Source organism: Ruditapes philippinarum, unplaced genomic scaffold, assembly GCF_026571515.1.
Source record: "Ruditapes philippinarum isolate M1 unplaced genomic scaffold, ASM2657151v2 ctg4472_1_1_1_1, whole genome shotgun sequence".
In the NCBI taxonomy this organism is placed as follows: Eukaryota; Metazoa; Mollusca; class Bivalvia; order Venerida; family Veneridae; genus Ruditapes; species Ruditapes philippinarum.
The window spans coordinates 26,739-87,686 of NW_026858907.1; the positions used below are offsets into that span (position 1 = coordinate 26,739).

Genomic DNA, 60,948 nt, shown 5'->3' on the forward strand with positions numbered 1-60,948 from the left:
TTATATATAAATCTACTTTAGGAAACTAACATTTAAAGAAAATGTTTTATTTTAATTTAAAAACAAACAATATAGCTAGGAATATTTCAGTATTCAAATTTTGTTGATATTTTTAAATGATTCAAGTAATATAAGAGCTGTCATTGATTCGGTGGATAACAAAAAATAATATAAGATGAAAAAATTTTGATGATACACCGATATATTGATAATTATGTACTACTTGTCTCTTAATTCTTTTCCATAATTGTTTAAATGTTTTCAGTAAAAACATGGTCTTTTCATAGATGTGTCCTGTTTCAAAAAAATGCCCATTGCATGATTTTTGCTAACAATTTTTTGTCATTACTGCCATGAAATATACTTCCGCATAATTATGTTTTGGTTGAATTTTCATAATTTCTAGACATTCAACTATTAAATCAAAATTATCGATTGTCTAAAATGTGTACTGATCAACAAAAATTATCAAGGATACACATCAATATCATTTCTATTGATGACAGCTCTAAGTATATTTTTTTCAGTTGTTTACTCAATTATTTATTATAAAAAAAAGATAAACTTGCTTAAAAGATTTACATTCTTATTGCATTATATAAGGACAACTGTATTATATAAATGTAACTGCAATTTCACTGTTTATAGTCCTGGAAAGAAACAGTTGCTAACATTGGTTAATCTTTTCTATTTTAATTTCTATAAAAACATGGCAGACGAAGGCATGTAATCAGTGTTTCAATAATATATTGGTCAAAACCATAATTGCTAGTATGTTAAGTCTAATGTGGTGCATCTACAACTCCCATACATTCATACATATAGAATGGGATTTATTATCAAACCTTAGAATGACTCAGTTCATTCTCTATGTCGTGCAATTGTTAAACACTTTAATTAACAGAAAATCTCAATTTTCAAAGACCCAAACCACATTCTGTCACAGAAATTAATCTGATTTTTTATATAAAATCAAAGCTATTAAACCATGATAGTGATAGCGTATAATTTTTAAAGTTTGGTGGCAGGAAATAAGACAATTTGAATTCAATATATCAAGATTTTGAAAATAAGAAGCAATGAAAACAAAATTATTTATAAAAATTAAAGTCTGTTCATGAGATAAAATATAAAAGGATCTCACTGGGATATGTTGGAAAAGAAAAGTTTAAAGTCAATATGTAAACATGTAATGAATAAACTCTTCAAAGAAAGTCATACAAGCGAACCAATGCTTGTCACACATGAGAAATCTTTATTTCTAATACATGTATCCTTCTAGGAAATATTAATCTTTTAAAATTTCAGGAAACATCTACGTAAAAGGCGTAACATATGAATATGAACATAGCAATGCTTTGAACAATGTCGTTTAGCTAGCCTATTATTTTGAGTGACTCAAGCAGATAATGCTGAGTGTGTCCAAATCTAGAATATGTCCTTAATTTGCATTCATTTTGTTGAGTGTGTCCTCAGTTGGAGACTTCTGTCACACATTTAAACTATAACTCGCAATCGAAATGTATTATTCTACTTTCTATTCGTAGATACCACTTCAGTAAGAGAATGATTCGTGCTTCAGCGCTCTTTAAGTACGTAGCAGTGATCTTAAAGATACTACATGTACACTGTCGCACATATTTTTCCCTGCAATTCAATTAATTGAGTCGTGCTCCTTACACTTAGTAAATTGAGTTTTTGAGTTAAGTTTTAAGCGTAATTTGCTATAATGTTTACATCTCGGCAGAAAAGAATCGATTGCAATTTTACAGAAGGGTTACATGTTATTTGAGTAGCATGACTTATTAAAGCGGATAACTCTTGTTAAATATAGAATTGTATACACAGTTTGCCATTTTGGACTTGATTGTTTAGGTTAAAGATTAGCTTGTAAGATTGTATAATGCTTTTATCTCGGTAGAGGTTGTATTCATTTATTTTTAAATTCGCAAAAAGGTCCTTGGTCATGTAAAAAAAAATTGTTAATATGGGCTCAAGAAAAAAATAGTTTACCTTGAAATATATATCATATAACGTCCCTTTATTTACTATCAAATATCTTGTTAAGTCAAAGATGTTCACTGAAATTTAAAATGCTTCGATACTATTGAAAGCAAACGCACTTGAAAAGGGCTGGTAATGAAATTCATATTCATTGAAAGGCTAGTTTCATGTGTCTGTCATCTGCAATCACAAACTTATATAGTACAACTATAAGCTGAGGATTTTTCGAATGGAGGTTTTATTTCACTGAAAAATATGTGTATAAAAGTTTTGTTCTTCTCCGAGATTTAAACTGTAGAAAAGAGGTTGTCCAACTTTAAAAAAATCATTAATTTGAATATGCTTTCATTTAATTTCAATGTTCGAATTATGGGCATTCTCTTAGTAACAAGAAATGATTATTATTGTTATACGAGCACGTGTAACATTTCTTTTTTTTGCATTGAAAACATAAAAAAAACATAATTTTGCATGATTACAAGTTTACTTTGGTAGAGTATCTTTTTTAAAAATACTTCTTCCTTAACAAATGTCCTTTTAAATAAATAGATTTCTTGAAATTGAATATCGTGCATTAATTTGTTATTCTTTTGACTGACTTATCTTGCACGCTTAATGTACAGTGTTCGAATTCAATTGTGTAAAGCCGGTGGAATCTTTCAAACAGGGTTTATAACGATCAGTAATAATTAACTCGTGTGGGTTCACTAATATTTGTTACCTGAAAATGCCAAACTCGAATTGTCGACCCACAGATTTCTGTCTCTATAAATGATACAGGAGCTAATTATGCGCTCTCGCTAACGACGTAAACTGCAAAGTGTAAGTTGACATTTTAGTTTTTAGCAAAAATGAGACTACGAAAAATCAGTTTAATGTCCTAATTAGCAAACATATGAGATAAGCTGGATATTTACATGCTTAAACTGCATGTTTAACACATGTAATATATATATATATATATTATAAAAATGTAACATTTAGGTAGTTTTCAGTGTATAAACGTAAACTTCATAAGAAGGCTCTATGATTTTATGTTGTTAAACAGCATTTACATATTTACAATATGTATGCATCAATAGTGTATAGTTATAACATACTATGAGATATCGGGTAAAATGTTTGATTTAAAATGTAAGATTGTCCGCAGTCAGATGTGGTACAGTGTGCCAATGTCTTTATTTGAATGTGCTTTAATATTTTTAACTCTAATTCAGGTTTTAATACAAAATCCGTCATAATATCGGTCTTGTTTTCTTCAAATATGAATATTCTATAAAATCAATTCACATAAATTATCATTATATTGGTATGTTTGGACAAATGTAAGCGTGGTGAAAGATGTCCTCAGTTGGATGTTATTTTTCGGAATAACTCCATTTGGAGGTTTTATGTGACAGTGAGAAAGGGCCTCATTTGGTGGTGTTTTCATTATTTTTAATTTGTTTCATGTCTTTTAAATAAAATGCACAAATAGACGAATACTGTCCTTTTATATGATAATCCGTTTATATTCTCAAAAGAAAACAACACATAAATAAAAGTGTACCAATTTGGCAGTATAAAATAAAGTGTCCTTATTTGATGGTGCTTACCCGTATGTGTGAGTGTGTGAATAAGTGAGTGAGTGAGTGAGGGAGTGAGTGAGTCAGTGAGTGAGTGAGAGAGTAAGTAAGTGAGTGGGCGAAGGAGTGAGTGTGTCCAAATGATTGACTTGATGGGTGAATGGGCTATAGTGCATATTCCCATTAGTGCGTTTTTAACGTTTGGTGTGGACACGAATTTTCGCTATGGAAATTGTTTTCTCAGAAAATCACATATACAGATATGTCAAAAAGTGGTTCTCTTCTCATTAAACTAGGAATACCTACTTGTAAAACAGATAAATTAGCAAGTATATTTTATCTTTATCGTTTGTTTTATTAAATAACTTACAATGTCATTAAACAATAGTTTTAGATTACATTAAATGATCAGTAATTATTTGTACAGTTTCTTGATATATTATTTATATTAGGGCATATACGTAATATATTCAACATTTAATTAACGTTTTTATTCATTTATTTTTTGTTTTATAACTTTTGGTTTATTTAGCATAAAAGTGTATAAAGCTTCGTCTGCAGTTTCCGAATGTTGAAACTAGAAATGTGTCCACAGGACACGGGTGCCCCCACACTCCACTATTTTGTCAAGCTTATGAATCTAGGTTAAATATGTATTCGGGCTACATGTGCCACAAGTTGAAAAACTAAAAACTTTCAGGCCTACAGGTCAAATGATTTTTGAGCTATTCATGAACAAGTTGAAAATTGCAAATTTATTCTTAGTCAAGGGCAATTACTCTAAAAAAACTAAAAAATGCACATACAATATACCAGATACATAGCTTCACCGTTGTGTTTACCATTGTTCCTGAAAAAGTGATTAATTTTAACTTAAGCACTTAAGGAACAAATTACACAACAAAGGGCAATAACTCTAAAAAAACACGATGAATCAAGCGAACATCAAGTTGCACAACTATTTATGCTGATCAACATTCCTATTAAGTTTCATGACACTAGGTTAAATACATTTTGCGGTCCGCACGACACAAATTGGAAATTGAAAATTTGCACTTTGTCAAGGGCAATGACTCAAAATATATCAATACACAGATGAAACCCCGATGCAAAACTTCACATGCTAATTAACATTCCTGTAAAGTTTCATGACCATATGTCAAATACTTCTTCAGCTACATGTGACAAAAGTTGAAACTTGTAATTTTGTTACTACGTCAAGGACAATAACTCGACAAATACTAACCAGCCATAAAGTTTAACAAGAATACAACTACATATGCTGATCAACACTCCGGTAAAGGTTCATGACCTTAGGTCAAATTCAACGTCGCATGCTGAGCAACATTCCTGTAAAGTTTCATGACTCTAGATCAAATACTTTTTGAGTTACTTGCGACACAAATTAAAAGTTGTAAATGTTTACTAAGTCAAGGGTTATAACCAAGGTTCACAACTTCACATGCTGAGCAACATTCCTGTAAGGGTACATGAGTCTAGGTCAAATACTTTTGAGTATCGTGCGACACAAGTAGAAAATCGTAAATTTTTATTTAGTTAAGGGCAAAAACTCTTTAAAAACTAAATAGATCAACATGAAGATACAAAAAGGCACAACTTCGCATGCTGAGCAACATTCCTGAAAGGTTTCATGACTCTAGGTCAAATACTTTATGAGTTACGTGTCACACAAGTAAAAAATTGCAAATTTTGTTAAATCAAGGGCAATAACTCTTACAAAACATAACAAATTTACAATCGAAACACAAGGTGACCAGCATCACATGCTGATCAACATTCCTGTAATTTCTTATGAATATATGTCAAATAATGTTTGAGTTACATGCAACACAAGTTGAAAATTGCAAATTCTTAATAAGTCAAGGCCAATAACTATAAAAATACAAAATATACCCACACACAAATACCAAGGTGCATAACAACACATGCCGATCAACATTCATGTAAAGTTTCTTGACTCTTGGTCATATAATTTTTGAGCTATATGCAACAAAAATTGAAAACAGATGGACTGACGAAAGGACGGACGGGCGGACGGACAAGGATAAACATAAATTCCCCATTAAGTTAGGGCACAGAAACACAATTTCCCATACACATATATGAAAGAATGCTTGCACGTTGGTAAATCTCTTTTTTCCCTTTTTAGATAAAGGCACATGGACAAAGTCGTTGCTTAACAACAAATATAAAAAGCAATATAATGATAATTTCCTGTATTTGAAAAAAAAGACGTAAACCCTTTTGCTTCATTTCCGTTACAGTATTTTTAGATAAGTTAAGTTCAAAAACAGATTTAACAGAAACTTAATTATAAATGACAGAAAGCAATTCTGCTCAATACAAATTTCTCTTCATATTCCAATATAATGAAATCATGTTAAGATGATGATGAAAAACATATTCATTTTCATTTATCGAAATCCTCTTTAAATTATATCAACTAAGAATGCAGGCGTTCAAAGGAAACCCGTATAACTTGACATGCAATATTTTTTTTTTAACTGGATTGTGAAACAATCAATCTTTCGCGGTCTTGTATGATTCTCTTTTGAGTATTTTGGGAAAAAAATAGTTTTAGAAGGAAATATGTTTAATAACTATTAAAAATAAAATAATAAAAAGTAAAACAAAGCAAAAAAAGGAAAGTAAAACAAATCTTAATCATTGCTAAATTACCTAGCTGCAAAATAATGTGTTCTGAGTTTTTTCTATTTTTAGGTGATTTCACTTGGATTAAAACATGTCCCATTTTCCAGATAATCGGTTATGTTTTTGTATGTCTTGATATATCGCTCTTTATTGTTTAAATGTTCGCAAAGTCTGCAAGTTGACAACACACGACTATATCCTGCAGTACCTTTGATTATATATTTGTCTTTGGCTCGTAAATAGCTTATAAATAGCTTTGTGTCATTACTTACTTTCAGCATATATCTAGCTAACGATTTTACAGATGGAAACCATGCAACATCAATAAATGAATTTTTATCAAAATGTTCTGAATAATTTAATCCACCACGGACAATTAAAATAGTGTCCATGGCAATGTACTTGAAAAATTTCTCTGAAACATAATCTTTACAAAAATGATTTTCAAATGATAAGTAAAATTTATAATGCCTGTCAACCTCTTGATAAAAAAAGTTCCCAGCCACCCGTGTCCTGTTCTTAGAACATCTTCCAAATATGTCAACATCAATTCCTTCTTTTATAAGGGCACGTACATATTCATCTCTTAGACTATCAGCATGACAATGACTTACAATCCAAGCAGCCATTTTAGTTTTGCTTTTATATATAGATTGATAATCGCGCTGAATGTGTTCGGTTCGAGTTCCTAACACATAACTAGGAAGAAATATGTCCGAGTCAAGGCGATATCCCCACGTCCAGTTCATCGTATTTATCCACACATTATTTCTAAACCATGTCGTTCTGACCGCCCCAATTGGCTCCATTCTGTATATTATCCATATTTGAGATTGTTTTCGTATCTGTTTCAAATATTCACCTTTAAAGGGAAGGTTGTCTTGAGCGTTGAATACTATTACCGACATTTCAGATATATTTCTGACAATATCAGTCATGAAACAGTTTTTGAAATGACAACTGTTTTTCAAATATGAATTTCCTTTATTTAAATCCATATAACGTGGTTTGTTTATAAAAAGTATCAAAAAAACATTTCTATCTAATGCTGAACTATTTGAATAATGTATTTCGGCCATATCAAGTAATACATTTTCGCCCTTAATAGCTCTGACAGATAATTTGTATTGAGGTCCTATGTACTGTTTAAAATTAACAGTCAAGAAAAGCACTATACCTATCAGCAGCGTTCCGGAAAACATAATTTTATATATGTACATCATCGCAAAAGTATCTGAAATTAAAGCAAACATTTTCATTATATGAACTTCATAAATGTTTGTCATTTGTAATACATACTGTGAGTGAACACACAATGTGATCTTAAATGGGAAAGTGTGTAAGATACTGTGATTGCGTAGAAAGGATATCACTATATTTATAAGAGCCTTTATCCTATTTAAACACATTATATCAATAAAATATTGTGATTCAAAGCATTAATTCTTATGTTGACAAAGAATACTAAAAAAATACTGTTTATTCAGCATAGGAAAACAACTTGATCAAAATGTCTAAATCATTTAAATGCTACACCCGTTTTTTTATTTACATACATACTTTTTGATAAACTAACAAAAAACTTATATAAAACTTATATAAAACACATCAACATTTCTCCTTGACATAAATATATACAGAGCTTAATTAATTAAAAATTGTTAAATATCATTATCTAAGTAAATATCTTACACAACACAACTTTGTTTAACGAATTATAGAATTCGAAAAATACAATAACTCGATATTCATCGCAAACCTATTGCGGGCAATTTAACATTTTATAACGCGTTTCCTAAATTTAGGAAAAACTCAAACATTTATAGTTTAATGAGAGGTCGTTTTTGTTGACATAATGTTCCTTCTTATTTAATTTAGATCAACTGGAATAAAAGAACATACAAACATATTGTTTATCTATGTTTCTAAATGTTTCTAATTGATAAATTACATTTAATTGCCTGTTACATATAAACACATCTCATTATACTTTTTTTAAGATCCTGTTACACAATTTTGATCTTGTCATGGTTTTATTTCATAAATATGATGCTCAAATTAAGATGTGTCAATATTGTAAGTTCAAACAAGCATTATTTATAAAGATCCGGCAAACACAACATATCCCTCTTCGTCAATCTTCTCTGATGCCATATATCCGAATTCCAATTTACAATTTTATGTAAATAAAGGGAGGTAATTAAAAAATATTTTCTATAAATTCTAAGTCAAATGTTCCAATAAGAAATGAATGCATGTAATTTATTGATTGAATATAATGTGCACAAACATTTGCAGTACACATTTTACATATCCTTTGATGTTTGAAAATTGTTTTATTTGCATATCTTATACATATACAATTTTTTGCAAGTGTGGTATAGACACAGTAACAATATTAATTACAAAACATACAGGATCTTTCAGAAAAAAAAACAGACAAAAAGAAAGATGAATGACTTTTTTCTGACTTAAACATTATATTATATTGTCCACTTTACACCATAGCTATTCGGCATCAAATACATCTTAACATATTTTAAATAAATGCTTATTGATGAAGATTGTTGCAGAGATTTTCCCGTTAACATTTTTTTTGTCAAATTTTGAGACATAAAAAACGGTACAACTTTCTGAGAATAAATGTTGTTTTGATATGCGACATCAAACAATACATTTCAGGTAATAGCGGTGTATAATAATCCAAAGTTTTGAACATGAAAAAAAACCTGATATACAATGCCTATGTTATTGTTGTTATCAGCGTATAAATGTTTGGTTTAGTAAAATTAGTCCGGAACAATATAAAATAAAAATAAGGAAAAAAATGAACAAGCATAACTAATGATAACAAAGAATAGAACTTAAATGTACTTGTTTTTGAGCGATATTGATTTACTTCATTGAGATAAATAAAATATGTTTGCCTGTCAATAACTTTTAATTTGTGACAGTAAACTGTATATCAGTGTACCATTTTTGCATTTGTGATATTGTGGGTAATATAAATAAATCATTAACAAGAAAAATGTAAAAAGTGCTCATCATTTTCCACAATTTATATCTAACATTTTAAAACGTCATTATTATGAGAAATTGATTCACTTATATATAGATACATATTGCTGTATTACGTGTCTTTCCAGGTTTTATATGTAAGTAGAGACATACACTGCTGTTTATTAATGTAAATACGTCATTTTGTCACGGAACACTATTTGTATTTTTTGTCTGAAAAAATGGTAAAAAAATGGTAATGTTTTTTTTTTCCAATACGTAAGCAAGAACAGAAATTATAGTGACAGAGTACTCTTAAAAAGATTCTGGTTTTCAATACATATATGACCCCCAAGGAACTGCAAGTTAGAAGTCCAGTATTGCTCCTTCAAATCAAAACAATTTAAAAATGTCACACATAGGTCATTTTTGCAATTAAAATGCAGTTGTCTTAAATCAAATTATGTGGCGGCATGGCCGAGCGGTTAACGCGTCTGACTAGAATTCTAATGAAGCTAGCCGCATAGGTTCAAACCCAGTAAGGAGCAAGTCGTTGTTTCCTTGAGCTTGAAACTACTCTCATTGCACAGTACTGATGAAGCGTTTGTAAGACACGGAAATTTTAGATAAAGTATTACCTCCTTCAACAAACAATCCTCCTTTATAGCTGAAAAACCTTCATATATATACAGTTGCTGTTTCCAAGGCACCACCATCAAGTTGTTATCTTGTAATAAGTAAAAATGCTACAAAGGATGGACGAAAAGACGCCAGTGATTTAACAAAAAAGAAGCAATTTTAGGGTATAAATTAATGTACTCAATATAAGTGATCATCAAATGAACAATGTCCAGGTCATTAGATATTGACATTTGACCTTGTGACCCCAAAATAGATGTGAATCTTTTAATTAATATAGGTAATCATCCTTTGAAGTTTCAAAACTGTAAGCGAAATAGAACTTGTGTTATGCACCCTGAAAGCTCAATTTTAGAGTTATTGTGGCCCTGACCTTTGACCATATGACACTTAAATCAATAGGGGTCATGTATTGGACATAACAGTTCATACTATAAAATTTTACAGCTGTATGTTGATTAATGCTTAAGTTATTGAGCAAATCACGTTTTAAGCTTTAAGGTAATAGTGACTTTGATCTTTGACCTGGTGACCTTAAAATTAATTGGGAACTTTAACTCATTATTGTCAATCATGCTAAAGAGTTTAAATACTGTGGGCCAAATTTAACTTAAGTTATGCCCCAGAAACCAACCACATTTTTTAGTGAAAAGATCAGTGTGACCCTGACATTTGACCTTATGACCCTAGAATCAATAGGTGTTATGCATTATTTATGCTTGTTCATCCCGTAGCATTTCACAGCTTTAGGTTGATTAATACTTTAGTTATTGAGCGGAAAATGTTTTCACTTTTAAGGTAGTAGTGACCTTGACCTTAAGCTTTGTGACTCCAAAATCAATAGGGGTCTTTTTTGCCCTATATCTACAATCACCCTATGCAGTTTGAATACTATGGGCCAAATTGAACTTAAGTCTGCTTCAGAAACTACAACTGTAAGTGTTAAGATCATTGTGAACCTGAACTTTGACCTTATGACCCTTAAATCAATAGGGTCATGTATTAGACTAAGCTGTTCATCCCATAAAATTTTACAGCTGTAATACTTAATTTATTGAGCGGAAACTGTTTTTCAGTTTTAAGGTAATAGTGACCTTGACCTATGACCTTGTGATCCCAAATTCAATAGGGGTCTTTCTCCAAATACGGACACTCATCTTATGAAGTTTGAATAGTTTGGGCCAAATGTAATTTAAGTTATGTTCCGGAAACTGTTTTCAGTTTTAAGGTAAAATGACCTTGACCTTTGACCTTGTAACTTCAAAATCAATGATGGTCTTCTATCCAATATGCACAATCATACTTTTAATTTTTAATATTGTGGGCCGAATGCAACTTACGTTATGCTCCAGAAACTGTTTTCAATTTCAAGGTAAAATTGACCTTGACCTTTGACTTTGTGATCCCAAAATCAAAAGGGGTCTTTTACCGAATATGGACAATCATTCTATGAAATTTGATTATTGTGGGCCAAATGGAACTTATGTTAAGCTCCGAAAATCAAATTACTAAAGGACGGACGGACGGCAGGGGATATAACATAATATGCCAGAAATTTTTTCGGGCATATAAGAATGATAGAAAATTATAAAAAAAATAGTTTAGTCGTTAAAGCTGCAATTCATTATTCTAAAAATCAGTTTGCTCATTCTTGCTGGCATAAAATATTGCAAAATGTCCTGTGCTTTAAAAAAAAATAACAAATTAAATAAAGGATAAAATAAGGAATGAATGAATAAACAAATAAATAAATAAATTTATTAATAAATAAATAAATGAATTAATGAATGAATGAACGAATGGATGAATGAATGAATGAAACATATTGTTATGATTCAAATATGATTGAGGCCAAACAAAACAACAACTTTTGAACTATATAACAATTTATGAAAGGAAATAAAATTCCTCCCTTTACAGCCATATATCACTATTAACCTTTTACCCCATGAGCATATTGCGAAAAATGGCTGTTTTCATTGAAAAGCCTCCTGTAACAAGTTTTAACTGCTATGCAACTATGAAAAATGCTTCAATACTGATGAAACATGGCACAAGTGTTGACTAGACCATAGCCTCTGTAAATAAATATCGTAAATTTCCTGTTACCATGGCAACGGGGGGGGGGAAGTCTCAAAATTGCCAAAAATCACTATTTAACATTGCTTTTTCCATCAAAACTGATTTCAAAGTGCTACAACTTCTCAATGAATTGATATAGAGTAAAAGGCTTTTCAGCGTCGGTTACTACTTACCCTAAGATTGACCTGAGGCTATTTTTAGCCCGTCACATGTCCAAAATGTTTTTGGCGATGAGGGGGTCTACCGCCCCCTTCAAACCCCCCTAAACAGAAGGGGGCACATGTAACATTTGGATGGGGGGCGACGCCGAAAAAGTGTCACTTTTTTAACAACATTTCTTAAACGAAAACCAGTGTTTTTGTCACTGTTTGAGGTCTCAAAAAGGCGGTGGGACATAAAGCCGTCAAAACTCATCTTTATTATGGAAAAGGTTAAAGGTTTATAATTTAATATGCACAATCTGAAAAAAAATACATCAAATCTTTAATAAAACTATTTTTTTTTATGAAGATTGCTCCTAATGTTTCCTCCAATAAAATTTAAGCTAACCATTTTATTAAGAATTATAATCGTTCTTACATAGCAGCTATTGTACAATTATAAAAGTATTATACAATAGTAAATTGTTCACATGACAAAGAAAATAAAATAACTAATTGTAATGAGCACACATTGAAATACAACTCATTGAAATACATGTGTACAACTCATATAATCAATTATCTTATTTATGTTTCTTCATAATTGTGAGAAAGTAATATGTAAACAAGCATATAAAATAGATTACCTTTAGTTCTACTTACATCCCCTGCAAATAACAAACACGTTTAAACTTCTGCATTTGTTGCCTCAAACTTGCGATGTCACCCACAAATTTCCTCTGGCCCTCCGAGATTGGTTGAGCGAAATTAAACGAGTTGCTAACACAAAGATAAAATACGATACAATTTTGTTAAAAAAAATCAATGTGGATCGATTTATTTTTCATTTTTAATATCTACATACACAAAAAAAAAAACAAATCTAATAAATTTAACATACCTCAATGTTAACTTTCTGTAGCCATTTGGCCTTACTTTATCGTTTTGAATGAAACGCTGAATTAATATTAAATTCAATTATTTAACGAAATGTGATTTTATGTAGTTTGTATAAAAAATTTCAATTCATTATATTACAAACATATACATATTTTAATTTAAATCTCACTTGTACTTTAAGTTAAGAATTTATTCACCTGATACCCTGATATATACGCTAACCCACCCGATCACAAATATATTTCATCTAAGTTATTTAGCCCGTCAGTTTTAAACATGTATACATCAGCTCAGTTTTATATGGTAAAATGCTTTTACTCTTATTAGGCGGACAATTACTGTTTCAGTTTTGTAATTGTTTCACGTGTCTGAGTATTTTAAACCTAAGTTTAAAATAGCACGAAGATTCAGAACAGTTGCATTGCTCCCTGTTGTGTATATTTCTCTATTCTTTGCTGTTAACGAATATATTTTGTTACGTTTCTGTAAAGAAAAAATAACTGCATATTATTTAAGACTTTTGTGTTGTTACCATTACGGCGAATGGTGTTAAAACTGGTGGAAACACTTAATATTTTTTGTCTGGACAATGTTTACTGTTACCCTACATACGCTGATATGAACAAGTTTTTGATACTATTGTTTTTTCAAGCCTTACATGTGATTGTATAATTGTCAGGAGAAATGTCTGCCTTGATGTTATTTAATCTAAGAAAAGATTTAGTAATAAATACTAGAACCAATTTCCAAGATATGGAGGCTGGGCAGCACCGCCTGACATAAAAGTGAAATATTCTCAGTTGGAAAACTAGCATGTAATTGTTTAGTTAACACTTTCTTTGTTTAGGTATTTTTATCCTTTTCTATCTCAAATCAATATATACATGTAAACAACAAACTCTGATTATTATTTACACCAAAAACAAAGAACTCTGATCATTATTTACACCCAAAACAAACACACATCATTTATCAGCCACTTATATGAAATATCTTTCCACGTATACGAAACAAAACAAGACACCTGGCGAGCCCAAGCTCTAAACAACTTATGATTAACAAAACAATAAAATCACCACAAAATAAAGAACACAAAATGAATATTTTTACAACTCTAAGATACAGTATAAACCACAAACATTCATCAACAATATTAACTTCACACAATCTAATCAGCATCAGAAAAGCAAACTAAAGCACCCAATATTTACATATATCCTCTAAACAAAGCAGCAACTAATTTTATCTTGACAATACCAAACATTCAACCAATATCAACCAATTATATCTTCACAAATAGATATAACTCAACGACCTAAACAACTAATTACAACCAATAAACCCTGATCAATTAAGATCACCACAATTATATTCAACCACTTCAACAAACCAACAAAAAAATCCCTACAAAACAACAAAATTCTCTTCCCAATAAAAAATAACCGCTACACGCTATCATCAGCCTGTCTCTCCTAACTGATGTAAAATCTCTCTCAAAACGCGCATATTTGCTAGTTTAAACGATTTGACCTTTAAACATGTATACATACAGCGACTGATTTAAACATGATATTTACACTCTATTTAAAACAATGTATCACTGTAGAGAAATATTAACTCGTTGTTTCATCTACAACAATATATCACTGTAGGGAAATATTAACTCGTTGTAAGATACATATCTACATATAAACTTCATGATTATTCTGACAATAAATGCAAAACCGAAACATATTTAAAAGGTTTAACAGACTTAAAATAAATATAGGTGTTACAATGGAGTTCAAACCTTCAATCATTAATTCATTCATTCATTCACTCATTTTCTCATCTGTTTATTTCTTTATAAAATAATGGTATCAGCACCTACCAAGATTGAATTATTGTATGACAGTAAGATTATTGATTTCGGAGTAACGACGTTTCAATAAATAAAAAAGTAATTGTACAATTTTGGGTTATTCTATTATTTAAATTTAAGGGGAGGTAAATATATTGAAAACACGACGTCAGCATGCTTTATTTATGTTCACACATCATTTGTACCACGTTACATCCCATAAGTTTCATACATTTGTGTTAATACAGATCATAATAACTAGCGCAAATATTTTATGCTCGTGCATATCGGATTCAATTGTCCTAAATATATATAACCAGTAACGCTGGAATGTGAAAATAACGCACGATTCGTGCAATATTCGTGCAAAAAGTAACGCAGAATAGTGCAATAAATGGCGACTCCTTGGCAGGATTTCCAACGCGGTGGGAAAATTGCGATTTTTTTTTATATTTAACTGAACTGAACAAAATTAATAGCCGCATACGGCTCCCTCATCAAGATTATTTTTATGAAAGTGTTTACTTTTAAAGATTATTTGTGAACATGATGGTTTAACCACCGTTTTGAGCGAGAATTTGGCTTTTTGTCGACTCTTATAAGTACAACAGTTCAAATTATTCCCTATAATTTATATTTTCAGTAGGCAAGTGACATAAACTTAACTTCTTGTGATATAGAAAATTAAAAATAAACTGATAAAATGTGATTCAAATCGTTTTCATGAGGTAACGCCGATGTACTTGAATTGTGCTTTGCGGTAACGCCGGAAAATGTGATTTTTTTTCTTATATAGTACAGAGTTATTACACAGGTTAAACGTCTTGACAAACTTTCAACATTTTGATTGCATATTGTAACTTAGTACAATTTGACAATTGTTTCCTGAAATAAAATTATTATTTGTGAACATGCTGTAGTGTCTGTATATTTTATGCCTGCAATAATGCACCAGTAAAGCTTGAAAGTCTCCATATGTCCTTTATTTAGTTGGCGTGACGTGAAACCCAACCAAAACATATATTTGGCTGTAGCAATTTGACAGGTGAACTTCTGTGAAAAGGGATTATTTTTTATTTAATTTATTTTGTCTCTTTTATAATGAAGTAATTTGTATGCAACAGATATTTTACTTAGAAACTACAATGCCCATAGCTTAATAAAGCATAACCTGGTTGTCATCTGCTAAAGTTAAATAAAATATAACCCTATCTTAGGGTGGCTTATTACAGGTTAACTTGTACGGGAAAATCATATGAATCTACGGTAAGAGTTTATGCAAAGGCATTAATATAGACGTTTAAACAACTAACAGGACGAATGACCCAAAAAAGGCCACCAGTACAGAACCAGGTCGCATTCATACAGAGTGAACATTTTCTCACTCATGTAGCTCATTTGAACAAATACATTAAATATCTTATACCAATCTCTCAGACTTCAAATGAACTGCTCCAAGTTCACAACTAAGCAAATCCATTCCATAAATAAACCAGGTAAAATGTCACATTAACTAAAGTAAGGTTGAATATATTTTGGTTTCTTAACATGTATATTGAACTTTTAAATTTAATATATAATTTTGATTTGAAACGATAAATGGATGTTATAAGTACCTTCATATGAATTGTACTATTAAAAGGTTAATATTAAATAGAGAATAACATGCTACTGTCTTTTGATATCAATTTTATCAGGCGAGGTTGATATGGGCTAGAAAGGGCGAGGCTTGCCGAGCCCTTTCTGCCCATATCAGCCGAGCCTGATAAAATTGATATCAAAAGACAGTAGCATGTTTTTCTATTTATCATGTAACACATAATAACTGTCAAAATAACAAAATAATCTACTTTTAAATAGCGAATTTCGTTAAAAAGGGGGATTTTTGTTCAAAGAAATAATTCTTGAAAACAAATTCCTCCGCCCCTGAAACTTAGAAATTGTAATTGGCGGCCATTTTTTCTTTCGACTCGGATAAAAGATACAACAGAATGTAGGCCTAATACGATAACATTCTTACCTTTAATTTAAACATCGATCCAAAAATCCGCTTAGAATCACATAAACTAAACTTTACTGCAATTTTTGTCTTGAATTGTCAAATTCAAAAGTTCTCGATTATTTCAATCAAAGAAAAGTCAAATCGGCAATCAAACAAAAGCTACACAAACATGCGTCATATTTTTCAAACGAAACAATTTGTTCACTTATTAAATAATAATCCGGCGAAATAAAGTAAACATTTACAAGTTCTCAAAGACAATTGTCTAGCCTGTTTGTTATGATTACATGTATAGTATGACGTGAACATCGATGATGTCATTTGCAATATAAATTATGACGTCACTTCAAACTATTCGCTATCTAATTTATTCGTAATTGAAATCGAAATAATAAATAAATAAATATCGCACCTTGATTCAAGACTTGTAAGGGAATGAGATTACATTGTAGAATTCACATGCTGATGAAAATGAGAATATAAGCAATTGAAAAAAGTCCGTTAACATGGGCGGGGCTTATTTTTGATATCAGGTTACTGACCTGATATCAAAAATAATTATCAGGCAAGTGTTATCGGGCAGTTATCATAGCAGTTGCATGATCAAAATTTATAACTCATGCGTAAATAAAAATAATATTTGTTATTGATATTGTGTAAGCTGCCAAATAATTGGATATAAGATACAATAAGTTTAATGCAGTAATGCTTGTATGTATTTAGATTTTTGAATTACACGTTATCAGTGTGGTTATGATGATAATGTGTCAGACTGATATTTAAGTGTACTTTTCTAAATGTACAAACAAGAAACTTCGATTGAAGTAAATTATTTGAAAACATCTAACAAACAAACAAACAACAACATAATTATGAGTTACAAAATAATACAAATGTATGCGCATCAAGTTGCATGATATTCATATGCTTTTTCAAATACACATGTTTTATAAACATTGCACATATACATGATATTGCGCTACATTCCATTCATGAAAATATAAAAGAAATAGTTTTTTCTTTAATAAAAACAATCAAGTAATAAGTTGAGCTTGTCTTCGGAACAGTTTTGTTATTAACATTACTGAAATGTTGTAAAATGCATAATAAGTCACTTAATCGAAATCCAATGTCTTCAGCTTTATGTTATAGGAGTTTACTCTCCTAAGTATGTCCCTTAATCATTTCACCATAACCAAGTTCTGATTGTAATTAGAAAACTCATTGAGATGACGTTACTAACATTCTTACAATTTGCCGCTTTGTCCTACGCCCCATGATGTCTATGAATTTCTCTTCGACATATTTGAATCGATTTCGCTGGCTGGACACGATTGAACTTATGACCGATTTTCTTACTTTTGTTAATTCAACATTCAAATGTTTAGATGAAGAAATATCTACACATTATTTGTAAAGTTAAACGACCGCGCTTATTGCAAGTTTATTCAACGGCGTCGTTCACCTACAATTACGTTACTTATGACTGCTGTTCAAAACTTATAATGTTCAAATGACGTCAAATTTCAGAATTATGTCATTTAAATATTAATTGGCGTTTTCCATTATGCTTATCCTAAATCCTAAAATATCAATTTCATTTTAGATTAGGTGAGATCATATTGTTGTATGAGCATTTTTGAGATGTTGCATTTGATTGATATAGAAGTTCACAGAGCTCGTGAAGGAAAAAAAAGATTTTCACGATACAATTAAACTCATTTTAACCTGTTCGATTAACACAATTTGTTGTAATGAAATAAGTTAAACAAGAGGGTTATGATGGTACTTATAAAGCTCACCTTATTATGAAGGTTTTATCCCATTTTATTTGGGCTGTGTGACCTAGTTTTTGACCACAGAAGGCCAATATTCGAATGTGACATAGAAATCATCTAAACAACCTTTCTTACTAATTTCAAAGACATTTGGATCAACATAATTGCCTCTAGTGTTAACAAGGTGTTTCTATATTTTGGCTTTGTAACCTTTTTTAACCAAAGGTGACTCATATTCGAATATGACCTAGAAATCATCAAAACATACTTTCTCATCAATTGCCAGGAAATTTTGACAATAACAGTAGCCCCTAGAGTGTGACCTAGTACTTGAACTGGACTTAGAAATCATCAACGCAACATTTCTTGCTTCAAGAATATTGGGAGATCAAAACAAAAGCCACTAGTGTTAACAAGGTTTCTTTTCTATCTTTTAGCTCATGCTGTTACCTAGTTTTTCATCCAAGATGACCCATGCTCGAACTTATCCTAGCAATGACTTAGACAAGCACCCAAATTTCAAGTTTGTCTGACAAAAAAAACATAAAAATAGGTCAAATGATACCATAAATATCAAAAGTAGGTCACCTGCTTTTAAAATTTAATTGGGCATCAGTTTTCTTTTTCTATATACATATAAGGAAATGACACCCTGTGGCGAGACCAAATTTGACCCAGGGGCTATCATTTGACAAAATATTTGTAAAGTTGCATTACATGATTACACACAAAATATCTTAGCTCTATGCCTTGAATTTTCAGAGGATAAGATTTTAAGTTTTTACTATTTTTACATAATACATTTCAAAGACCCAGGGTTTATAATTTGAACATGTTTTAAAAAAGTTTCATTAGATGATGTTACAACACAAAATATCTAAGCTCTAGGTCTTGCACTTTCAGAGGAGAATATTTTATTTCTTTGCTTTGCTATATGTTAATAATGAACAACAAAGACACCGGGATGTGCCAATTTTAACCCCGCGGCTATAATTTGAACACTTTTTGAAAAGTTTTATTAGATGATATTACACACACAATATCTAAGCTCCACGCCTTGCACTTTCAGAGAGGAAAGATTGTTTAGTTTGTACTATATGTGTTTAATGAATATCAAGACCCCGGGTCTAATTTTGATCTCAAATCTATAATTTAAACAACCTTGGTGGAGATCTACTACACAATGTGTCTAACCTCTAGCCTTTGTCAAAACAGAGAACATGAGTTTTTTAAGTTTTTACTTTAAACGTATAACGAATATCAATGACAGCATAGGGCCAGGGCTATAATTTGGCAATATTTGTAGAGTTTCATTATATGATGCAATACACAAAATGTCTAAGCGATAGGCCTTGCGCCTTTAGAGGACAATATTTTTAAATATTTACTTTATGTAAATCAAATACCCCTGGGACGGGCCAGTTTTGACTCAATGGCTTAAATTTGAAAATTGTTGTAGAGTTGCATTAAATAGTGTTATACACACATCATCTCAGCTCTTGGCCTTGCACTTTCCGAGGAAAAGTTTTTTAGTTTTTACTTTATGTATTTAATGAATATCAATGACAAGGATAATATTATTTTATTCTATATATTTATGGATATGCAAAGACCCCCAGGGAGGGGCCAATCTTTGACCCAAGACAATCTTAGTAAAGGTGTACAATACAGGGTTTAATAACTAATATCGCACCCCTTAACTTTGTCTTAACAGAGAATATGATTTTTTAAGTGTTTTTTGTTTCTATATACAGATAAGAAATATAAATTAAACCCTGGAGCGAGGCCAATTTTGACCCAAGGGCTATCATTTGAAACATATCTGTAGAGTTTTATAACATGATGCCACACACAAAATATCTGAGCTCGAGGCCTTGCCATTTCGGAGGCGAATATATCAAGTTTTTACTACATCGAGGGGTGAAAGCAAAAAGGTTCTAGGTGAATTTCACAAAACTTTGCAGGAGAAGCAAAATTCTATCTTAAATATATGTAAGGGTTTTAACTTGCACAACACTTTGATTTTACACGTTAAAATGGCTGAGAAGCATGCCAATGAAGATGGAAATTCTAGGAAATACTTAACAAAAAAGATTTTTTATTTAAATGTATCTTAAAACTTTTTCTCACTAAAAATGCCCTTGTTTGAATTTGATTTTCAAAGCGGAATGGTTCCATTGACATTTTGATAGAACAAGAACACTTTTATCTAATTTTGTAAGATTTTCATTTCAATGTAACTTAGAACATTTCTGCACTATAATGTTTCTATATTTGTAAATATGTTACAAGTGAAATGGTTCGAAATAGAACAGCACCACTTGTTTCTTATCTAATTTGAAATTGTGCAACATCTTGTCATTTTTAATTATTACGTAAGAGTTGGAGTATAAATTGCTTGATATGACTGTTTTATATTTACTTTTTTCTACTTTGATTTCATATTTTTAGTGTGAGGCAAGTCTTAGACTCCATTTGTCAATTCCATAAAATTTGAAGTTTGGTTGTATTTAATTAGAAACATAAATAAAGGTCACTATTGATATTTTACATATCTTTTGAAGCCACAATGTTAAATGCCTAATATCTAACCTCTATCATTTGTCAAAACAGAGACGATGATTTTGTAAAGTTTTTACTTTATACAAATGAAGAAACCTATTGACATTTGGGCGAGTCCAATTTTGACGGAAGGGCTATAATATGAACAATGTCTGAGGAGTTTCATTACATACCGCCACACACAAAACATCTAACTTCCAAGCCTTGCACTTTCGGAGGTGAAGTTTTGAAATATTTACTACATGTCAGAATAAATATCAAAGACCCATGGGTCAGGCCAATTTTGACCCCGGGCTATAATTTGAACATTTTTATAAGTTTCATTAGATGATGTTACACATGAAATATCTAAGCTCAATATTTATACATATAGGGCAAGTCAATGACCCCAGGGACGAGGCTAATTTTGCACAATGGCTAGAATTTTGATAATTTTTCTAGATTTTCATAACATGATGCCACACAAACTATCTAAGCTCTAGGCATTTCACTTTCAGAGGAGAGATTTTTTAAGGTTTGTTTTTCTATATGTATCCAATGAAAATCAAAGACCGCTGGGGCTGGGTTAATTTTGACCCCGTGGCTACAATTTAAACATTTTTTGTAGAGTTTAATTCGACGATGTTACACACAAATTATCTAAGCTCCTTGTACTTTCAGAGGAGAAGATTTTTAGCGTTTACTATAAGTATTTTATACATATCAAAGATCCATAGGCGGACCAATTTTGAACTCAGGGCTTAGATTTGAAAACGCTTTGTACAGTTTTATAAGCTGATGCCACACTCTAAACATCTTAGCTCTATGCCTTGCATTTTTAAAGGAAGTTTTTTGTTTATTTTTTACTATATATACATAAAGACACACTAGAAGAAGATTTCTATATTTTCCATTTCAATTTCTTAGCTTTCCTGACCCAGATGTTCAATTAACAATTTTAGTAGAGCTTCATGCTAGGAACGTCCCAGGAAAGTTCAATAAATTTGGCCAAGTAGTTTCTGAAAAGGATAGCTAATGTAAGCTAAATATGAGTGCAAGAGTCCACGAAGTTTTTTAACATACCTCACCTCGTAAATGAAATTCTTCTCGTAAATAATATTGACATTAATTACACTTCTCATTAACAATGCATATTGTACAAATTGCAACTTTAAATGGATATTGAATATTAATTTTTTATCGGAATAGTATTGTTAAATAGCTTACGGTACAATTCAAATCATTTAATGTATTTATAACAGTAGAGTGTATATTAATATAGCAGTATGTTGGCATTTGATAGGCACAACAAATATTTTAGTAGCAGACATATCTATACAACAAACACGATCAACTGTTCAATTATTTGTGTTCTCATAGTTACTGCCTTGGTATCGTCATACGTTTGAAAACAAACATTTTTTGATAGATTTTATACTTACTCGTTTAGATTGATTAATAAAGTATCAATAAAATGAATGCCCACTTACAATATGCAGTGAGTGTTATGTGAAGACAAACTATTTTTGTCCGATCTCCCCGTTAAAAAAAACAACAAAAAACTATTAACATACTGTATATACAAATATGAGCATTGTCAACGGAATTGGGGAAAAGGTGAACATAGCACATTTAAACCGAGGTATGTAAGTGTGTCAGAAACGTTACAAATAGTAATGCGGTAATTAACATAGGAACAACAGTTACATGATTTATTTGTTACTTGTTTAAAAGCTAGATTTCGAAATTTTGTAACATTGTTAACACATGTGGGATTATGTACATAAAATTTATGATACTTAATTATTTTAATAACACACATTTAAGCTTCCAAGCAATTTATAGTTTTAAAAATGTTATAACAGGTTCATGCGTGACATACTAATATTCAATTATGTTCAGTGTGCGTGCGCTTCATATTGCATAGCGGAGGAACTCATACGAAATATAGGATACTCCTACATTGATAAAGAAAAAATATTGCTGGTGAATGATACAATTAACGTGTATGACACTGTCATTCAAAAGGCAATAGCAACAATGGATACTGCATCATTGATTCTCCTTTTTAAATGTATATCATCATTGATCTTATAAGAATATCGGATAAAGTTTGCTTAAACAAATGTTGTATCACGTTATAACGCTTTTTGATGTGAATAATTACGCTTTATGGTTTGAATTATTATATATTTTGTTTCGCATTAGTATGCATTTTGTTTCGCGTTTAAGTGCCTTTTATTTCACGGTATAACGTATTTTAACTCACGATATTCCACTGTTTGGTTTACGTTACGTCACATTTTGTTTCTTGTTATAACTGCTTTTTTTCGCGTTTGAACACTAACAATCGCAATAATTATCGCCATCACCAGTTTGGTTCATTTTTTTCACTTTTAGTCTCGTTAGTCTGCCTTTTGCGTTTCTAAGTTTTTTGTGTTGCGTAATTTCGCTTTTTGATTCGCGTTACATTACCTTTGCAGTATTACTTATTGTATTTGATTACTATTAGGCTTTGGTAGTTTAGCCTTATTGCATGCAGTAATTTTGAGATCATTGCCCGTATTTCATATAATTTATATAAGGTTTAAATCATTTTCAATGAAGACTACAATGGCTAACAGCATATCTAAAAGTTGCATTTTTAAGTCAGTGTAAATTGAGAATCGATTGCATAGTGATTTAAGGACAATTATTGGTAGAGAATTACCCAGTTTTTCGTAACACCCAAATCTAGGTAAATGGAAATTATTTCTCATTTAACATATACAATTCAAAATATTGATGAGTTGAATATAATAAAATGCCCCAAACATTTGTTTTTGTTTTGGAAATGTTGTTTAAAAAAGTGACCATTTTTTCGGCGCCGCCACCTATCCAAAACATACATAAAGGGGTTTCCAGAAGGGGGATGTGCCCCCTTCTGTTTGGGAGTTTGAAGGGGGCGGCTCCCTCCTCATCGCCAAGAATATTGTTTGACATGTGAGAGGCTAAAATTGACCAAGGACGATCATAAGATAACGTGTAACCAACGCTGAAAAGCCTTTGACCCTATCTAAACCCATAAAGCAGTTGCAGCACTTTGAAATGAAAATTGATGGAAAAAATTATAGAAAAAATCAACGCAAAATAGTAATTTTTGGCAATTTTGAGATGTCCCCTCGTTGCCATGGTAACAGGAAAATTAAAACATGTTGTTACAAAGGCAATGGTTCAGTCAACAGTTGTGCCAAGTTTGATTAATTTTGAAGCGGTTTTATACCAATTTGAACGTGAAACAGGAGACTTTCAATGAAAACAGCCATTTTTCACAAAATGCTCATGCAGTAATTGGTTAATGACTTTATTTCAGTAAACGTTAAGAACTGTATTATTTACTCAACTTAAAAATTAAGTTAACATGATAAATGCTCATATATAGTTTTAGAAAGCTTAATACCCATTTGCTTGCATCTTTTATCTTCTTGATTTGCACAGGTAATACACTTTATGAATAATTAATTCACTTCAAATCAAACCGTTTTCGTATATCAGTATATTTGAAAGAATATCTTAATAGTTCACTATGAGCATAACTCTTATAATTGCGCATTTCTGACTGTTAAAGGTCTTTACAAACACCCAACCATTTACATAAAAAATTATACTTTATATTCATATGCGAACATTACTCTTTTAACTTTTCCGGAGAAACGGCAGCGAAGTCCTGACAAGACGTCTATATTACAATGCATTTTAAGGTATCTCTTTATTAATAATTTATCGTCTTATTTCAAATTGAAATTATATCTTAATTTCAAAACATTGCAATTTATTTTTAAAGAAAGGATGTTTAACGCACGAAGTTATGTACTTAAAATTTACATTTGAGAAAGTGATACTGTTTGAGCTTGATTATTTAAAAGTTTTGATAATAGTTTTTGAATATCTGTGACTGACTTCATAGTGTGAACGATTATTATTTAATAATTATTTATGTCGGTTCAAAAGGCGGCACATGCATACATTTGAAAGCTGATAGTTTACAATTTTATGACTTATCATTAATATCAAAAAGTGTTTAACAAAGAAACAATGTCAAATCAAAACACATATGCTCGATCAGTTAATATTATGAGAATTTAAATGCATTATTTCAAGATAAATGTATGAAACTTATTGGATGTGATTAAATGCAGTAACGTACTTTCATTTATTCAGTCTTCTTCCTTTTCGTACTTTAGGATTATGCGATGTTTCGAAATAAAAAATAATTTGAAATGTCGTACAACAGTAGTCTATACAACTTGTAAATTCAACATTTCACTTTTCAATTTTGTTCTTTGGCATTGTTATCGTTATAATAGTACAATTTGCATGCATGGACACACTGCTTTTAATTAGTAGACATATATACTGTTGAAAGAAAATTATAAAAATAAATAGGTTAGCCGTTAAATCTGCAATTCACTTTTTATGAAAGCATTTTGCACGTTTTTGCTGGCATAAAATAATGTTGGTGAAAAAGCAATAAAAAAAAAAAAAAAAAAAATAAATAAATGAATGAATGAAAAATGAATGAATGAATGATAAATGAATGAATGAATATGATTTACACATAACTCGATATATTTTAAAAAGGGGAAATACACTCGTTCCCCTTTTTAAGGCACTATTTTTACATTATTTTCAGCTAAAGTAATGGTATTGTTTTGTGAAAAGTAAAAGACAATTAGCTAAAGTAAACATCCACATTTTATTTTTTGTTTCTTTTGCAAATGTTTTCGGGGGAACCGTTTCCCCGAAGAACAAAAGCCATGTACAGAATACAACATGATTCGATAAATAACAAGAGGGCCATGATGGCCCAAAGTCCTCACCTGAAAATGGGCCCCCGGAGCAGGGCCAGTTTAAACCTCAGGGCTTTTATTTGAAAAAACTTGGTTGACACCCATTAGAAGATGTTTCATGCTAAACATCTAAAGGCCTCAACAGACGGTAGAATTTTGAAGTACAACACCAATTAAAACTAAGATATACAGGCAAATCTTAATGTGTGAAGGCTACTATTTCTTGAATTCGGAAACCTTAAGTCTAGATGTAAGGGATAGGACATGTTCTATTTTGAAAATCTTGTCGTACAGATTTCTACAGACCACCCACAATGACAAGTAACAGATTACCAAATTATCTCCTGATAATGGGTGTAATGAATTAAATTCCAGAACAATTAGGGCTAAAAGGTAAACATAGTAGAACGATGGGGTAACAATGATGTTGAAAAACTCTTCAGGAGACCCAAAGTTGTGTTATGTTCAAATCCCAAATTATTCCGAAAATGATTATATCACGGTATTGAACTGTTCTCTAAATAGGGGACTGGAGGTAGCTTGTAGGCGGCCGGATAGCTTGGTCAGTAGAGCCGCAGTACGGTATTCCGAGGGTACCAGGTTTGAGTCTCGGCCAGGCTTCACATTAAAAAAAATATATATATTTTTTAATGGATGTGTTTCAATCATTACTCACGGCGAAAAAAGTATTAAGTGAGTAAAGTATGTAAAGGATCAATGTAAAAGGATCTGAATGCAAGTTATGTATTGCTTTGAAAATTGTACATCTTCTCTTTTATTAGTGCTGTACAACTAAATCCTGAGGCCTTAATGTCTAGCTTGTTGGGTTTTTTAAAAGAAGATATTTTATGTATGTATATGTATGTATGTATGTATGTATGTATGTATGTATGTATGTATGTATGTATGTATGTTTGTATGTATGTATGTATGTATGTATGTATGTATGTATGTATGTATGTATGTATGTATGTATGTATGTATGTATGTATGTATGTATGTATGTATGTATGTATGTATGTATGTATGTATGTATGTATGTATGTATGTATGTATGTATGTATGTATGTATGTATGTATGTATGTATGTATGTATGTATGTATGTATGTATGTATGTATGTATGTATGTATGTATGTATGTATGTATGTATGTATGTATGTATGAGTATGTATGTATGTATGTATGTATGTATGTATGTATGTACGTATGTATGTATGTATGTATGTTTGTATGTATGTATGTATGTATGTATGTATGTATGTATGTTTGTATGGATGTATGTATGTATGTATGTATGTATGTATGTATGTATGTATGTGTATGTATGTATGTATGTATGTATGTATGTATGTATGTATGTATGTATGTATGTATGTATGTATGTATGTATGTATGTATGTATGTATGTATGTATGTATGTATGTATGTATGTATGTATGTATGTATGTATGTATGTATGTATGTATGTATGTATGTATGTATGTATGTATGTATGTATGTATGTATGTATGTATGTATGTATGTATGTATGTATGTATGTATGTATGTATGTATGTATGTATGTATGTATGTATGTATGTATGTATGTATGTATGTATGTATGTATGTATGTATGTATGTATGTATGTATGTATGTATGTATGTATGTATGTATGTATGTATGTATGTATGTATGTATGTATGTATGTATGTATGTATGTATGTATGTATGTATGTATGTATGTATGTATGTATGTATGTATGTATGTATGTATGTATGTATGTATGTATGCATGCATGCATGCATGCATGCATGCATGCATGCATGTATGTATGTATGTATGTATGTATGTATGTATGTATGTATGTATGTATGTATGTATGTATGTATGTATGTATGTATGTATGTATGTATGTATGTATGTATGTATGTATGTATGTATGTATGTATGTATATTGTATATATATAAAAAAAAGGCGAGGTAATGAATGACCCCCGGGGCGGGGCCAATTTTGGCCCCAGGGCTCTTATTTGAACGAACTTGGTAGACATCCAATAGAACATGTTTCATGCTAAATATCTAAGCTCTAGCTCTTTGCATTCTTTAAAAGATTTTTTTTAAAGTTTTTATTATATGCATATAGGGAAAATCAATGACCCCCTGGGGCGGGGCCAATTTTGACCCCAGGGCTTTTATTTGAACAAACTTGGTAGACACCCATTAGAAGATGTTTCATGCTAAATATCTTAGCTCTAGCTCTTTGGGTTCTTTAAAAGAAGATTTTTAAAGTTTTTACTATATACATATAGGGAAAATCAATGACCCCCAGGGCGGGCCGATTTTAATTCTAGGAACAAAATTTGAACAACTTTCGTTTTGGACCTATAGATGATACCATAGACCAAATATCAAAGCTCTAGGCCATTTACTTTCAGACCAGAAGATTTTTCAAGTTTACACTTTATGTATATAATGAAAATCAATGACCCCCGAGAGCGGGGCCAATTTGACCCGAAGGCCATTATTTGAAAATCTTGGTAGAGGTCTACCACACAATGTTTCATGCCAAATATCTTACCTGTAGCCTTTGCCAATTCAGAGAAGAAGATTTTTTATGTTTTACTATATACATTTTAGAAAAACCTTTGACCCCCGGGGCGGGGCCAATTTTGACACTAGGGACAAAATTGGTACAGCTTTGGTATTGGACCTTCAGATGATACCATAGACCAAATATCAAAGCTTTAGGCCATTTTCTTTCAGACCAGAAGATTTTTCAAGTTTTCACTATATGTATGTAATGAAAATCAATGACCCCCGGGGCGGGGCCAATTTTGACCCTAGGGTCATTATTTGAACAATCTTGATAGAGGTCAACTACACAGTGTTTCATGCCAAATATCTAATCTGTAGCCTTTGCCAAATCAGAGAAGAAGATATTTTTAGATTTTACTATATACATATAAGGAAAAACCTATGACCCCCCGGGGCGGGGCCAATTTTGACACTAGGGACAAAATTTGAACAACTTTGGTAGAGGACCCATAGATGATACCATAGACCAAATATCAAAGCTCTAGGCTATTTACTTTCAGACCAGAAGATTTTTCAAGTTTTCACTATATGTATATAATGAAAATCAATGACCCCCGAGAGCGGGGCCAATTTTGACCCGAGGGCCATTATTTCAACATTCTTGGTAAAGGTCTACCACACAATGTTCATGCCAAATATCTTACCTGTAGCCTTTGCCAATTCAGAGAAGAATTTTTTTTTATGTTTTACTATATACATTTTAGAAAAACCTATGACCCCCCGGGGCGGGGCCAATTTTGACACTAGGGACAAAATTTGTACAGCTTTGGTATTGGACCTTCAGATGATACCATAGACCAAATATCAAAGCTTTAGGCCATTTCTTTCAGACCAGAAGATTTTTCAAGTTTTCACTATATGTATGTAATGAAAATCAATGACCCCCCGGGGCGGGGCCAATTTTGACCCTAGGGCCATTGTTTGAACAATCTTGATGGAGGTCAACTACACAATGTTTCATGCCAAACATCTAATCTGTAGCCTTTGCCAAATCAGAGAAGAAGATTTTTTTAGATTTTACTATATACATATAAGGAAAAACCTATGACCCCCGGGGCGGGGCCAATTTTGACAATAGGGACACAATTTGTACAGCTTTGTAACTGGACATTCAGATGATACCATAGACCAAATATCAAAGCTTTAGGCCATTTTCTTTCAGACCAGAAGATTTTTCAAGTTTTCACTATATGTATGTAATGAAAATCAATGACCCCCCGGGGCGGGGCCAATTTTGACCCTAGGGTCATTATTTGAACAATCTTGATAGAGGTCAACTACACAATGTTTCATGCCAAATATCTAATCTGTAGCCTTTGCCAAATCAGAGAAGAAGATATTTTTAGATTTTACTATATACATATAAGGAAAAACCTATGACCCCCGGGGCGGGGCCAATTTTGACACTAGGGACAAAATTTGAAAAACTTTGGTAGAGTACCCATAGATTATACCATATACCAAAAATTAAAGCTCTAGGTCATTCACTTTCAGACCAGAAGATTTTTCAAGTTTTCACTATATGTATGTAATGAAAATCAATGACCCCCCGGGGCGGGGCCAATATAGACCCTAGGGCCATTATTTGAACAATCTTGATAGAGGTCTACTACACAATGTTTCATGCCAAATATCTAATCTGTAGCCTTTGCCAAATCAGAGAAGAAGATTATTAGATTTTACTCTATACATATAAGCAAAAACATATGACCCCCCTGGGCGGGGCCAATTTTGACACTAGGGACAAAATTTGAAAAACTTTTGTAGAGGACTCATAGATAATACCATATACCAAAAATCAAAGTTCTGACCTATGTACTTTCAGACAAGAAGATTTTTTAATTTTGTGTTTTTTTTTAAATCCTTTTCTGGCCCTATGACCTACATATGCAACAGACCGGAACCATTTGAACAACTTTGAAAGGGGACCACACAAGGATCATTTCTGTAAAGTTTGGTTGATGTGCAGTCATTGGTTTCAGAGCAGATGTTGTTTATGTGAAAAGTTGACGACGGACGACGGCGGACGACGGACACAGGGCCATCACAATAGCTCACCCTGAGCATTGCTCAGGTGAGCTAAAAAGCAATTGTTCAGTAATAAGAGATACATTATGCTTACGGGGGAACCATTCCCTCATCAAAATAAAAAGCAAATTTCAAAACTTATCTTTAACACATACTCTAAAGTGGAACCATTCCCCCTTATAAAAAAATAGATATAACAATTTAATCAAATAAAATGCAATAATTAAGAAATAAGAGCCATGTAACCGATAAAAGGGAACCATCCCCCCATCAAAAAAATTAAACTTCAAAACTTATTTAACTTCAAAACACATTTTCTAAAGTGGAACCTTTCCCCCATAACAAATTAACAGATATAACAATTTGATAGAATAAAATGCAGTAATTTAGAAATTCAGAGCCATGTTACAAGGAAGAGGGAACGGTTCCCTCATCAAAATACAAAATAAATTTCAAAACTTTAGAATGACACATTTTCTAAAGTGGAACCATTCCCCCTTAACAAAACAGAAATAACAATTTGATAGAATAAAATGCAATAATTTAGAAATTTAGAGCAAGTTTACCCGTAAGAGGGAACCGTTCCCTCATCAAAATAAAAAAAAACAAATTTCAAAACTTATCACTTACCAATTTTCTAAAGTGGAACTGTTCCCCCTTAACAAAACAGATATAACAATTTGATAGAATAAAATGCAATAATTTAGAAATTTAAAGCCATGTTACTGGTAAGGGGGGACCGTTCCCTCATCAAAATAAAAAATAAATTTAAAAACTTATCTATGACACATTTTCTAAAGTGGAACCGTTCCCCCTTAACAAAACATATATAACAATTTGATAGAATAAAATGAGATAATTTAGAAATTTTGATCAAAGTTAAAGATTGTGGACGGCAATGGAAAAGCTCCCATTGACTGTAACAATACCTTTATTTTTTTCTTTGAAAAAAATGACAAGCTAAATTTGGTGAAAATACACTAATTTGACATATAAGTTCAAGACAATTATGAGGCAAGTTTAGTTTCAATTGCTAAATTTGAGCCACAAATAAATCACTAAATAAGAAACATTTTGACTGATCTATCATATGAAAAACAAATTTGATTAAATGCCTTGGAACTAAATTTCACTGCAATGAGATACATCTGTCTATTAAGTTTCACTTCAATAGCTTCAATAGGTAGACTGTGAGGCAGACAGACAGACAATCTGATTCTAGTATATCCCACTTATCATCAAGGTTGTGTAGGGTTTATAAAAATAATCTAAAACAAGCTGCTTCCATATGTTATAGCACAATTTTGTTTGTTCATTCAACAGTAATTTGCTTGTACTGGTTTGAAAGCCTGTGTGTATAACAATCACTCTCAACATCTCTCTTCACAGCCATACAGGTATTGGTAAACAATTTTAGCTACCAAATCGAAGTTACAACAGAATATGCTCATGTAAAATCAAATTATTTTCTGCCATTTTGAGTCTTTTTCACAACAGTATCAGAAAATAAATAAGGATTCATTTAACTTTTTTCATTTCATTATTTGCGTGCATCTATCATTTCACAAAATAATCTTTTCAAATTCTGGGACTTTGTAAGATACAAGTGAATGACTTAAAAAAACAGATAAATACATGTATATAAGGCCAAAAAAACAAAAACAACTTGTTTCTGGTCACAGTCCATTAAATGAACAAGGTCAGTAGGTAGGGATTTTTTGGGGGGTTGACTGTTAAACCGATGACATATATGCAAAGTGTTGCATTAAATATAAATGGATCCCATGTCATTTTGACATATTGGTCAGGGTTAAAATATACAGTCGGTCGGCAGACCAGAAACAAGATTTTTTTTTTTGGCCGAAGCAAAATACTGACAAAATGTTTTAAATGAGGATCATAAAATTTAAATTTAAAAAAAAAGAATAATTCTTATATTACTTTTATTTTTTGTGTGAGAGGTTCAAAACAGGAATCCTTTACAGAATTTTGTAAGATGTACTAAGTTCAGGCTCACCAACTTTATATAATTATATATTGAGTGCATTGGATTTTGCTGTGATGTAGGAGAAATTATGACAAAAAAGAAGTATCTTTAAAAAAAATACTTGGACAAGAATAAACTGTTTATTACTTGTCTTTTTAAAACCACTTGCCCCTTACCACTGTGTGTTCGAATCCCGACAGGGACTTTGGATTGTTTCATGTGAGGAAGCTATTTAGCTAGCTTACGGAACGTCGGTGGCTTTACTCAGGTGCCCGTTCATGCTTGAAAAAATGCACGGAGGGGCACCTGAGGACTTCCTCTACCAGTAATGCTGGAAGGTCGCCAAATGACTTATAATGTGTCGGTGTAACGTAAAAAACCCAAATCAAACAAGAGAGCCATGATGGCCCTGAAATCGATCAATTGTATGTAGGCCCCCTGGGCGGGGCCAATTTTGTCCCAAGGGCTTTAATTTGAACAAACTTGGTATTCACTCACTAGAAGATGTTTCATGCTTAATATCTAAACTCTACCTCTTTGAGTTTTTTAAAAGAAGACTTTTTAAGTTTTTACTATATACATATAAGGAAAATCAATGATCCCCGGTGCGGGGCCAATTTTAACCCTAGGGCCCTTATTAGCACTAAAATGGTAGACACCCATTAGAACATGATTCATGCTAAATATCTTAGCTCTAGCTCTTTGAGTTTAAAAAAATAAATAAAAATTACTATATACATATAAGGAAAATCAATGATCCCCGGGCCAGGGCCAATTTTGACCCCAGGGCCCTGATTTGAACAAATTTGGTAGACACTCACTAGAAGATGTTTCATGCTTTATATCTAAGCTCTAGCTATTTGGGCTTCTTAATAGAAGATTTTTTAAGTTTGAACTATACACAATTTAGGAAAATCAATGACCCCCCAGGTCATTTATTTGAACAAACTTGGTAGACACTGACTACATGATGTTTCATGCCAAATATTTAAGCTCTAGCTTTTGGGGTTTTCTAAAACTGCTCTAGCTTTTGGGGTTTTCTAAAAGCAGATATTTTAAGTTTTTACTTTCCGTTGCCATGGCAACCAGAGTTCTGCTTAGAATTAAATTCTTTGAACAATTTTAAAGTTGACTTCCAAAGAAACATTCCTGTGAAGTTTGGATGAAATTGGCTTAGCGGTTTATGAGATGTTTAAATAAAAGATTACAGACGGACGGACGCCAGACGAAAAGCGATCACAAAAGCTCACCATGTCACTATGTGACAGGTGAGCTAACAAACAAATCAAACTTGTCTTTTTGTATGCACTTGTTTTTCTGGGAAGTTTATTGTCTCATCATTTTAGAGTGTCATTTATAACTCAGTAAATTCTACTATGGAATAAAATATGCACTAGAGAATTAATGAACATTTTTAAAGCAGTGAAAAATATTTATTTGGAAGAAGTTCACAGATCTCAAATATCTGAGAAATTTAAACTAGACAAGCGTTTTTCAATGACCTCGAAGTGTGACCTTGACCTTTGACCTTCAGACACTGCTTCTCATAATGGTGAACATTTCTATAACATTTCTATACATTTAACAAGCACACATTGTTTAGCCTTTTAAACGTTCTTTGTAGAGTTACTTACATTTTCTTTTTTTGAGTGGCCTCTGTTTATTATCACCAGTCTTCTCTAATCACATTCCCCTTGCTCACATGCAGTTTACTGGCTAAGATAATAGACCCTGAAATTTTAAGCAAAAGTATTACCATTTCTAGTCTTAAAGCCATTACACTAAAACCAGATCCCACTAACTAGTTTTATTATGTTGTTAAAAATAATAGAAAAATAATAAAGTGAAAACAAGCAATTATCATGGTATTGCAAGCAATCCATTATTAAAGTCCCCTACCGGTTAGAACCCCAGCAGCATTATGATGGATCATTGGCCATTCAATTAAGCTACTGAATGAATGAATGATATGAATGAACTTAAAGCTTTCACGTTAATGTATTAAGTTTCCAAGCCTGCCTTATAAGGAAATCTGTGGAGAATAAGTAAGTTAAGGAATGAATAAGAAAAATTCAATGTTTAAGGAGATAATTCTGGCAACATGTATGCTAAATTTGTAACCCTTGTCATGTGATGTGGGATTTTGAAGTAAATGCTATAAGGAATGAAAAAGTTTAAGTAAAAAATAATTTATTTCTAGCAAAAAATCTCAAGTGCATGGGACCTTAATTCTGGAAATAGTCAAGCTATAGTCTATTGAACCTTCTCACAAATGATTTTTTTGAGTGATAATAAGAAACATATGTATATTAAGTTTGAAGTAGAAACATAAATATATAAAAAAGTTATAAAACTAGAACTCCGCAAGTCGGATGTGTCGCCTTGTGAACAATAAAGTTTAGGAGAAATGGCCAGAGCAAAAAATGAAATTATGAAAATTAACAAAGGGTTATAACTCAAAAAATAAGAAGTGAAGAGCAGCAGTTTCTGTGCACTGCACTTCTTATCAATAAGATCTATCATCTTATGAAGTTTCAAGTCCATAGTTTTTATAAAAGCAACCTTTTTCAAGGTTTTTACAAGGCGACACAAAAACATCATTTTTTTCATGAACATTCTAAGGTCAATGGGGGGGGGTCTTGACAGCTCTCCATATTCTCCCTTAAAAATATAGTCAAGATTGAAATGATGTGTTTAATCTCCATACTGCTATCTATCCATATTTTAAGTTTCATAAAAATGTTTTCATTTCAGGTGGCGCGATAGCTCAGTTGGTTTAACCACTGACTGTCACTCCTGAGGTTCCGGGTTCAATCCTGGGTAACACCCTTGGGACTTTTCAGAAACACTTTCAGTGTTTCCCACCTACCTAGAGGTTTACGTGTAAGAAATCCAGGTAATCCTTGCATGTATCAGTGTTATACACTGGGCATGTAAAAAGAACCAAGGAATTTATTCAATAAGAGCTAGGGACTCAGGTTACCGGACTCCCTAAATGTATCTCATAGCTGTCTCAAGAGTCTGGTGAGGTAAGGACCCTACTGGAAATAAGAGCTTGCACTGTCATAGGTTATCCTTGACCGCTCGGTCTAGAAAAATCAATCAATCAATCAGCATGCTTTGAGAAATCACAAATTTTGTTAAATTTGCCATATTTTAAGCCTATTTGTTGCCATAGCAACCAAATTTTTCAACATAGGAAGAACAGAAGAAGACCTGCATAATTTCTATACTACCATCTACCCATAATTCAATGTTCATAAAAATACTTTCAATACTTTTTGTGTTATCACTGGATCCAGTTTATGTGTTAAATTAGCAATATTTTCAGTCTATTTGTTGCCATAGCAACCAAATTTTTCAACATAGGACAAAACAGAAAAAAACATGCATAATCTCCAGACTGCCATCTTACCCTATATCAAGTTTCATAAAAATATTTTCAGTACTTTTTGTCCTACCTGTATTTTTGATGGGGGGGGGGGGCTTTTGTCCTATGTGTATATTTCATGGGGGGGGGGCTTTTGTCCGTATCCCCAATTACTATGCTACCGGTGGGTTATTCCAACCATTGAAAATGGAATTTACCCACACATTTTATAAAATTTTCAAATTTAAGTTCAATTTAACACATGTGACATGCATGCTGGTATATAGCAAAGGCTATCTATAGGGACAGCTTTCTGTCTCTATGTTGTTAAGTTATGGTGCTGATGAAGAAGTGCACAGGGCATTTCTATCAGAGGAAAATATTAGCATTTTAGGGGGTTAGGGGTGGGGGTATAGAAAGGCATATATATCTGGAAATGGGTTAAATCATAACTGCCATTTTTTTCAAATACACATGTATGTCTGACTGTGCCCTGATGGCTGACAAATGACATAGAACTGGCTTGACTTAAATTCCATTACACTATAATATAAAGCATATATGCTGAGTTGATACAAAAAAAGACATGTAGTTGGAATATATATCAAGCTTATGTGGAAACCATAGGAACTCTGGAACAGGACCGCATATTGCGGCGCATAAATCCGAATCCGTACCGGGCTTTACATATTGTTTGTCCGACCTTTGAATATCTTTTCATATTATGCGAGCGGGTGGTCTTTAATTACCTAATCTCAATTTAATGTAATCTGCTAATTTAAAAATCAGTCAAATTTACGGTATATTGAAAAAAGAAAATGAGTGACATCCGCCTTTACCGCAACGTTCGGCGTACAAATTGTAAGTTATAATCCCCCTTGATATGCTTGATTTTTGTTTTGATTTTTCTAGTACTCTCCTTATGTCACTCAATACATGGAAAGCTTTCACATTTCCTAGTAATGAATACCAGATGAGTGCCTAAAATATTTATCTATGGATCATGTTTTAAAGGGAGGCACAGGCAAAATTTTCATTTCTTTATAGTTTTGAATTTTTCATTCATTACTCTGTAAATGCCCTCAAAATGAATACTTTAGGCAGTCAAAGGAACAAAACTTTTCTCCATATAAAGAATAAAATGGTGGATTCCTAACTTGACCTGCGTGGGTCAGGTTAGAGCGCTAGCATTTCACAATAGTTGTCAAAGTGAACTCTGGAAACGTTAAAGAACATGTCAAATGAATGACTTAGGCTTGTTTCAATCATACAATATCCACAATATCTGTTATTGTAACTTCAATGGTTTGTTCATGTCAACTGACTTGTTTAAAAACTATTTGGTGATTCTATTGGCATCTAAATTTTGTTCATTATATATAGATATATTTACGTTTCAAACCCAAAATATATAGAATTTAAACAGAAATTCAAGCTAAAACTTCCAGAAATGTCATTTTTGCGTGAGGCCAAACTAAAAAATATGTCTGGTTCAGGGAACCCGGCCAACCCTATTTTTTACCGCCGAACCTAAACTTTTTTTTTTGATTTTCGGTACGAAATTTTTTTTGGTATGAAAAATTTAATGTTCGAAATTTTTGGGTACGAAATAGTATGAAATAGTCTGTGCGAAAGTCCGTCGGTCCTAGCTGAATAAAAATCATGCGGTCCGAGATAAATTTCCTTTCCGTCAGTCCTCATGTCCGAAAAACATTTCCAAAAGTTAAAAATATCAATGGCCTGATTGATAACAAGTTCCCGGTGATGCAAAGAATTTATTAAAGAAGATAGTGACCAACCTTAACTCTATTTTGTACAATGTTAAATAAATACTAGTCAACTCTGTCTTCAAAAAGTTTCATCAACAGCGGTAAATTTTGCTACAGGCACTTGAAATTCTATCAATATTAATGATAATATCCCAAATATACCCCCTATACAGTAGTTTATTTACACTGAATAGGGGGTATATTTTGGATATTATCATTAATACTGATAGAATTTTAAAATTCCTGTGATTTTGCCGTAAATAACAAATATGAAAATTTTGTTTTACGATGCCTGTTGAAATAGCCAATGATTAAGAATCTTAAATTAATAAAAAAATATTAAATCTTATATGATCAAAATTAACAACAAGTAGAATTGGGAATGTTTCTGCAGGAAACAGACACATTTTCAAATGTCACATATTTTCGCGATGCCGCTTTTTATAATTGAAAAAATCGTAACCAAAAGGAAGTTATGTTTTGTTAAAATGTGTGCAATATCACTTGAAATATAGTTTAGGATTTAAATTTACTAGAGATATTTTCATTAGTTGAGATGGAGCCATTACCAGTATGTGTTTGTAACATACACTGAATATTTTCTTTTTTAAGGGAGGGGGTGTAAGAAAACAGCATAATGGTCTGATGATGTATGTTTTTTTAAATTATATTTCAAATCTTTTCAATCACTTTTATGGTACAGTGTTTTCCATTTTTGACATATTACCATTTTCCTGAATAAGTGTTTTCTCTTTTTAAACTCTGACTCCCCAACCCCTTAATTACTCTGCTATACATCATATTCGTCAACTGCATATAAGTGCAGCAAAGATGGCTTAACATATTCAATGTGATCTGGTACTCCTACTTTTTTGTGCTTGAGAGTCCCAAGACTTCTACTTTGTGAGAACCCTGCAACTGTTGGTACCATGAAGACCATTTGAATATGTTTAATATTGAAATTATATATAGCTGTGTTATTTTGAATATATCCCTTTAATATTCCTTTTTTTCAGTTCTAAAGGCAAAATCAGTTGGACCATATTACTTAAGTGTCTGTTTTCTCCATGTTAACAAATCAAAACACATATACGCCCATTATTATGCCGCCTATACATGTCAACAGACTCAACACGTGTAAACTATAAACCGTGAACATTATATCTGGACTATACCTGATAGTTGACAAAAATAACGGGAACAAAATTCTGAAAAAATAGTAATCAATTGTAGCCAAAGGGGAAAAACTCATGCCGAAAACATTGCGGCGAATGACGGATGTCACTCCTTGCCTTTTTTTATAATACCGTAAAATTTGACCAGTTTTAAAAGAGACAGATTAGGTTCATTTGATAATATATTTTTTGAGGGCATATACTCGGATAATACTAAAAGATATTTAGATGTAGCAGAAACGTTTTTAAAAACCGTTACACGATTGAAAATATGCGCCGCAATTTGCGGTCCAGTTCTTGAGTTCCTATGGTGGAAACTGTAACTGTTAGTTTGCTTATAGATTTTTTGCCCTTAGGGTCAAAGTTGAAAATTCCCTGCAAGAATTCATAAATTACTTCCATATTGTTAAGTGATATATGCGATAAAAAATAAGTCTAACCACATGACCCAATTATTGCCATGTTCGTACCCAGTCTTCTATTGTTTACTCCTGAACATTTATATAATTTATGTACTCCGTTTTCTAATATTCAAATAGGAAAACAACTCATTAGAGTTAAGTGTCTCATTGTTTGTAAAACATGGTTAAAAGTTAGGGCTGTCATTGATTATCGCGATATCGATATATCATCAATATTTATCATCCGATACAATATCGATACACACTTTCACATATCGATACAAACTGAAAAAAATAATATTTCTGTTAGTTAACTATACCTATCTATTTTGGCTCATAAGAGAAGTCATTTTTTTTCTAGTTTTCTTGGTTAACTTGAACTTTAAACTCCGTTTTCAAATGTCAGTGACAAGAATAACAGAAAAAGAGTTTTCTGCTAGTTTGTAGTATTTGAAATGTGTAATACAAGTATGCATAACAGTAATAACACCATGATCCCAATTTATAGCACATATATAAAATTAATGTTTTTTATTGTATCCACTGTCAAAGTCCATATATCGATGTATAGTGACGTCGATATTTGTCTCGCGATATATCAATACAAAATTTGCCATCAATGACAGCCCTATTAAAAGTGTATATTATGCATAATACTAATGTCTCCCTGGATTAGAAAATTCCCCATGAATGCTTGGTGTATATTATGTGAAATTCTCAATTTGAGTACATGCTATGCATTTTTCCCAATTTGTTTGGTACCAGGCACGATTAACAAAGTAGGGGGGAAATGCTGACACTGGGACCAGTGACTTTTCATAGCAATCAGTGACTGCTAAGTAGCAATCTAGACTTTACAAAGCAACCAATGACTCCCATAGCAACCATTTACTTTCCATAGCAACTAGTGATGTTTCATACTAACTGGAGACTGCCATAGCAACAATGACTTTCCATGATGAAATTGACTTCCCTTAATAAACAGTAATTTCCATAACAACCCTTGCAATACATTTCTCAAGAACATGTACCTATTATTTCTACCAGCATCAACTTAATCCTTTGTAACCAGTGGTATCCATAGCAACTAGTGACTTTTTTCCAAAGCAACCTTTATCTTTCCATAGCAACCGTTGGCTTTCTTTTCTTTTCATATCAGTTACATTTCATAAGAACCAGTGACTTCCATAGCAACATATTATTTTCTATAGCAACCAGTACCTTTGACTTTCATAGCAACCTGCTGGTCAGCCGGAATGGTAGCCACTGCAGCCTTTACTACCAGTAAAGAGCCATGCTTTATTGTTAGCTAACAAAATTGATAATGGAAGTTTTATAAATTAAAGCTAGACAAAGTCTATTTCAGAAATTTAGCAGGTTTAGCATTTATCTGTATTTATTTACTCTTATTATTTTCCTAAAATGTAAATACTATAACACAATTGAATTAGTTTGTAATGATACAACAGTTAAAAAAAGTTGCTTAAAATTTCAGGGTCCAAGCCTGTAAACTGAGTCAAGCAAAATAGATGTGATGGAGGAGACAAGTGATAAGAAGCTAATCAAAAGAAGAAAATGTAAGTGAATTGACTATCAAGTACAAAGTTGTTGTAGTGTTTAAGGGATTTTAGGGTTTTAACTTCTGCATGAATGTGTTATGTATTACATGTATATAATTTATATCTGACCAGTTGGTATTTCCAATGTTATCATTGTTTTATTTTTAGAACATAAACTACATGTATGTACTAGAACTTTCTTAACTGTTGTAGAAAACTCATGCATTATATATAGAGAGAAATTTCCGGAATGATCTTTATTGTTGAAGTTGCTAGATTATGATTACTGTAGAAAATGGAAGACTATTCTAGAAACTTCTTAGCTTAATATATATAGGAGACATTTTTCTTTCGTATTATCTTTGAAGTCATCAGTTACCTTTTAAGTCATCAGTGATCTTTGAAGTCATCAATTACATTTTAAGTCATCAATATATTTGGAGTATTATTCAACTTGGATATTAAGTGATTTATTGGAGCTTGGATTATTTTAAAATAATTAAAATTGTTCTTGTGGATTTTATTGTGGGAATTTATTCTAAAGTGTTCTTGGATTTTACTTGGAGTTAACTGTGCTATTCAAAAAAGGATCATTTCAGGATCAGACTAGACATTTGACATTTTTATTTGTATTTCAGGTATTTGTAAACATAAATTGTTATTTAGTTTTTCTTTAGTAATTTTTCTGTAATAAATTTGTTATTGTTACAAGTTTGTTGCTGGCTTTAATTTCTCGTTACGCCTGGCTCGTAACAGAAATTGGGGGCTCGTCCGGGATTGAATATTTCTTTTTGGCTACATTATTGGAAATTATTACCGTTTATTTTACATTCTATTATTACCGTATTTACTCATCTGAGTTGATATCATAGTTGTTCTATTAAGTGTGCCTTTCAATTTTGAAACTTTTGAAACACATCACTTTTAAATTTTAAACCAGCAGCAAACAGTCATGTCTTTTGATTTAGAAAAGATTGTAGCTGAACGTTCCCGGGAGGTATTACATTTGGCTAAGAAAACTGATTTGCTTGATCTTGCAAAAAAGTATAATTTATCAGAAATTAAATATTCAATGCGTAAACAAGAAATTAAAAATTTTCTGATTCATTATTTTGTGGATGAAGATATTTTTGGAGAAGATGCACTTTCTCACATTGTTGAAAAACACTCTGAAATTTCCGAAATAAAGATAAGAGAGCTTGAACTTCAATTTAAATTTAAACTAAAGAAAATGCAGTAAGAAAAAGAAAGGGGAGAAAGGCAGTTACTGTTAGAAAAAGAAAGGGAAGAAAAAGAAAGAGAAAGGCAGTTTGAAAAAGAAAGGGAAGATAGAAAATTAGAAAAAGAAAGGGAAGAAAATAAAAAGAGAAGAAAGGCAGTTGGAAAAAGAAAGGGAAAGGGAATTTCAGTTAAGAATGAGAGAATTAGAAATCAAAGAGAGAGCAAATCAGTTTGAACATAGAATCAATTCAAAATTTGATGTCACTAAAAATATTAGGCTTGTTCCACCTTTCCAAGAAAAAGAAGTTGATAAGTATTTTCTTCATTTTGAAAAGGTTGGTGAAAATTTAAAATGGCCAAGAGAGCACTGGACATTACTTTTACAGTGCGTCTTAATTGGTAAAGCTCGTGAAATTTATACACAACTTACTGTTGAACAAAGCTCTAATTATGATAATGTAAAAATATTCATTCTGAAAGGTTATGAGTTAGTACCAGAGGCCTACAGGCAAAAATTCAGAAATTCCAAGAAAGAAATTGGTCAAACCCATGTCGAATTTGCAAGAGAAAAAGAACAACTTTTTGATCGGTGGTGTCTATCTAAGAAAATAAATAAAAATCATGAAAAGCTCAGACAGCTCATGTTAGTTGAAGAGTTTAAACGTTGTATTCACTCTGATGTTAAATCTTTCTTAGATGAAAAACAGGTAGAAACTTTAGAAGAAGCTGCCCGTCTAGCTGATGATTATTCTTTAACCCACAAAGTCTCATTTTAAATAAATGGAAGTCCACACCCTCACATATTAATTCCAAGTTCAGTTCTGGTAATTTATCTGGCTTATCTAGTCAGTCAAATACTCCCAAACCAAAGTCATCTGATGAACATAAAGGTCATAGTCCCTTATCTCGTCCTACATGCAATTATTGCAAGAAAACTGAACATCTTATTTCTGATTGCTTTACCTTGAAAAGGAGGCAACAGCAACGTGATGAAGCCAAACCAACAGGTCTTACCAGTTCAAGGTCTGAACCTCAGTCTTGTATTGATAACAATGCAATTTTGAAGGTCAAAGAACCCAAGTCTGATTCTATAATGGAGATTTATGAACCATTCCTTTGGGAAGGTTCCGTGTCACTTATCGGTGATACTTGCCCACCTACTCCTATTAATATTTTAAGAGACACAGGAGCTTCTCAATCTCTTATTTTAGCAGATACACTGCCTTTTTCTGAGACAGACCTGGGGTAATCATTAATTGTAATCATTGATTTTTTAATTGATTACATGATTACACTGTAATCATCATGTAATTGATTACCTTGCCCAAAATTGATTAATGTAATTGTAATTTATCAATTACAGCTAAAATTCTGTCAGTAATCATGATTACAATTTGATTGACATTGATTACTTTCAGATTTAAAAGGAAACTATTTTAATTCAAATGATGCCATTATTTTACATGATACAGTGTAACTTTTGTTTTACATTTATACAGTAAAAGCCCTTAATTAAGACTATCATCTGGGCTGGACCAACATTGTCTTAACTGTGAACATTCTTATCATTGCTTACATACTTTATGACAATGGTCTGTTTTAGTCATTTTGTTTGAAAAAATAAACAACAGTATGTATCTTAAGCTACAAGCGCAATATAAAAGACACTATAAAAGTATGTTTTGATATCTGATGAGAGGAAAACATATAATGATATTTCTGAAAAAAAATTTAACTTAAAATTCTCTTTGGTCAGATTTCAATATCAATTATTATATTATGTACATAAATCACCTATCAAATGAAAATTAATTCTTCACAAAAAATAAATTTGCTAGAAGCAACATTAAACCACTCTAAAATTTACATTCTCACCTTATTTCATACAATAACCCAATAATAACAGTTTTTCACACCTTGTGAAATTAAGTGTCATGCAAAGCATTCAAGCAGATAATAACAACAAATTTAAGATCTAGATAGGTGTTGATTTTAATATCAGTGGTCTCAATAGTTGAGTCAAATTAAGAATTAAGCAAAGAATTTGGACTGAATTAGGTAGTCTTAAAAGTGGATAAGCGGTTGTTCTTAATTCTGGATCATGTAAAAATTGACACAAAGAACCTTGTAAAAATATAGTGTTATTAAGGGGGTGGTCTTAATTCAGGTATGGTCATTAGTAGGGATTCTACTTTACATTGAATGTAATCAATTATCAATCAATTACTCTCTTTGAGTAATTGTAATTCAATTGATTACAGAGGTAAGTCTGAGTAATCAATAGTAATCAATTACAATAAAATCAGAAAGTAATTGTAATTAAATCAATTACTGATCAATGTAATCATCCCCAGGTCTGTTCTGAGAAGACTTCTTTTGGATCTAGTGTCCTTATTCAGGGTGTAGAGTGTGGTTTTTCTAATGTCCCTCTCCATAATATTTATTTGTCCTCAGATTTGGTAACTGGGCCGGTGGCTGTATGTATAAGATCTTTCTTACTCTTTAAAGGTGTTCATTTATTGCTAGGTAATGACTTAGCTAGAGATAAGGTAGTGGTTAATCCACTTGTAACTAACACTCCTTGTGTGGATCAGACACCTGACCCCATTGAGCAGGAAATTCCTGACCTTTACCCTTCATGTGCAGTGACTGGAGCTATGGCTAAGAAGGCCATTCAAGAAGATAATTATTGTTCAGATATTGACTTAGCTGATACTTTTATAGGTCAGTCTTTTGATAATGAAATGAATTTTTCTCTTGCTCCTACTCTGCCTAAAACACAGACAGATTTTCCAATATCTGACTTTTCTATACCAAGATCTAAAGATCAAGGTCATGATACGCTGTCAAGGTCACGGCTTATCCAAGATCAACAAAATGATCCTGAGATTTCAGTCCTTTTTCAAAAGGCTTTTAGTGAAGATGAAGCTTTACAAGTCCCTGTTTGTTATTATGAAAAAAATGGGATTTTAATGAGAAAATGGCGACCGCCCGAAGTCCCTGCTGAAGAGGCATGGACTGTTAATCACCAAATAGTGGTCCCTAAATCATATCGTCAAGCAATATTTAGCTTGGCTCATGAAACACACATGGCAGGTCATTTAGGTGTTAATAAAACCTACCATAAAATTCTCAGTCATTTTTATTGGCCTGGCCTTAAAGCAGATGTATCTAGGTACTGTAAATCTTGTCATACTTGTCAGATGGTTGGAAAACCTAACCAGACTATACCTAAAGCTCATTTACAGCCTATTCCTGCATTTGATGAACCTTTTAGTAAAGTTATTATTGACTGTGTAGGTCCATTACCAAAAACTAAATCAGGTTCTCAGTACTTATTAACTATTGTGTGTGCTTCTACGCGCTTCCCTGAAGCTATTCCTTTAAGAAATATTAAAGCCAAAACTATTGTCAAGGCTCTTGTGAATTTTTTCACATTTGTCGGTTTACCTAAATCAGTACAGTCTGACCAAGGGTCAAATTTATGTCTGGTCATGCACGAGTTAGAAATTACTCAATATAGGTCTTCATCCTATCACCCTGAAAGTCAAGGTGCATTAGAAAGATTTCACCAGACTCTGAAAAATATTATAAGGTAATATTGTTTTGACACTGAAAAAGACTGGGATGAAGGCATCCATTTATTATTATTTGCTGTAAGAGAATCTGTTCAGGAATCTCTTGGCTTCAGCCCTTTTGAATTAGTATTTGGTCACACTGTCCGAGGACCCTTAAAACTTCTAAAAGAGAAATTCCTGTCTGAAGATGACATATCTTTAAATTTCAGATTTTCGAAATAGGTTGACTAATGCATGCGAGTTAGCTAGGCTTAATTTAAAATCAACACAAAGTAAAATGAAATCAAGGTATGATGAGAATGCTCAGGATAGAAGTTTTAACCCTGGTGACAGAGTACTTGCTCTTTTACCTTTACCTGGAAAACCATTACAGGCAAGCTACTTTGATCCTTATACTATTGAAAGGAAAGTCAGTGACCTTAATTATATTATTAATACTCCTGGGAGGCGAAAACAAAAACAAATGTGTCACATAAATATGTTAAAAGAATATTTTGACAGAGATAGCAAAATTAGTAAACCTATATCTTTTGTAAACTCTGTTCCACAAAATCAATGTTCAGTTGAATCTAATAGTTATGAAAATTTTGAAAGTCTGATCCTGGTTCAGCAAAGCTTGAAAACTCTGATATTCTGAAAAATCTGGATGAAAAACTTGCTCACTTAGAACCGACGAAACGAGATAACCTGAAACAGCTTATTTATGAATATGAACACTTATTTCCTGATATTCCCACACGGACTGATAAAATACATCATGACGTCACTCTTGAAAACTTTGAACCAATTAAACAACATCCATATAGAACAAATACTGTAAAACAAAAGTATCTAAGACAAGAAGTTCAGTATTTATTGGATAATGACTTTATTGAACCAAGTCAAAGCAGTTACAGCTCTCCATGTATTTTTGTACCGAAATCAAATTGAACATATATAATGTGTACAGATTATCGTAAAGTGAACTCTGTAACAAAAACTTATTCATTTCCTATACCAAGAATTGATGACTGTATTGACACAATTGGAAAAGCAAAGTATGTAACAAAGTTTGATCTTCTAAAAGGATTCTGGCAAGTTCCACTTACTGATAGAGCTAAAGAATCTATCAGCCTTTGTAACACCAGACGGCTTATATAAATATAAAGTCATGCCCTTTGGTATGAAAAACTCACAAGCAACTATTCAGAGACTTATAAATATGGTAATATCTGGTCTACACGAATGTGCACACATTGATGACGCAATCATCTACTCTGATGAATGGGGGGAACATCTCAAAACTATAAGACCAATCTTCAACCGACTTAGAGATGCTAAATTGACAGTTAATCTTGCAAAATGTGAATTTTGTCATGCAATTTTAACATTTTTAGGTCATGTAGTGGGACAGGGTAAAGTTAATCCAATAGAAGTTAAGGTCAAAGCTATCTCTGAATTTCCTGTGCCTACTTGTAAAAGACAACTGATGCGATTTCTTGGTATGGCAGGGTATTATCGTAAATTTTGTAATAATGTTTCGGTTATTGCAGAACCATTGACAAATTTGCTAAAGAAAAGAAACAAATTCATTTGAAATGACAAGTCTCAAATGGCATTTGACAGCCTTAAAGCCATACTTAAGAGTGCACCAGTTCTCTTGGCACCAGATTTTAATAAAAAATTTTAGTTTGCTGTAGATGCTAGTGACATACGTGCTGGAAGTGTATTGATCCAAGAAGACAACAATGGTGTTGACCAGCCCGTTTGTTACTTTTCTAAAAAGTTTAATGAACATCAGAAAAAATACTCTACTATAAAGAAAGAGTGCCTTGCTCTTATTCTTGCTATTCAGCATTTTGAAGTTTATCTAACTTCTTCAAAGTTGCCTGTTGTTGTCTTTAGTGATCACAATCCCCTCACTTTCTTGCATAAACTTAAAAACAAAAATCAAAGGTTGTTGAGGTGGAATTTATTTTTGCAAGAATATAGTCTTGACATTAGACACATTAAAGGGAAAGATAATTTGATCCCTGATGCACTTTCTCGTGTCTAAAACTGATATTTTCAGTATTTACATTAAACATCTACATCATATGATTGTTTATTTTTACTTCGTTGTTTGCTATTGTTTATAATACACATATATATGATTTTATGTATAAAATTGTTTAACATTTCTCCTATTATTCGTAAGTTATATTGTTTGGATTTATGTAAAAGAAATATTCATTTCATTCATATTTCTTTTTCTTGAAGAGGGGAAGTGTTATGTATGCAACATATTACATGTATATAATTTATATCTGACCAGTTGGTATTTCCAATATTATCATTGTTCTATTTTTAGAAAACATAAACAATGTAGTACTAGAATTTTTTTAAAAGTTTAGAAAAACTGCATTATATTTTGGAAGAAATTTTCCGGAATGAATTTATTGTTTAATTTTAGATTATGAACTGTGAAAATGGAAGACTTTCTAGAAAAATTCTTAGCTAAAATTTTAAGGAGACATTTTCTTTTTGTATTATCTTTGAAGTCACCAGTTACCTTTTAAGTCATCAGTGATCTTTGAAGTCATCAGTTATATTTTAAGTCATCAATATATTTGGAGTATTATTCAACTTGGATATTAAGTGATTTATTGGAGCTTGGATATTAAAATAGAGTAAATTATTCTTGTGAATTTTATTGTTGGAATTCTAAAGTGTTTTTGGATTTAACTTGGATTTAACTGTGCTATTCAAAAAGGGATCATTCCAGGATCAGACTAGACATTTGACATTTTTATTTGTATTTCAGGTATTTGTAAACATAAATTGTTATTTAATTTTTCTTTAGTAATTTTTCTGTAATAAATTTGTTATTGTTACAAGTTTATGCTGGCTTTTCTTTCTCGTTACGCCTGGCTCGTAACAAATGATAGGATTTCAAAATGAATTGGTTAATGCAGCCGCCATTAGTAGATGATGTTTTGCGTGCTGTACTTAAGTCCCTCGATCAAGGTCATAGCAGTGATGCATTATGTCAGGCATGAGCAAGTACCTAAGTAGATAAACCAACATTCTGTAAGCTTGTTTGATTTATGTAGTTTCCTCACATGAAAGTACAGAGAGTAATCAGTGGTATTCAAACTCAGAGCAGTGAGTTGCAAGTGATTTGAAGTCAACTTATCTAAGCCAAGCACGCCCTATTGTCTGCTTATCTGAACCCTGTTCATTGAATTGAATATACATCAAATATCTGATATTGGTTGAGACAGTATTGTTCCAGTTAATACAGCATTCCTTTGGACCACATTAAATATGCATTTGTTAATTGTTATAATGTAAATATTAACCACATTGCAGGTCATATCTTGGATAAAAATGGTTACCTTCAACAACTAGATATATTGGTCACAGTTAAATTAAGTATGTACTTGTACAATATCTACACAATGTGCTAAAATGATACTTTACCAAATACAATTCTCTTTGCCTGTTTTGTTCATCAACCATGTGAAACTCTATAGTCATCAAAGTCCTCTTGTCTTGAGGAAATTTAAGGATCAATTACTCTTTTATATATCACCTCTAAAGAGAGCATATATTTTGTTAAGTAAAAATAGCTTGGCCCTATAAAGAAATTTGTCAATGATTCTTGTCCTTAACCTCTCACTTACACAAAAAATAATGATGCAATAATTTTTTTTTATATGGACTATAATTAATTTATTGAAGAATTATCATATGAAGTACTTTATTTATCAAATTTTGAAATATAAAAAAGTAAAATAGTTTTTTTTTTTTTTTTTTTTTTTTTTTTTTTCAGATATTGTTGTCAAGAAGAGTTTCCCTATTCATCTCGTAGAAGAGCAGAAACATGTTTCGATGGAACATGTGCTTAAACTTTGCATAAGTTTTGTTAGTTTAAACATAGTTTATTTCGAACAAATTCACAATATATATACAGACAATAATGTACACAATACAAACATAATATGCTGAAAAAGGATTGGGTCCGAAAGCTGAGCTTATAAAGGCCTTCTCCTTATAGATTTACAATGCAAAAAATACGGTATGACAGTATATATGACTTAAGTTTTGTTGAAACGTTCATTTGATATACTGAATATGGTTGTTGAATATTGTTTGTTAACAATATCTATATGGCTAAATGTGCATGTTTAACATCATGTTGAATGAACTAATAATGCACTAAAACACTAGGAATCATTATGTTTTCAAAACTTTATAACAACTTAGTACATGTGTTGGTATGTCCATATATCCATCCACCAAAAGGAGGTACAGTAAACTCCGCTTATAACGATATTCAGGGGACATACAAAACTATATCGATATATCCGAATATCGTTACAACCGAATTTCTGTACGGTGTGTAGCTTACTGACGATGCACTGCATCGTTGAACATGTATAAGCAGTAGCATTATATACTAGACATGTGACAATCATGTACTTACGACAAAACTTTATTCTTTTTATGCATATCAATGTTTAATGCATAAAAAATCAGTTGCACATCAAAATAAACACAAAACTGACATAAACCGAAAGTAATATGTACACAGGTACTGGTAACCTTACATTGGCTTAAATTTATACACTGGAAAAAAAACGTCAAAATTGAATTGCTTTTTTAACTATTTACACTCATGGGTAAATCTTGTTTAAGTTTTGTTCATGTACAAAACCATTCACTGTCCGAAAAAATCAGTTAATTTTGTCTGCTTTTTGGCTTTCCCTATTTCAACTGAAAATTTCTCAAGTTCATGTAAACATTCGAAAACAGAATTACACGAATCAGACTTAGAAAGAACAAAGCGTCTGCAAGTGTCTATAGCATTAAGAAACTCATTCATGGTGGGTGGGGGGTCATCAACAGTCTCAGAGTCACTCTCTTCGTCACTCTGCGACAGTGTTTCAGCGGGTTTCAATTTTTGCTGTACCTCCGCTATTATATCGCTATCGGACTTCTGCTCAACGGAGACAACATTCTCATCGGCATTTATGTAATCATCAAAATAAATGTTTTTGTCTATGTCACTGAATACTCTAAGGCGATTCCATTTCGATGCCAATTCAGCCAGCGGAATGTCATCGTCCTCGAACTCGTCTGTGTCAGACGAATCGGAAACATGCCCCTGCGGGGTCGCATTAATTTCATGCTGTGCTTGATTCATAAATCCAGCCTTTCTAAAACAATTCTGGATACACGTCGGTGTTACATCTTTCCATGACGCATAAACCCATTGTATGGCTTTTAGAATGTTAATCTGTTTATCGATATGTTTGTCTAGACATGAAATAATATGGTCAAGGACACGTGACCTGTAATGCCTTTTGAATGAAAGATAATCCCTTGATCACAGGGCTGTAACTTAGATGTAGGTGGGAAAAACAACAGTTTTACAGCTTTTAATCCCTCGATTTTCGGATGGGCCGGGCAATTATCAACAAACAATAGAATAGATCTTTTCTCACGTGTCATATGTTTGTCAATTTTTTTCACCCAACTGATAAATATTTCTGAGTTCATCCAAGCACGACGATTAGCTTCGTAATCTACCGGCAAACTTTTAACATTTTTAAAACATCTAGGATTTTTGAATTTTCCGATTATCAAAAGTTTAAGTTTATCAGAACCGTCCATATTTGCGCCGATAAGCACTGTGATTCTGTCCTTGCTTTGTTTGCCTCCAAAACATTTTGTTCCTTTTACCTCTAGTGTTTTATTTGGGGTCATTTTATAAAAAACGCCAGTTTCATCGATATTGTAGACATTTTTTGGTTCATAGTCCTTGATTAAACTTGGAAGTTTTGACTGCATCCAATTTTCAGTTTGTGAATTATCGACGGAAGCACCTTCACCGGATAATGTTTTGCTCGATATGCCATGACGATTTTTGAATCTTTCAATAAATCCGTTTGTTGCCTGAAAATTTTCCATGCCCAGCTCACATGCCAGAGAATTAGCCTTTCGTGTAAGCATAGGTCCATCAATAGGCACATTTTGGGATCGTACAGTCTTAAACCACTCAAACAGCGCCATTTCAATGTCTCTATTACTGGCATGACGCATTCGTTTACGGGCTGGGCTGAACGACGTAGTCTCGAATGCATTGATGACAGAATCTTTATTTTTCCAGATTGAACTTAATGTGTTTTGTTTAATTCCAAAATCGTTTGCAAGGTCCTGTTTTTTACGTTTACCAAGATTAATCTCTTGAATCGATTTATATTTAGTTTCAATATCCAAAATTTTTCTTTCTCGTTTTTCTGACATGTATCTACATGTTAGTGAAACTTAATACATTATAGATGGATAAATCTCATTGGGGAGAAATGATGTGTTGAATTTTAATATGCCGGAAACAATTTCGGGCATATTATGTTATACCCTCTGGCATCTGTTCCTCCGTACGAACCCAGAGGTACTTGTGTGACTGGGTAACAGTATATAAATAACACATGGGTTTGTTGGTAACAGTAAAATATTATCCCGGGGAAAATACTGTTACCCGAGGATGATTGTCCATATTATTATTAGGTAGAAGGCATTTATTGATTTTGAGGTCACAAGATCAAAGGTCAAGAACTGAAAACAGTTTCCGGAGCATAACTTAAGTTCCATTTGGCACACAGTGTTCAAACTTCATAGTATAATTGTCCATATTAGGTATAAGACCCCTATTGATTTTGGGGTCACAAGGTTCAAGGTCAAGGTCACTTTTGCCTTAAAACTGAAAACAGTTTCCGGAGCATAACTTAAGTTCCATTTGGCCCACAGTGTTCAAACTTCATAGGATGATTGTCTATATTGGATAAAAAATCTCTATTGATTTTTGGGTCACAATGTCAAAGGTCAAGGTCATTATTACTTTAAAACTGAAAACAGTTTCCGGAACATAACTTAAGTTTCATTTGGCCCACAATATAAAAACTTCATAGGATGATTGTCCATATTGGGAAGAAGACCCCTATTGATTTTGGGGTCACAAGGTCAGAGGTCAAGGTCACTATTACTTTAAAAGTGAAAACAGTTTCCGGAGAATAACTTAAGTTTCATTTGGCCCACATTTGGTCTAGCGGTGCTCTTGTTAGTATTCTGCTCAATTTTGTTTAAGAATAAAAGAGTGTGAGCTATTGCTTTGTAGAGTTATGCCTTACTTTCTTGTTGTCATCCAAAAACTTTAACATTGGCAATTATTTCATTACAAAATGAGTTCAATTTTCTTCACAACAACCCTTTTGACAAGACCTTCAAGTAGACAAGACATTTTTACCTCAACCATCATCAAATTTTGTCACGATGCTTGTCTATGCAATTGCTTATATGCGTTTGAACATGGGTCATCTCAGATGAAAAACTAGGTCACAGGAGCTGAAAATAGAAAAATCTTGTTAACACTCTAATGGCTACTGTTTTCATCCAAATATCCTGGACTGAAAGTTTGTTTTGATGGTTTTTATGTCATATTTGAATATGGGTCAACTGGGGTCAAAAACTAGGTCACACTGCTCAAATTAAGAAAATCTTTGTTAACACTCTAGTGGTCACATGTTTGACTCACCTGTCATGAAACTTGGTCAGGATGCTTGTCTAGGTAATTGCTCGGATGAGTTCAAACATGTGTCATCTCAGATGAAATACTAGGTCACAGGAGTTTAATATAATATGGGGTTGATGGGTCAGGTGAGCGATCTAGGGTCATTTTGTTGGCTAAACTTTATAAGTAATTAATGGAGTATTTCAAACTTAGACAAAACAACCATTTGGACAAGACATGCTAAAAGGTTGAACAGACCTTGACCCTGAGCTTTAAATCACTTTGACTGTCAAGTTCAAATTATTGAATTTTGTTTAAGTTGTCATGAGGAAATGGTTCCCTCTTGCCAGTAACATGGCTCTAAATATCTATATTACTGCATTTTATTCTATCAAATTGTTATACATGTATCTGTTTTGTTAAGGGGAACGGTTCCACTTTAGAAAATTTGTTATAGATAAGTTTTGAAATTTATTTTTAATTTTGAGGAGGGAAGGGAATGGTTCCCTCTTACTGGTAACCTGGCTATAAATTTCTTAATGATAGCATTTTATTCTATCAAATTGTTATATCTATTTTGTTAAGGGGGAACAATTCCACTTTAGAAAATGTGTCATATATAAGTTTTGAAATTTATTTTTTATTTCGGTGAGGGAACGGTTCCCTCTTACCGGTAACATGGCTCTCAATTTCTATATTACTGCATTTCATTCTATCAAATTGTTATACATGTACCAGTTTTGTTAAGGGGGAACGGTTCCACTTGAAAAAAAATGTTATAGATCAGTTTTGAAATTTATTTTTTTATTTTGAGGAGGGAACGGTTTCCTCTTACCATTTACATGGCTCTAAATTTCAAAATTATTGCATTTTTTTCTATCAAATTGTTATATCTATTTTGTTAAGGGGGAATGGTTCCACTTTAGAAAATGTATCATAGATAAGTTTTGAAATTTATTTTTTATTTTGATAAGGGAATGGTTCCCTCCTACCGGTAACCTTGCTCTAAATTTCTAAATAGCTGCATTTTGTTCTATCAAATTTTTATATCTGTTTTGTTAAGGGGGAACGGTTCCACTTTAGAAAAATTGTTACAGATAAGTTTTGAAAGAGCAAGGTTCACTAACCATGGATTTTTGCCCAAGATTTTGGCAAAAAATAATTTGATGCAAAGTTTTTGTTTTTAGGTTTTATTTATAAGTTCAATCCTTAAACTGTTAAAAACATATGAATTTATAGACATATGTTTACATTAAGTATGATTTATGTTCTATGGAAATACCCCTTTATCCAGCAAAATTAGGAAAATTCACGTATTTTTGGTGTCTTAAACGAAAATTAAAGTATCAGCACAGTCCAGCCCCAACAAAATCATAACACCATTGTGTTGTAATGTATCAAAGGCTTCAACTATATCAATATAAAGTTGGGGCTTGTATGTGCTCTATTCCAAAATTAGATTTTTATCTAATATCTAAACGTCATTTTCTGACATTTATTTCATTAAATGCAAACCATGGAGCATGTATATTGCACTCAACATTATTATTTTTTGTTCTAAGTTGTTGAAATATGATTCATAAAATATATTTTAATAAATGTTCGCAGGAAAATCATTTCTAGTAAATTAAAAGCACTTTCACTCAAATGAGTACGATTAAGTTTTGGTACGAGTTCGACGGTTTCCAGTGTAACGGTTGTAAACAAAACTCTGGCAGGTTAAAAGAATTATATGTAAACGTTTATAAATAAATGCTGAAATTCTGTTTATGCCTTAAATATTTCATTCTTAGAATTAGCAAGGTGTTGTTATGTTATTTTATTGATTCATTAAAATAAATTATGCTGTTCAGGCTATTCCGGTTCTTTCGCCCTCACAAAAAAAAAAAAAAAAAAAAATAAAATAAAAACTGTGGTCGTTTTAACACAGTGATTAAGAGGTTTTCATGTCTTTCTAAAAGGTAGATTAGAAGAATACAATTTATTTTGTGAAAATAAAATGATGGCAAGTCTCAAAACAATTTAAAGATACTGTATGTAGAGTATTCAAACTCTGTAATTCCAAATCGTCTGCATTGATGTATATGTAAAAATACTTGTGAAATGATGTCATAATATCTCGGAATGTTGCATTAGCTCAGTGCTAGCATGGGAGCCTCTCACCCAGGAGTTTTTGAGTTCAAACCTTGATCATGAACTCTTTTTTTTCTTTTTTTTTTCGTTTTCGTTTTCATAATTTCTAAGCAGCCATAACTTCATGAATTGGATTATCTATTGGATTATCTACATGAATGACTGCTTTTTTGTGGCTGTTGCACATGTAGTTTGATTGTGTTTCGTTGTCTCCACCGTTACATGGTATCTGGCATATGGACACCACGAGTAACAGAAATAGAGACAATGCTAAACTAAACTTTAAATTGTAAGCTTCCCTATGTTAAATGTTTAATTTACAATCATTATGTAGATGTAAAGGCATATTGAAATGATATAAACCAAATCTTACTTAGGGTTGTTTTATGTCACATAAATCATGGATACATGTAATTAAATGTTTTTATGCCCCCTAAGGGTGGCATATTAAAATCTAACCGTCCGTCTGCCTGTCAGTCTGTCATTCCGTCAGTCATTCAGGCTTAAATTTATACATATAGACAGTGGTGGTCGTGTCCGCCTTGAAATTTTAGTATGCATGAAAGGATTTTAAGTTTTCTTTCATATATGAAATAACCATAGATGTATGGTCTGTCGCGAACAAGACTGGTTTCTATGACTTAGGTCAAGTCACTGTGGGGGTTCAAACTTTGTCAATTTTGATATTAATACACATATAGGCAGAGATGGTCGTGTTTGCTCTGAAACTGATATCATAAATGTATGATGTGTTGCCGTTAAGACCCGTGTTCCTAAACCTTAGTTTAAGGTCACTGCTGGGGTTTAAACTTTTTCAATATTTATGTTCTTTACATATAAGTTGTGGTTGTTGTGTCCGCTCTGTAACTTCCATATTAGTGTTGGGAATCGGAAGACAAACTCATAATCGATTAATCGGAACAATCGGACAGGCTCTCCGATCAATTAATCGGAATAATCGGACTGAATGTTTTCCAGCACAACTAACTAGAAAATAGAAATCATCATAACTTTTATTTAATATAAATTAATGTTTTTATCTAATTGTCTGTTTAACGTATTACAAAATACAAATTCTTAAGTCAGGACACAGTTAACATACATGTAATGATTTTCATACTGATTCATATTCAGAAAAATCAATGTGTCACTGTTGCCAGCATTTACTTATTTATTCAAAAATAAAGTTTTTATTTAAGTGCCTATTTAACATATTACAAAATACAAATTCTTCAGACACAGTTTACAACTTTACATACATGTAATGATTTTCATATTCAGAAAAATCCATGTGTCCATGTTGCCAGCATTTACTTATTTAATCAAAAATAAAGTTTTTATTTAAGTGTCTATTTAACATATTACAAAATACAAATTCTTCAGTCATACCACAGTTTACATAGTATACATGTAATGATTTTCATATTCAGAAAAATCTATATGTCCATGTTGTCAGCATTTACTTATTTAATCAAAAATAAAGTTTGTTTTTATTTAAGTGTCTATTTAACATATTACAAAATACACAGTTTACCACTTTACATACATGTAAAGATTTTCATATTCATATTCAGAAAAATCAATGTGGCCATGTTGCCAGCATTTACTTATTTAATCAAAAATAAAGTTTTCATTTAAGTGCCTATTTAACATATTACAAAATACAAATTCTTCAGACACAGTTTACCACTTTACATACATGTAATGATTTTCATAATCATATTCAGAAAAATCAATGTGTCCATGTTGCCAGCATTTACTTATTTAATCAAAAATAAAGTTTTTATTTAAGTGCCTATTTAACAAAATTATTACAAAATACAAATCCTTCACTCCTGCCACAGTTTACTTACATGCAAATACTAGCAAGTTACAACTACCAATACATTTTCATATTCATATTTAAAAAAATCAATTTGTCTATATTGTCAGCATTTAATCTAGATCTTTTCTTATTAACTATATTTCCTGCCAGACTAAAGACTCTTTCCGAGGGGACCGAACTTGCAGGTACAGCTAAAATGTTTCTTGCAACTTTTGCTAATCTTGGGTACAAATATTCATTACATTTCCACCATTCAAGTAATGTCAAAGTAGTGTCAGTATTTTGCCGCTGTGAGTCTAAATATCTCTGTATTTTATTTTCAATAATGTCATCATCAGTATTCTGGCTTTCACCAATAATAATTACATCCTCCAACCACTTTGCATCACTGCACATAATTTTCATTTTCTTTGCTGGGCTTTCAACAATACTTTTATTTGAATCATTTTCAATAATGACATTTTCTGATGGAAGACTGGGTAACTGTGGCAAAGTATTTTCACCTTCATTGATTTCTATCTTTTCAATTTTTATTTTACCAGACAGATTTACATTTTTCACCTGTTCCTTGAGAATTTCCATGGCATGATCTTTTTCTTCTTGGCAAAGGAATTGTAGCCCTTTAGTGTCAGGATTTAAAACTGCTCCTAGCAAAGCAAAATCCTCTGTCTCAGTACGAGCATTCATTTCATCAATCATTTTTCTTTTTACATCCCTGATAATGTCATCATCACTGTCAGCAATTGAAATAAATTTCATAATTTTCATTTTTGTTGTAATAACTTTGTGCATTGTCGGGTTATTCTGTGCACAAAGAATCTGCGTTGCCTTCAAAAAAGGTTCTAATATTTGGACAAGTTTTTCGGCCAAGGTCTGTTCTTCAAAAGTAAACAAATTTGACTTAATTGTGACTCCAGCCGACTTGGAAATACTAATATCATTTGCTACGGCAGTTATATAGGGCATCTGTTCGATTAACCGCTCTAACATAGATAGGGTACTGTTCCACCTTGTGACACAGTCCATTATTAGCTTGTGTCCAATATCATTTTGATTTCTGCAGTGAGACGGATCTTTTTGTTTAATCATAAGAAGGTCATTCACTGATGATGACTGGTGAAAAAATGTAACCAGTCTTCTGCCTTTCTTCAGCAGTGAAGAAACTTCAGGAATGTTTAAAGATTTTTTCACAACAAGATTAATTCTATGGCCATAGCATCCAAATCTATTCCAATCAAGTAACTTAACAGCTTTCTGTTCATTGGCTGCGTTATCAGTTGTTATAGATGTCACTTTAGTGATTCCCCAAGCACTTGTGGTCTCAAGCAAGTTTTTAGAAATATTTTCACCTGTATGCTGACCCTCAATTTTTTTAGTTTGCAAAACCATACTTTTTAATTCCCAGTCTTCTGAAATAAGATGAGCAGTCACTGTATCAAAGCTTTCCGTGTTCATGCTAGTCCAGCCATCATGAGTTAAACTTACACCTTGAGCATTTTTAAGATCAGTCAATACTCGGTTGTGCATTTCTTCATTTTTCTTTTCAAGAGCCCTCATTACAGCCTTTTTTCCTGGAACAGTGTATCTGAAAAAAATCATAATGTGTCATTTAGTTTAAAGCCTTTTAAAAAATTGTACAAACTCAAAGTATTCAATTAAATAACTACTGTTAAAAGAAACTGAACAGACAGCAGACTAGCAGGAAATATTATGTAAGGCACTCTGATATTAATTAATAATTGGAAAAGCTATATAAAGATATAAACAAAAGATATAATATTTTTAACATTTTTTTTGTTTGTTTTTGTTTGTTATTCTTATTTGTGCAGGTAATGATCCCAAGATATTCCTTACATGTAAACTTTATTTCAGTAAAATAAGACCATGGGTATAAGGCATACAAGACAGATGAACAGGCAAGAGTAATGTCAAATGAAAATTGCACACAAAATTAATAAAATAACGAAAATATTTCTACATGTCTTATATTGACAATATTGATTATCTAATAATAATGGATGACAATGATAAATATTTACCCAGGATTTAATTCCTGTACAAATTCTTTGAAGAAATGATTTTCAGTTAAACTCAGGGGTAAAGCTTTCCCAACCAGAAGTTTCAACAATGAATCATCCGTCTTGTCCCGTTTTTCTGTTGACAACTTAGGTATTTGCCTTTGAAATGAAATTGTTGGTTGCTTCTGCATCCCAAGATTTTTCTTCATTCCAATAGACTGCCTGTGAGTGGCATCTAAGTGAGCTTGTAGATTTGTGGTGTTCCCTGAAAAAAAAATATATAAAAGATGCTCAACTATAAATTAATTTAATATGCATGATCAGGAATAAAATTGTAAGTTACCATTTCACATAAAAAATTTAATTATTTTATTTCATTTTTAATAACAGAATCGCCGTACCATAAACGGTGTCATGGTAAATATAAGCTTAGAAGCCTTTTAAATTGATTATTTAACATTATAAATGGACAGAGTAACGAAGATTGTAACAGTAAAATACAGTATCAGAATCCGATTTTAATTTAAACGGGTGGGGTACCTTTATTTGCATATCCTTTACCACAAAGCTTGCACACAACTTTAGCCATGTCCAAGTTATCACGGGTAGCGGGTCCTTCAATATTTAGCTTGTGGAAACCAAAATGATTCCAGACATTTGATGATGTTTTCCCTGGATAGGGAAATACAGCCTGAGAATTATTGTTCAAATCGGTCTGGGTTTTTTCCTCCGCCATGCCGTTTTCGTGAAGATTGAAGAGTATTCAAATTAAATAGCGCAAAGCTAAAAAACTACGAAAAATAACTACCACAAAGGAGCAAAAATTATCACTAAGCGACAATCGATTCTGTTCGACCACAATCGATGTCGGCGACATTATCAACATACCGATCTACAATCGGACAATCACTATTCCATATACATGAAAGTTTCAATTTTTATTTAACAATATAAAGTCACCATAGATGGACAATGTGTTGTGACCAAGACCTAGATTTCTTTTTATAACCTATATTCACTGCTGAAGTTCGAACTTTGTCAATTTTTACCACCACACTTAACATGTAACAGGTGGTTTATAACTAGAATCCTTCGGGGGCTTTTGTCACGTTCTGTGACAGCTCTTGTTTTTTCTCAGTTCTCATATCGTCATGGATCATTACATTACAATTGTAATTAAAGTCTGATTTCCATAATTATAAATAACACAAATCGTTTTCTGGATTTGGCTGTTACATAATTCATAAAAGAAAATTGTAGTGAATTTGCAGTTCAGTATCAAATATAACGTATACTCCGAAAGAGCATACAGTCAAACATTATTTTTACTTGACAAAAAAAATTCTAACGTACTTTTATATCTATAAATTTACTTAATTTATGCGGACTTTTACACTATACATTGGAATAAGTCAACAACTCCTAGTATTTACATACTATTTGCTTACATGTATATAGTTACTCAGTGTAAGTTTAGTTAAGTTAGACAGAAATACCTATCTGTTTTCCGTTATAATAATAATAATAATTATACTATCTGTTTTCTGTTATAATGATAATAATAACAATAATAATAATAATTATTATTATTATTATTATTATGTTCAACGTCCTTGTCAAAAGACTGACTAAAAAGGCCGTTAAAATTGCGATTGATTCTTTTCACCCTTATTTTAAGCATAATGTATGAAGTAGATGAATAAAACCAGCAAATTCGACATTTATTATTCAAAAATGAACAACCTTACAGTATTTATGAAAATAAATACATTTAGTTAGACG

General features: G+C 32.0%; 2 protein-coding genes across 2 annotated transcripts; both read right to left on the reverse strand.

Moving 5' to 3' along the window:
* Positions 1 to 50,936: 50,936 nt before the first annotated feature.
* Positions 50,937 to 51,926, reverse strand: LOC132754637 (tigger transposable element-derived protein 4-like). Its single transcript, XM_060745296.1, has one exon. It carries the CDS (start codon positions 51,924 to 51,926, stop codon positions 50,937 to 50,939), a length of 990 nt encoding a protein of 329 aa, XP_060601279.1.
* Positions 51,927 to 56,865: 4,939 nt separating this feature from the next.
* On the reverse strand, positions 56,866 to 60,049 carry LOC132754641 (E3 SUMO-protein ligase ZBED1-like). The gene is made up of 3 exons (XM_060745299.1): positions 59,707 to 60,049; positions 59,188 to 59,431; positions 56,866 to 58,733 (listed from the first exon to the last, which is right to left on the reverse strand). The coding sequence occupies exons 1-3, from the start codon at positions 59,900 to 59,902 to the stop codon at positions 57,200 to 57,202; spliced, it is 1,974 nt and encodes a 657-aa protein (XP_060601282.1). The 5' UTR covers positions 59,903 to 60,049; the 3' UTR covers positions 56,866 to 57,199.
* Between the last annotated feature and the right edge of the window lie 899 nt (positions 60,050 to 60,948).

Excerpts from the sequence above, each read along its gene's own strand:
- LOC132754641 (XM_060745299.1), bottom strand. The coding sequence starts at position 59,902 with ATGGCGGAGGAAAAAACCCAGACCGATTTGAACAATAATTCTCAGGCT. Across the intron at positions 59,432-59,706 it reads TAAAGGATATGCAAATAAAG|GGAACACCACAAATCTACAA; the intron begins GTACCCCACCCG and ends TTTTTTTTTCAG. Across the intron at positions 58,734-59,187 it reads GTACAGGAATTAAATCCTGG|ATACACTGTTCCAGGAAAAA; the intron begins GTAAATATTTAT and ends GATTTTTTTCAG.
- LOC132754637 (XM_060745296.1), bottom strand. The coding sequence starts at position 51,926 with ATGTCAGAAAAACGAGAAAGAAAAATTTTGGATATTGAAACTAAATAT.